We start from the raw sequence: 72089 nt of genomic DNA, 5'->3' as shown, positions 1-72089 counted from the left end.
TCTCCTGAGTTCTAGTACTTTTTAATCTATCTGTCAGGTAATTGACAACTTAATCAAGGATATTTAAGACCAAATTTATTTCTTAATTAATAACATATCCTCTCAGCTCCTAAGCTAGAACCGTAGTGACGTTATTGAAGTTTCTTCCTTTTCTTAGATGTAAAAATCCTATTAGTTTCCACCTCCAAAATAGCGTTAAATCTGTCCCATTTGTGTACATTGCATTTCTTGCTTAGAATATTAATTGAAGACTCCCAACAGGTCTCTTGAGTCTTCCTAATCCAAGATCTTCCTCACTGCTGGCACAGCTTTGTTTCTAAAATTGGGTTCACAAACTGGGAAATAAAGACAACACCATGAAACACGTATTTTTACCTTAAAAATAAATAAAATTTTGTGTAAAATCAAATACTAGCTCATGTAAACAATATCCTAGTATAGCAAATATCAGAGAAACAAATGATACTCAAGTTTTAAATTGAGAAAAGTTTAATCACTAATGAATGTTATAGGAAGTAGGGAAATGTTGCCAAAAAGACTGAAATTCACTTATGAAGCTCTTGACTGGACCGTTCTGGAAGAAGAGGCACAATAAGCTATTTGACAATATTCTTTTATCATATGACGTTGTGGATAATCCTATATTCATGGTATGCAATGTGGAAGAGTCAGTATTGTTAAATACTGGCTTGAATATGTATTTCCTTTTGTTTGAATGCAACTACCAGTGTGCATTGCAGAAATGAGGTATTTGTACTTCTATGGTATATGTATGAGGGAGATCTGCAAGATAACTTACTATTTTATCACAGAAAAACCAGGAGAAGAAATTTTTAGTTTAATGATTCTTTTTTTTGTTTGTTTTTTTTTTTTGTTTTTTGTTTTTTGTTTTTTTGTTTTTTTGTTTTAATTTATTTATTATTATTATACTTTAAGTTGTAGGGTACATGTGCATAACGTGCAGGATTGTTACATATGTATACTTGTGCCATGTTGGTGTGCTGCACCCATCAACTCGTCATTTACATCAGATATAACTCCCAGTGCACTCCCTCCCTCCTCCCCCCTCCCCATGATAGGCCCCGGTGTGTGGTGTTCCCCTTCCTGAGTCCAAGTGATCTCATTGTTCAGTTCCCACCTATGAGTGAGAACATGCGGTGTTTGCTTTTCTGTTCTTGTGATAGTTTGCTAAGAATTATGGTTTCCAGCTGCATCCATGTCCCTACAAAGGACACAAACTCATCCTTTTTGATGGCTGCATAGTATTCCATGGTGTATTAGTGCCACATTTTCTTAATCCAATCTGTCACTGATGGACATTTGGGTTGATTCCAAGTCTTTGCTATTGTGAATAGTGCTGCAATAAACATACGTGTGCATGTGTCTTTATAGCAGCATAATTTATAATCCTTTGGGTATATACCCAGTAATGGGATGGCTGGGTCATATGGTACATCTAGTTCTAGATCCTTGAGGAATCGCCATACTGTTTTCCATAATGGTTGAACTAGTTTACAATCCCACCAACAGTGTAAAAGTGTTCCTATTTCTCCACATCCTCTCCAGCACCTGTTGTTTCCTGACTTTTTAATGATCGCCATTCTAACTGGTGTGAGATGGTATCTCATTGTGGTTTTGATTTGCATTTCTTTGATGGCCAGTGATGATGAGCATTTTTTCATGTGTCTGTTGGCTGTATGAATGTCTTCTTTTGAGAAATGTCTGTTCATATCCTTTGCCCACTTTTTGATGGGGTTGTTTGTTTTTTTCTTGTAAATTTGTTTGAGTTCTTTGTAGGTTCTGGATATTAGCCCTTTGTCAGATGAGTAGATTGCAAAAATTTTCTCCCATTCTGTAGGTTGCCTGTTCGCTCTGATGGTAGTTTCTTTTGCTGTGCAGAAGCTCTTTAGTTTAATGAGATCCCATTTGTCAATTTTGGCTTTTGCTGCCGTTGCTTTTGGTGTTTTAGACATGAAGTCTTTGCCCATGCCTATGTCCTGAATGGTACTACCTAGGTTTTCCTCTAGGATTTTTATGGTATTAGGTCTAACATTTAAGTCTCTAATCCATCTTGAATTAATTTTCGTATAAGGAGTAAGGAAAGGATCCAGTTTCAGCTTTCTACTTATGGCTAGCCAATTTTCCCAGCACCATTTATTAAATAGGGAATCCTTTCCCCATTTCTTGTTTCTCTCAGGTTTGTCAAAGATCAGATGGCTGTAGATGTGTGGTATTATTTCTGAGGACTCTGTTCTGTTCCATTGGTCTATATCTCTGTTTTGGTACCAGTCCCATGCTGTTTTGGTTACTGTAGCCTTGTAGTATAGTTTGAAGTCAGGTAGCGTGATGCCTCCAGCTTTGTTCTTTTGACTTAGGATTGTCTTGGAGATGCGGGCTCTTTTTTGGTTCCATATGAACTTTAAAGCAGTTTCTTCCAATTCTGTGAAGAAACTCATTGGTAGCTTGATGGGGATGGCATTGAATCTATAAATTACCTTGGGCAGTATGGCCATTTTCACGATATTGATTCTTCCTATCCATGAGCATGGTATGTTCTTCCATTTGTTTGTGTCCTCTTTGATTTCACTGAGCAGTGGTTTGTAGTTCTCCTTGAAGAGGTCCTTTACATCCCTTGTAAGTTGGATTCCTAGGTATTTTATTCTCTTTGAAGCAATTGTGAATGGAAGTTCCTTCATGATTTGGCTCTCTGTTTGTCTGTTACTGGTATATAAGAATGCTTGTGATTTTTGCACATTAATTTTGTATCCTGAGACTTTGCTGAAGTTGCTTATCAGCTTAAGGAGATTTTGGGCTGAGACAATGGGGTTTTCTAAATATACAATCATGTCATCTGCAAACAGGGACAGTTTGACTTCTTCTTTTCCTAACTGAATACCCTTGATTTCTTTCTCTTGCCTGATTGCCCTAGCCAGAACTTCCAACACTATGTTGAATAGGAGTGGTGAGAGAGGGCATCCCTGTCTTGTGCCAGTTTTCAAAGGGAATTTTTCCAGTTTTTGCCCATTCAGTATCATATTGGCTGTGGGTTTGTCATAAATAGCTCTTATTATTTTGAGGTACGTTCCATCAATACCGAATTTATTGAGCGTTTTTAGCATGAAGGGCTGTTGAATTTTGTCAAAAGCCTTTTCTGCATCTATTGAGATAATCATGTGGTTCTTGTCTTTGGTTCTGTTTATATGCTGGATTATGTTTATTGATTTGCGAATGTTGAACCAGCCTTGCATCCCAGGGATGAAGCCCACTTGATCATGGTGGATAAGCTTTTTGATGTGTTGCTGAATCCGGTTTGCCAGTATTTTATTGAGGATTTTTGCATCGATGTTCATCAGGGATATTGGTCTAAAATTCTCTTTTTTTGTTGTGTCTCTGCCAGGCTTTGGTATCAGGATGATGTTGGCCTCATAAAATGAGTTAGGGAGGATTCCCTCTTTTTCTATTGATTGGAATAGTTTCAGAAGGAATGGTACCAACTCCTCCTTGTATCTCTGGTAGAATTCAGCTGTGAATCCATCTGGTCCTGGACTTTTTTTGGTTGGTAGGCTATTAATTATTGCCTCAATTTCAGAGCCTGCTATTGATCTATTCAGGGATTCAACTTCTTCCTGGTTTAGTCTTGGAAGAGTGTAAGTGTCCAGGAAATTATCCATTTCTTCTAGATTTTCTAGTTTATTTGCGTAGAGGTGTTTATAGTATTCTCTGATGGTAGTTTGTATTTCTGTGGGGTCGGTGGTGATATCCCCTTTATCATTTTTAATTGCGTCGATTTGATTCTTCTCTCTTTTCTTCTTTATTAGTCTTGCTAGTGGTCTGTCAATTTTGTTGATCTTTTCAAAAAACCAACTCCTGGATTCATTGATTTTTTGGAGAGTTTTTTGTGTCTCTATCTCCTTCAGTTCTGCTCTGATCTTAGTTATTTCTAGCCTTCTGCTAGCTTTCGAATGTGTTTGCTCTTGCTTCTCTAGTTCTTTTAATTGCGATGTTAGAGTGTCAATTTTAGATCTTTCCTGCTTTCTCTTGTGGGCATTTAGTGCTATAAATTTCCCTCTACACACTGCTTTAAATGTGTCCCAGAGATTCTGGTATGTTGTATCTTTGTTCTCATTGGTTTCAAAGAACATCTTTATTTCTGCCTTCATTTCGTTATGTACCCAGTAGTCATTCAGGAGCAGGTTGTTCAGTTTCCATGTAGTTGAGCGGTTTTGATTGAGTTTCTTAGTCCTGAGTTCTAGTTTGATTGCACTGTGGTCTGAGAGACAGTTTGTTATAATTTCTGTTCTTGTACATTTGCTGAGGAGTGCTTTACTTCCAATTACGTGGTCGATTTTGGAGTAAGTACGATGTGGTGCTGAGAAGAATGTATATTCTGTTGATTTGGGGTGGAGAGTTCTATAGATGTCTATTAGGTCTGCTTGCTGCAGAGATGAGTTCAATTCCTGGATATCCTTGTTAACTTTCTGTCTCGTTGATCTGTCTAATGTTGACAGTGGAGTGTTGAAGTCTCCCATTATTATTGTATGGGAGTCTAAGTCTCTTTGTAAGTGTCTAAGGACTTGCTTTATGAATCTGGGTGCTCCTGTATTGGGTGCATATATATTTAGGATAGTTAGCTCTTCTTGTTGAATTGATCCCTTTACCATTATGTAATGGCCTTCTTTGTCTCTTTTGATCTTTGATGGTTTAAAGTCTGTTTTATCAGAGACTAGTATTGCAACCCCCGCTTTTTTTTGTTCTCCATTTGCTTGGTAAATCTTCCTCCATCCCTTTATTTTGAGCCTATGTATGTCTCTGCGTGTGAGATGGGTCTCCTGAATACAGCAGACTGATGGGTCTTGACTCTTTATCCAGTTTGCCAGTCTATGTCTTTTAATTGGAGCATTTAGTCCATTTACATTTAAGGTTAAGATTGTTATGTGTGAACTTGATCCTGCCATTATGATATTAACTGGTTATTTTGCTCGTTAGTTGATGCAGATTCTTCCTAGCCTCGATGGTCTTTACATTTTGGCATGTTTTTGCAATGGCTGGTACCGGTTGTTCCTTTCCATGTTTAGTGCTTCCTTCAGGGTCTCTTGTAAGGCAGGTCTAGTGGTGACAAAATCTCTAAGCATTTGCTTATCTGTAAAGGATTTTATTTCTCCTTCACTTATGAAACTTAGTTTGGCTGGATATGAAATTCTGGGTTGAAAATTCTTTTCTTTAAGAATGTTGAATATTGGCCCCCACTCTCTTCTGGCTTGGAGAGTTTCTGCCGAGAGATCTGCTGTTAGTCTGATGGGTTTCCCTTTGTGGGTAACCCGACCTTTCTCTCTGGCTGCCCTTAAGATTTTTTCCTTCATTTCAACTTTGGTGAATCTGGCAATTATGTGTCTTGGAGTTGCTCTTCTCGAGGAGTATCTTTGTGGCGTTCTCTGTATTTCCTGGATTTGAATGTTGGCCTGCCCTACTAGGTTGGGGAAGTTCTCCTGGATGATATCCTGAAGAGTGTTTTCCAACTTGGTTCCATTTTCCCCCTCACTTTCGGGCACCCCAATCAGACGTAGATTTGGTCTTTTTACATAATCCCATACTTCTTGCAGGCTTTGTTCATTTCTTTTTCTTCTTTTTTCTTTTGGTTTCTCTTCTCGCTTCATTTCATTCATTTGATCCTCAATCGCAGATACTCTTTCTTCCAGTTGATCGAGTCGGTTACTGAAGCTTGTGCATTTGTCACGTATTTCTCGTGTCATGGTTTTCATCTCTTTCATTTCGTTTATGACCTTCTCTGCATTAATTACTCTAGCCATCAATTCTTCCACTTTTTTTTCAAGATTTTTAGTTTCTTTGCGCTGGGTACGTAATTCCTCCTTTAGCTCTGAGAAATTTGATGGACTGAAGCCTTCTTCTCTCATCTCGTCAAAGTCATTCTCCGTCCAGCTTTGATCCGTTGCTGGCGATGAGCTGCGCTCCTTTGCCGGGGGAGATGCGCTCTTATTTTTTGAATTTCCAGCTTTTCTGCTCTGCTTTTTCCCCATCTTTGTGGTTTTATCTGCCTCTGGTCTTTGATGATGGTGATGTACTGATGGGGTTTTGGTGTAGGTGTCCTTCCTGTTTGATAGTTTTCCTTCTAACAGTCAGGACCCTCAGCTGTAGGTCTGTTGGAGATTGCTTGTGGTCCACTCCAGATCCTGTTTGCCTGGGTATCAGCAGCAGAGGCTGCAGAAGATAGAATATTTCTGAACAGCGAGTGTACCTGTCTGATTCTTGCTTTGGAAGCTTCCTCTCAGGGGTGTACTCCACCCTGTGAGGTGTGCGGTGTCAGACTGCCCCTAGTGGGGCATGTCTCCCAGTTAGGCTACTCAGGGGTCAGGGACCCACTTGAGCAGGGAGTCTGTCCGTTCTCAGATCTCAACCTCCGTGTTGGGAGATCCACTGCTCTCTTCAAAGCTGTCAGACAGAGTCGTTTGCGTCTGCAGAGGTTTCGGCTGTTTGTTATTGCCCTGTCCCCAGAGGTGGAGTCTACAGAGACAGGCAGGTTTCCTTGAGCTGTTGTGAGCTCCACCCAGTTCGAGCTTCCCAGCAGCTTTGTTTACCTACTTAAGCCTCAGCAATGGCGGGCGCCCCTCCCCTAGCCTCGCTGCTGCCTTGCCGGTAGATCACAGACTGCTGTGCTAGCAATGAGGGAGGCTCCCTGGGTGTGGGACCCTCCCGGCCAGGTGTGGGATATGATCTCCTGGTGTGCCTGTTTGCTTAAAGCACAGTATTGGGGTGGGAGTTACCCGATTTTCCAGGTGTTGTGTGTCTCAGTTCCCCTGGCTAGGAAAAGGGATTCCCTTCCCCCTTGCGCTTCCCAGGTGAGGCAATGCCTCGCCCTGCTTCAGCTCCTGCTGGTCGGGCTGCAGCAGCTGACCAGCACCGATCGTCCGGCACTCCCCAGTGAGATGAACCCAGTACCTCAGTTGAAAATGCAGAAATCACTGGTCTTCTGTGTCGCTCGCTCTGGGAGTTGGAGACTGGAGCTGTTCCTATTCGGCCATCTTGCTCCGCCCCCTCCTAATGATTCTTTTGTGAGTTTTTTTAGACTGGAAAACATGTATTATGTCAGCGCTGACATAGTAGTAGCTTTGAGCACCAAGGAAAGACTAAGTTTCACATGATAGTATAATAAAATAACTTATATTGTAATGTAATTGCTGGCATTGTTTTATTCAGAAAAAAGAGTTGGTAGTCAACATTTTGCTTCCTAATCATGATTAATTGTTGAATGTATTGCACAAATTATGAATATAATTAAAACTATAATAATCAAAAAAAGAAAGTTTTGTAATTTGAAAATCACTTATGGTTTTATTATAAGTAATGTAATAATTTAATTCTTTTAATAAATAATCTGCAAAAGAAAAATCAATTTTGTTTATATATCTTTAGAAACACTTGATCCATAACTCAGGCAGATAATTTCTTTGTTATTTAGAGATGTTCAGATAGTTGGAATTTTGCAGATGTAAACCATCCTGAAGAATGTAAGTTGGCAGTGATATAAACTCTGATAGCAAAATGTAATTTAAACAAACTTTTAGCATATGTCTTGCTTTTAAAGTGTTTTAATTTGAATATTAGCAGAATTTATTGATTCATTTATAATACTCTAATTATAAAGTATTTTCTTTTCCCCACAAAACAATAAAAATGTAGGATTATTTCCCCGTGGGAAGCCTGGTCAACATTGAAATGTACATTTACTCACTCCTGAAAAATAGTTGCACTGAACTGACACATTTCATCTAATGCATTTTTATTATCCTATGGCTTATTAGATCACTCGAAGATTTGAAGTCCATAGATGTTTTAGATGAAACTTAATGATTTCTCAACATGAAGTGTTATAACAACACTATATTGTTTTTGTTTTTCTATCCTTCTACCCTTTCCTTCTCTTTCTATTGTCCTTTTCCTTCTTCTTTTCAATTAATGGCTAAAAAGCAAGAACAGTAACTACCATTATGGAATGATTAACATGTAACAACCACTGAACTTTTATATGTTTTCTCATTTAATCTCAATAATCTCATGTTAAAGACAAGGTTCAGAATCTATTCAATTATGTCAAATTTCATAAAGTTATTGAGATAGGATTTTAAAAAGCCCTTTCTACTTCAGGAAAGGAGTTGGTCTGGGGCAATGTGATAACTGGCTCCCAGTTGTATATAGCTGTTTACTGACTTCAAGGCAAGCTCATAATGTAGGCAAATTTATATTTAAGAATGCTTATGTTTGAAAAGTTTATTGGTTAAGCCATTAGTTTGTTTTATTGATTGATTGATTGTGACAGGATCTCCCTCTGTTGCCCAGGCTGAAGTACAGTGGCATGATCTCAGCTCACTGTAACTTCAACCTCCTGAGCTCAAGCAACCCTCCCATCTCAGCCTCTCAAGTAACTGAGACTACGGACACATGCCACCACACCCAACTAATTTTTGTATTTTTTGTTGAGATGGGGTCTTGGCATGTTGCCTCAGCTGGTCTCAAAACCCTGGCCTCAAGCAGCCTCAGCCTCCCAAAGTGCTGGGATTATAGTCATAAGCCACCACGGTGAGCCAAAGCCATTAGTTTAGAACTTGGAAAATAAGATAAGGCTATGCACACCATGCCAAAAATAAATAAATAAGCAGATAAATCTATTACATTTACAATGTCACAAAAGAACAACATTAGCAGTATCCTTATTGGGCATCTCAATGGCATTTCACTCCATTCACTTAAATGGCATATCTCTGTGTGGAAAAGTGTTTGTGAATTTCTGTTCATTTTTCCTTTTCTTAATTTTAGGCTATGAATAAGTATGTTGATGCCGTTGAATAAGAAGTATATACACTAATACAAAATAATGTTTGAGGCCAGATACAGTGGCTCATGTTTGTAATCCCAGCACTTTGGGAGGCTAAGGAGGGTGGATCATCTGAGGTCAGGAGTTCGAGACCAGCCTGGCCAACCATGGCCAACATGGTGAAACCCCGTGTCTACTAAAAATACAAAAATTAGCTGGGAGTGGTGACAGGTGCCTGTAATCCCAGCTACTCAGGAGGCTGAAGCAAGAGAATCACTTGAACCTGGGAGGCAGAGGTTGCAGTGAGCTGAGATCATGCCACTGGACTCCAGCCTAGGAGACAGAAGGAGACTCCATCTCAATAATAATAATAATAATAATAATAATAAATAAATAATAATAATAATGATAAATGTTTGAGATATTTGAGAATGGCAAATGTGGTAGAAACCGAGTCTTTACATTTTATGATAATGGAGGTTGATCTTGTTTATTGCTCTATGTCCCCTACTCTTTTTCTGAAGCTCGAAATCTTTCTTAGTCACTGCTGCACACTAGGAACACTGCTCTTTGTCTTCACTCCCACAATGCATTCTTGCTTTCTTTCCTCCTTCCCAAAACACTCAAAAACAACTGCTCCTTTGTAGTGTATGTATTGCTTCTAAGCCAAATTTAGTAGAACTTTATAAATGCCAACGAAGTATGGGAGTTCTGGCAATCTTAACAGGAGGACCATGTGCTTCATTTTGTACAATTAGTCTTTTAGAACCTTATACATATAAATTTTTCTTTTGCAATATTGCATGAAATACGTTGGTGACAAATAGTTCATTTGAAATTGGAAAACATGGATTAGATTTTCATCATCTCAGTTTTACAGCTTGGTTGAGTGACTTTATTTGTTATCATCATCTATAAACTTGGGGAGATAATATGTATTTTCCAAAATTTTGATAATGATTAACTGAGAATATGTTTAAGGCATGTAAATATTGTAGGTGTCCCAAAAAGTCAGTCAATAAATGAGAGCTCTATTTCCACTTTCCCACTTAATGTCCTTTCCTGGTAGACTATCTATGTTTTAAATCCTTCTATCTTCTTAACCACTTATATATAACTACATATAATACTTCTGCAGCAACCAAAATTAGTCAGGAGCCTAAATGTATAATTCTTTTATAGAAGGTTTTGCATACGTATGTTTGGTTCATAGACATATTGACCAATATAGTGTATAGGGGGTGAATGGAGTTAGAGGTTTTTTTTAATGGAAAGTCAGATATCCAGATATCAAGCTGTTTCTTATGAATAATAAAATAATAGCTTGAACTATGCACCAGGATATGAATATGCTATCCTTGGTTGAGGAAGGGCTTGATGCCATTTGTCAAATTTTTCTCCTCCACCAACAACCACTTTTTTTGCTTATTTGTCTATTATTCTTTGTTGAAGTTGTCTTTCTTTAGAAATATTTTTAAAAGAATTATCTTTTCATCTTCCTCCTCTCAACCCCAAATCTCTTTTTTTCCTCCTTTGCTCTCTTATTTCCTGATGCCAATGTTCCAGAACGGCACCTGGAAAAATTTATCTTTATAGCCTGAAGTCCTCTAATATTTAACATAAAATCAATGACTTCTCACATTCTTGGGTAACAAATGGATTAGCTAATTATTCCTGTTCACCATTGCACTGAAAACAGTCATGCTTCAATCTTTTCTGAAGTTTTCCCCAAAGATAAATTTTACTGGTTGCAACAAATAAAACGTGCAATACTTGCAAACTTCCATGGAAATGCTCTCTGCCTAAAATAAAAAAAAAAATAGTACAGCCTGTAGAAGGGAATCATTTTTGATTTTAGCAAATACTTAAAAGTATGCTCTCAGATCTCTGGAGCCAAAATCTTGAAATCAGTTGCAACTGCTCTCTTTCTCTTACCCTAGAAGTATAGTTGACAGACAGATCCTGTTGCAACTTTCAAATTTAGTAATTATACAAATACTTATTGTGTCAAATATTGCCCTAAGCACTGGAGAAATAGCCATGAATAAATTGACAAAAATTGTTGCCATGATAGAGTTTAAATTCTAGTACATGTGTCAATGGTGGGGGAGGGGGTGAGAGAATGGAACGATCAAATAAATAAGTAAAATCTACAGCATGTCAGAAGGTGATAAATGTTTTCAGGAAAAAAGAACCTTGAGGAAAATGTTTAGGGACAGCCAGAAAGAAGGGGAGTATCTCATTGCTTCAAGAGCCAGATGGGGATTAAAATCCAGGGATAAAGAATGACCTGGTAGTCTCTGGGCTTCTTGTGATGAATGATGTAAATGGGGATAAAGGGAATAATGAGATTTTTACTGACACATGAATGGAGAGGATTTCTTGCCAGCAGCAAGAGAAAGTCTGAGGCATCTTACTAATTCTTACCAAGAGTGATGTGGAGGCCAGGGAAAGGCAGCTAAAGAGGGAGTGCAGAATTTCTAGACCCTTTCTAGATTCTTGCCATTGAAGTTTCTTTCTGGAAACTTTTCCTTCCTGATCATCCTTCCTTGGCCCTATTCTAATTCAGGCTCACAACAGCTGTGCCAGGATTTCAGTCTTGCTTCCTGGAGTCCATTTTTTTACACAATCAGTGAAAACTACCAGAAAGCACAAATTTGGCCATGTTATTCTCCTACTCCAAGCCTTTCGTGGTCAAATTCATGAACACAAAATCTGTCTCTTCTCTTTCACCTCATCTCCAGCAGTGCCTGTCTCATATTACATGTTTAAATAACACAAATCTGTTTTTAGTCCGTGTCCCAGAACACTCTGAATAAGTCTTATGGGCTTTTCTCTGGCTACTCACTTGATGTGAGATGATTTTTCTCTTTTCCTAACCTGACTAGACCTTTCTCATCTTTCAAGACAGTTTCAGTGTCCTCACCTCCAATGCTCATTTCGCTAAGCCACATTAACTCAGTGCTACTTCTCTGTGCTACCATTGCACTCTAGGCACACATTTTGCATGGTAAAGTCTCATAGACTGTTAGGTCCACAAGGGCAATGAACATGTATTATTCATCTAGCACTTCTAGAGCATAGCAAGGTGTCCGTTAAACAAACCAATAAGAAATCTATAGGCTATGGTGAAACCCTGTTTTCTAATCCTGATTTCTAACGTAGAATGTATTGATAAATTATTTTGAATTATATATATTCATTATTTTATTTTCTCCAGTTCTCTTTTAGTCCATCAGTGCCATCAGCCCTCTGCATTGGTTCAAAGAGAAGTAGAATTGTTACAAGGGAATGAGAGAGGAAAAAAGGAAGGATTCGTGTTTGGTTTGTTAACTTCCATATTGCCTTTTGAAGGACCAAACAAAATGTCCAAGAAAAATTAAGCAAAGAGTTGGGGCCATAATTATAGAATAGAAAAATGATTTGAGGGGAAATAAGTGCCCCTTTCCCTGTCATTTAAAAGAATGTCAACCTGGGTCATGGGCAGAGATGGCGCTTATTTTCGGGGAGAATGGGAGACAGAGAAGAGAGTCCTGATAGGTGGTGACTCAGCATGCAGGATTGGGGTCAGCCTCAGGGAACTGCCAAGTATGTTAGGAAATCAGCACAAAAGAGCCAGTGCTGCAGACCACACTTAGGATCTGAAGGAGATGCAATCCTATGGAGGGAGGCTTCAGCCTGATTCTAGAGAAGATTTCAGAATTTATCCTGTTTAGAGGCAAGGAAACTGACTCTTTTTTTTTTTTTTTCATCTTGCTCTGTCGCCCAGGTTGGAGTGCAGTGGCACGATCTCAGCTCACTGCAACTTCCACCTCCTGGGTTCAAGCAATCCTTCTGCCTCAGCCTCCTGAGTAGCTGGGATGACAGGTGTTCCCTACCACACGCAGCTAATGTTCATATTTTTAGTAGAGACAGGGTTTCACCATATTGGTCAGGCTGATCTCGAACTCCTGACTTCAGGTGGTCCACCCACCTTGGTCTCCCAAAGTGCTGGGATTACAGGCATGAGTCACCGCACTGGGCCGAAACTGACCTTTTATGTTCCCACATGAGTCAGTTAATGGGTGTGATGGTGGGTGGTTATAAACTCTTAAGTATTTCTGCCTCTCTAATTCCAGGGACAAAGTGGCTTTAGTAGCCCAAGAGTAGTTTCCCCACAGGATACTAGGTGCTGGCCCCAAGCAGACGCACATAGACACCTGAGGAGATATGCATAGAGGAGCGGAAGGGATCTGAGAGAATCTGGACAAATCCCTAATAGTGTCTATGACTATACAGTGGCTGTGCCATACACTGCCATAGAGTGTGTATACCACACATCTCTAGGATCTCAATTTAAAGCAATTGTTTTAAAATAAGCTAGTGATATGAAATCTCATTAGTCTCCAGAGAGCTCAAGACCTTTGTCAGACCCTGAAGCACAGCATTTAATCCTGTGGACTCTTGAGTAGCATTAAGTTGAAAAGAAGGGATGCTGAAAGAGAAAAAATAAAAGGGCATTAATTGAATACCTACAATGTGTCAAAACTGCACTAAACAATTTATTTTATATCCATATTATGTAATATTTATAAACATTCTATAAAGTAAGATTATCATTCTCACTTTGAAGAAGAGAACAACCAAGTCTTAGGGAGGTAAGTACATTGCCCAATATTATATAACCAGGAATCAAACACAAATCTTTGCCATCCTAGACTCCATGTTCTTTCCATCACATTACTGCCAACCTCCAAAAGGAGGAGAAAGAAAATGAAAAGGTATTGAGGAAGATAAAAAATGAACTAAGCTTCCTTCAAAATTTTGCCTATGCCCAGCTTTTTCTGTTATAGTACAAATTATTTCTTCTGCAAAATCATACATTAATTCCCTCAGTTAATTACTGAATGTCTGCTATATCCTGGCTATATCCTGAATCCAATCATTTCTAGGGCATGGGGACTTAATAATAAATAGAACTGCAAAGTTCTACCTTCACAAAATTTCTATTTTCTAGTAGAGGGAGTAGGGGATTTGTTATTCACAAATGATGAATGAGTAAATAAGTAAAATAGACATTATGTTAGCTATTGATAAATAAATGGACAGAAGAGACCTGACTGGTATCAGGTTATTTGTGTAAAATTGAGAAATATTTTCAGAGAGAGGACAAATTTCCAGAAGCAATAACATGTTTTGTATGGCTGAGAATTGCTAAGCAAAGTGAAGATGTGGGAAGGAAGGAATTATAACAGTTGAGTTCAAAAAAATAATTGTGACATGGTTGCAGTGGGTGGAGATAGAGAAGTTGAATAGATAGCATCGCATAAGTCATAGTCAAGTTATTGGTTTTTACTCTCAGAGGGGAAAACATTCTTTTTTAAAAAAGCAAAGGCGTGCCATGAACTGACTTATGATTTTAAAAGAATGTTTCTTGGTGCTTTATTGAGACTCTGATACATGATAGAGATGGAAGCATGAATTCAGTTAGAAAGCTAAAGCAATGCTCCAGGAATGAAACAACAGAAGTTTATTCCAGAATGAAATTCATAGAAGTAAAGAAGAATTATAAACTTCTAAATATTTGTTTTGAATGTAGAGATTACAGGATTTTCAGATGTGGAATATAACAGAAAGAGGGGAGGCAAGGATGATTCCAAGATCACTGAGCTGCGTAACTTAAAGAATGAGATTGTCATTTAATGAGATAAACTCTAAGAAAAGAGAATTATTATGGGGAAGGGGAGGCAAAGGGAAAGTAACTTTCTCGCTAATTATTTGTGACATGGCTTTACATTTATTTAGAAAAAAAATCCTTGACGAGTACAAAATAAATAGATGAAACTCCTTTGTGTTCTTTTTTCTCCCCCTCCCTCCACCCTTTCCTTCCTTCCCTCCTCTTTCCTTCCTTCCTTTCCCTCTCTTTCTCCTTCTTTCCTGCTATTCTCACTTACTCCTTCCTCCCTCTCTCCCTCCACCTCCATACAACTTTTCTCCATTTTCAGACATCACTGCGGCCATCAATGTGCAAGACTGAGGATGAGGTTATCATTGGGTATAATGTCATTATTGGGAAAATACCCTGGAAGTCTCTCCTCAAAATCAAAAGCAAGATGAGAAGAGACATTGTTGGGAACCTGGGAAGCTTTTATTTTTTTTTATTTTTATTTTTTTTAACTCAGTCCATTTGTCCATTTTCTTGCTCTGGCTAAAGAGATACTAAAAGTTCTTTGTAGGTTCTGGATATTAGCCCTTTGTCAAAACAAACAACCCCATCAAAAAGTGAGCAAAGGATAAGAACAGACAGTTCTCAAAAGACGACATTCATACAGCCAACAGACACATGAAAAAATGCTCATCATCACTGGCCATCAGAGAAATGCAAATCAAAACCACAATGAGATACCATCTCACACCAGTTAGAATGGCAATCATTAAAAAGTCAGGAAACAACAGGTGCTGGAGAGGATGTGGAGAAATAGGAACACTTTTACACTGTTGGTGGGACTGTAAACTAGTTCAGCCACTGTGGAAAACAGTATGGCGATTCCTCAAGGATCTAGAACTAGAAGTACCATATGACACAGCCATCCCATTACTGGGTATATACCCAAAGGATTATAAATCATGCTGCTATAAAGACACATGCACACGTATGTTTATTGCGGCACTATTCACAATAGCAAAGACTTGGAATCAACCCAAATGTCCATCAGTGACAGATTGGATTAAGAAAATGTGGCACTAATACACCATGGAATACTATGCAGCCATCAAAAAGGATGAGTTTGTGTCCTTTGTAGGGACATGGATGCAGCTGGAAACCATCATTCTTAGCAAACTATCACAAGAACAGAAAACCAAACACCGCATGTTCTCACTCATAGTTGGGAACTGAACAATGAGATCACTTGGACTCGGGAAGGGGAACATCACACACCGGGGCCTATCACGGGGAAGGGGGAGGGGGGAGGGATTGCATTGGGAGTTATACCTGATGTAAATGAGGAGTTGATGGGTGCTGACGAGTTGATGGGTGCGGCATGCCAACATGGCACAGGTATACATATGTAACAAACCTGCACGTTATCCACATGTACCCTAGAACTTAAAGTATAAAAAAAAAAAAGAGATACTAAAAGATTTTAAAGACTACAGTCTTTCTACACCTGTTTTCTTATGCACCACCTGATTTGTTTAGAATATCAAGTTGCCCAAATGATAAAGCCAATTAGGTGGGAGCTATTTCCAGAAAGAAACAAAAGGGTTGCAAATTCAGTTCTTCTGAATCTCTTCTAATTTTTAACAATAAACATTAGTTCATTCTATTATTAGTATGAAAATAATAACTAAATGTTATTTTTCCAATATGCATTTTAATTTTTTCATCTTTTGAATCTTTTTTGGAAACTGTTAATTTGCTATGTGACATCACTACATTTACACTACTCCCTAAATTTAAAAATGTAAAAAGAAAATAAAAATAGCTAAAAGTAATGGGTCTCATGGAAACACATAAGAGTGGAATCTTTTAAAATATTTGTATAAAATGTGAGATGAAAATATAAATTTTGTTTGGGCTCATTTGGCTATCCAAGGTCAGAAGCAATGTCGGCTCTCTTCCAAGCTGCCCACCCCTAGCCTTTGAGCCCTTTGGGTATCCATCAGGTCAGGACTTATGATTCCTAATGAGTAATGCAGTGGTACTCAAGCTGTGGCAGATGGGTTGAGAATAGCAAAAACCACGCCTCTCTAATTACATGCATTAGCCCTCTGGTACTGGAATGCCTTCTAACACTTTAGGTTGGGGGGAGCTAGCTGAATAATCACATGAAAAATACAAATCTGCAGGAGCTGCCAAAGTTGTCCCAGATTCTAGCTTCCAGACGGTCTCTGCCCTATTCTGATGTTGATATTGACAGCCTGCCTACCTCCTGTGGATGTCAAAGCCAAGGTTAAGGCCAACGGAAGTGAACAAGCTGTCAGCCTAGCATAAGAAAACAGGTAAGCACATTGTGAAGATGATAAGGAAGACTCCATAATTAGCAGAAATGTTGGGCAGGAGCTGTAGGTCATGACATTAGTGGAAATCTATGAGATCACTCCCTCCTTAATGCTCCTACAGGAAAGTAGAAAAATCAGTACTTGATGAAAGGTCAGCATTTTATAGACCAACTTCCTCTCACCTATACCTTTGAAATGCCGTTCTTTTTTTAGGCTTTACAACCTTTTTATTTTTAAGATTGACTTTTTAACGAATGCACTTTATGAACAACGAATCTATTTGCTAGTTAGAACTAGCCAATATATGATTTGAGTAATTGCAGAAAGCAGTGTTAAACTATAATAAACTAATTGAAGAGGAAAATTGAAACTGACTGCCACCAGTTATATCTCATAAAGGCTGAATGACTGAAATACAGCAATAAATTTACTAAGTGGGTTTCAATTCTGAAATACAATTAAAATGTGAAGGATACAGCCACAATTTAAAATAACGAGCTAAGATTCTAAGTGGATTAAATTGTGTATGCAGATACCATAGACTTTACATAACAATAATAGTAACTAATAATTATTAAACTCTTTTTTTGTACCAGGCACCTATACTAAACACTTTTATATAAATTGTTCATTTTCATCACAAAGCAGGCATTTCCATTAGGTGAGTATATATGACTGCTTAGAGAAGTAGGTGGTGAATGTAGGTCTCGAAATTAGATTTTTGTCTGCCTGGGTAGTCACTACTCTTAATGATAGTTTTCTTAATTTTTTCACAACTGACTCTGAAAAGAGAGTCAAAGTATTGAGGGAACATAAAGTGAAGTGATGGTTTGAGTAAAAACAGTGATAAACTGAGGAGAAGTATTTGGGTAAGTCCCTCTTCAGTTTGTAATTTGTATTCTAAAAGAATTCTGTTTAAAGTTCCTTTCCACAAACCACAGTTAGTTAGGAAAGAGGTGCTTGAAACAAATTCTAATGCATGAGGAAGAAGATATTTTCCCTATCAATACTATACACACACACACATACACACACACACACAGACTGCAATAACAAATGAGTGCTAGCACATATCCTCTTTACACAGTGAAAAAGCAGGCTCATTCTCAAATGGAAACAATAAAGACTTATTTCTGCTGGATCAGAACTGGACACATACTAGTAATGTCAGAGTTACCTAGGTAATAAATATAGATGAACCAACTCTGAAACTATTTTACATACGTTGTAGACTGATCACGTGTTAATGGCTGCTGGGAGTTAGGGTTCTCACTGTGGAAGAAAACATACACACATGAAATAGAGAAAAGCAAGAGAAAAAACTTCAGGGATGGATTGGAATTGTAGGGTTCTGTGTAAACTCCTGATTTCTAAAATATGTGTGGCTATATATATGCACATATATGTGCACATGGAAATGTATGTATGTGTATGTATACTGTATACACTTATGGGTGGGTGGGTGTGTGGTGGAGATGGGGGTGTGTATTTTTTCCCACCTCTGGCTGCTGCAAGGGCCTAGAGGTAAAGTTGCCAGAGTAAAAATAAGCATACACAGTAACAAGATTATATCTTTAATATTACTTAAATTTTTATTATTTAATATTATTTTTATTTTATTACATTTTATAATATTATTAAAAGAATCCTGGCTTCCTCAGAGACATGGCTGATTCCAAGACTGGGGTAGGAGGGGCAGAGGTAGAAGAAGGGCTTGAGAGAATGTAAGGAAATGCTCAAAAATTTATGTAGGCCCATCACAGGAGCATCAGAACCAGCTTGAATGGGCTCCCACAGAAAACATCTGGGTGTCTTTGAGCATCAAAATGATTAAGGATAGTAATAAATTATATGTTTATTTGAAAAAAGATAGATAACAGTGAGAATGAGGAGGAAGGCCTCTTGCCTATACTGAAATGTTGAGAATGGACTAGTGAGATATTGTTTTGCAGTCATTGTAGTAAAGACTGATACAGGTAAGAATCATCATTGCGGTAAAATTTGAGAAGAGGATATGTGGCTATCCAATTAAGTAGGGATATTTTAATACTCTCTTGGGTTTTTCATTTCTTTTTTGCTTGTTTGTTTGGTTTTTATACTTCATGGTTTTACTAGTCTCAAAATCGGTGTATATTCATTAAGAATGGATCTCTGAAGGGTAGGGATGAAAGTTAAAATCTTGTAGTTGCCCATATATTTGAATAGCTTTAGCATCCTGCTTAGAAATATAGATCATTTTGTTATTAAATGATAATAATATTGGAAAATGACCATGTTAATTGGATACTCAAGGAAATAATTTTTAAAAATAATTTGTTTTGGATTTTCTATTTTAAAAGAAAGCAAATTTTTCAATTTGTTTATTTTGTATGTAACAAGAAATGAGTTTATGAGTTCAAATATGACCTTATTTGAACAATGAATGGAGCAAATATTTACTTTTCTTTGTTAATAAACAAGTAAATGATTTTTCCAACACAATTTTATGATATGTCAAATGTCTAGGCTTTATATCGCATTTGACTTTCATATCTAAATTACCTCTCAAAAATCACACTTTTATGCATAATAAAGATCAGTGGTTTTTTTTTTTTTTTTTTTTTTTTTTTTTTTTTTTTTTTTGAAACGGAGTCTCGCTCTGTCACCCAGGCTGGAGTGCAGTGGCCGGATCTCAGCTCACTGCAAGCTCCGCCTCCCGGGTTCACGCCATTCTCCTGCCTCAGCCTCCCGAGTAGCTGGGACTACAGGCGCCTGCCACCTCGCCCGGCTAAGTTTTTGTATTTTTTTTTTTTTTTTTTTTTAGTAGAGGCGGGGTTTCACTGTGTTAGCCAGGATGGTCTCGATCTCCTGACCTCGTGATCCGCCCGTCTCGGCCTCCCAAAGTGCTGGGATTACAGGCTTGAGCCACCGCGCCCGGCCGATCAGTGTTTTTTTAATCAGATATTTTAATTCTTTGGTGATCAAAATGTCCTCTTTTGAGGTCCCAATTGTGTTCTCATACAATTTTGGCCAAAAATTTATCTTAGTAAACACACATACACACACATTTCATTCTTTTTTTTCCCTAAGAATTAGTGTTTTTCTGTGTATGTATGTCTGTTCTAACTCCATTATAACTTTGTTGGGTAATAAATTGGCACTGGATTTCACCAGTTGTCTGGCATTATACTATTGATTCCATGAAATCTTGATGTTGCCAATTTCACATTGTAATCAATTCAGTCTGCACTGCATTGTACTATTAAAAGCATTCAACATTTTGCAGAAAACTGACCATGTAACCAGTAGAGAGAAGGGAAATGTGAATTCAGACTAATTTTATAAATGGTCAATTCACTAACAAATTATGTTGCCTTGTGATTATTTTTCTGCTCAATTTATATTGTAACCATGTAGACATTGAAAATGAATATTGGGAAATAAGAAGCCTCTATATGACTTCTGGTTTGCACTAGTATTCCTAGCTATTTGCGTAAGGATTTTGATTCTTTTCTAGGATGCTTTTATCCAGCAATTCTAGCGTAGCTGATATAAGACTGTGCTGTGCTAGATCAAATCCTGGATGAAGACCAGTAATCTAGTTAATTTGAATAATGTACATTTAGTTGAAATGGTCATGGTAAGCTAGGGAAGTTCCAGCTACAGGAAAGAGAATAGAATAAAGGGCCCTTACAAATAAAGGACAGATTTATACCAAATTGCCAACTGAAATATCAATACATTCCATCTTCAAAAGAAGACACTCATGTTTAGTTTCCAGCCCAGCATGTAAGAAACTTGGAAAATGTCACTCTATCCTAACAAGCAAATAGCTGAACCATCCGAAAAAAATCAACAACATTTTTTAGATCCACTAGAGAAGTAAGGTCACAGAAAAAACTGCTACCCTCACAATTGAAGAGGAAGAAAAGCAAATAGAGAGAATCACAACTTATCAAAAAAGAAATCCATGAGCAGAAACCACTGTGGGAACCAGTGCCTAGGTCAGAAAATCTAAACTGTAATTGATGAATTGCTGGAGGTTCAGTGTGAACAAATCAGCAAGTTCAAGACTCCAAGGGGGCTCACTCATGGGCAGTGTCCACACTATTGGAACTTTTCTCTCTAGGAGCTCTACCAGGTTGTCATGGTGAATTTTATAGAAAATCCATTCATGCTTCTGGCAGGTGGAAGAAAAAGAAGTCATTTTGACATATGTCAGAGCATTAAAAAGCCCTCTGTCCTTAAATTATTTTACCAGAGTTCAACCTGCTGGTTTATATCAGAGCCTAATCTACATGGGGGAAGAAAGATATCCAACTCAGCTGGCTCTAGCCTTCCAAGTGGGGGAAAATTAAAAAAAAAAAAAAAAAGGAAATACCTAACTCCAGCCCCTTCCAGCTGTCCTCTCCCAGTGGGGTGGGAGGGTGGGGGAAGGAATACTGAGAAACATAACCAAGGTCACAAAGTCACCAAAAGACTGAATCTTAATTACAGGACTAAAGAAGTTTTCCCATCTCCCAACATCTTACCATTATAATATTAAGGTTTATTTACTGCAGTTCTTTTTACCCACCATATAATATCCACCCTCCAAGAAAATATCACAAGGCACACTAAAAGGCAAAAATCACCATTTAAAGAGACTAAAATAGTACCTGGACCAGAGTCAGATATGGCAGGACTGTTGGAATTATCAGACAGGAATATTTTTTAAATGATGATTGATACTGCTCTGAGCTTTAATGAAAAATGCAAGAACAGATGGATAATACAAGCAGAGAGATGGGATTCTAACGAAGAACTAAATGAAATATTAGAATCAAAACATTGTAATAGAAATGTAAAAGGTCATTTGTGGGCTTATTAGTAAACGACATCACTGAGGAAAGAATCTCTGAAGTTGAGGATATCACAATAGAAACCTACAAAGCTAAAAAGCAAAGAGAGAAAAACAAAACAAACTATTCAAGAACTGTAGGACAACTACAAAATGTATAACATATGCATGTGGCAATACCAGAAGTACAAGAAAGAGGAAGAAACAAAAGCAATATCTGAAGCAACAATGACTGAGGTTTTCCCCTAAATAATTAAACTACTTCAAACTACAAATCCAGGAGACCCAAAGAAAACCAAACAGATAAATGCCAAAAGTACTACATCTAGGCATAACATATTCAAATTTCAAAATATCAAAAGATTTTTTAAAATCTTGACAAAAATCTAGAAGAAGAAAAGAAAATCTTAACTGGCAAGGAGCAGAGATAAAAATAACATCTGACTTCTCCTTATAAACCATGCAAGGAAGAAAATAGTGCAGTAAAATATTTAGTGTTCAGAAAAACAAAACAGAACAAAACAAACACCAACTTAGAATTCTGTACCCTGTGAAATTACACTTCAAAAGTGAATAAAAAACAAAGATTTTTTTTATCAGATAAACAAAACTTGAAGGAAATTTGTTGTCATTAGATTTACACTCCAATACATGTGAAAAGAAGCTCTGCAGTACATGTGAAAAGAGAGTTGGAAATATTATGTGTTAGAATCTTGATCTATGTAAGGAAAAGAAGGGCATAGGAGAAAGAATAAGTGAAGGTAAAATAAAATTTAAAATTTCTTATTCCTCAGTTTGTTCCAAATAATTACAGCAGCAATGTATTTGATTGCGTATGCTTATTATATATATATAAACTTATTATATGTATATATGTGTGCATATTACATATGTATTATATTATTATATATATGTATGCTCATATAAAAGTAAATGAATGACAGCAAAAATACAAGGGATAGGAGGGAAGAATATAGGACAATCTCCCCTTATCCATGAGGCTTACATTCCAAAATCCCCAGTGGATGCCTAAATCCACGTGGCTAGTACCAAACTCTATACATAGTATGTTTTTTTTTTTCTTATACATGGATAACTATGATAAAGTTTTATTTAGAAATCAAGCACAGTAAGAGATTAATGATAGTAACTAATAATAGAACAATTATAGCAATGTTCCAGCATCTTGACTCTTGTTCGTTGGGGTCATTGTTAGGTAAAGTAAGGGTTACTTGAACATAAGCACTATGATGCTGCAACAGTCCATCTGATCACCTAGATGGTTACTAAGTGACTAAGGGGTCGGTAGCATATACAGCATGGATACGCTGGACAAAGAGGTGATTCATCTCCCAGGGGAATGAAGAAGGATAACATAAGATTTCATCACGACTCACAGTGGCCTACAATTTAAAATATAAATTCTTTATTTCTGGAATTTTCTACTTAATATTTTCAAACTGTGATTTACCACAGATATCTAAAACCACAGAAAGTGAAACTGCAAATGAAAGGGACTACTATATTTAAAATATATTGTTATTATAAGGTACTTGTGGTAGCCACAAATAGTATAATGTTATTTGAAAGATGACTAGGAATAATAGTAAATCTATATTGCAAACTTGAGGGCAACCACTAGAAAAAGTAAAAGAAAAAAGTGTAACTGATGTACTAAGATAGAAGAAAAAAATTAATATCATATAAATGCTCAATTAAAGCCACAAAAGGCAGAAAAAGTATGAAATAAGAAAAAAGGAACAAAGAATAGGGAAAGAAACATAAAACTAATAAATATGGTAGACAATAATACAACTATTTCCCTAATCACATTAAGTAATAAAGCATTGAAACTATTCTGAATATGGTGGATTCATGTCATTATAAATTTGTCAAAACTCAAAGAATATTCAACTCCAAGAGTGGACCCCAATGTAAACTACGAACATTGGGTGATCATGATGTGTCAATGTAGGTTCATCAATTTTAATAAATGTACCCATGTTGTACTGGAGGTTGTACATATGTACTAACAGGGTGTAAACAGAAACTCTCTGTACCTTCTGCTCCATTGTGCTGTAAACTTAAAACTGCTCTAAAATAAAGCTTGTTTATTTGAAAAAGAAAATGCCATGGGCAGGTTAATGTATTCTATTAAATTTTATTTATAGATTATTTTAATCAAAGAATATTTGGTAAATATTTCCCATTCACCAAATATTGTGATCAACAAAATTAAGCATCATAAAGAGAGAGTATAAAAATGAAAAAGAGAGTAGGAAAGAAGAAAAATTATTTACCTGCATTGTCCAGTCTACCTTTATAAAACATGTATGAAACTTTGATTTCACTGAGCAAATATTTGATATCCAGTGACAAAAACTTTGTTCTTAATATATGGTTACAATAAATGCTTTTGAGTGAAAAAAACAATTTGGATTTCTTTAACATGTCTCAAATAACTCATCCATTCACTGAAACTGATGTTTTATTTAATACAGTTCAACAGTTAAGAAGAGAGCCAACTGGTTAACATGCAGCAGACAAAATTGTTCTCCTGGAGAGGAAAACATTGACTTACACCACTCCAGTGTGAACTGAGGACAAACTTTAAATTGCACAAAGTCAGGATGAGCTGAATATGCACATAATTATAAAAACAAACTTCAATTTGTAGACATCTGTCTTGCAAATATGACATAAGGAGCCATTTACTAAAAACCTCACACAGCCAAATGTACTGCATTCTTTTAGCAGCTAGAAAATAATGGCCCAAAAATCAACTCCCACAAGTCACATGAAGAGTTTAGTGGTTTCAAAGCAAGTAAATACAATTATGTCTTACAAAGAGCACCACAGCCGCTAGGAAATGTTTTGATTCAAGTTTTGAGGACTATTTATCTGAAAAGAAAACTGTATTTTATTTATTTATTTATTTATTTATTTATTTATTTATTCATTTTGAGATGGAGTCTCACTCTGTCACCCAGGTTGGAGTGCAGTGGTGCGATCTCAGCTCATTGCAACCTTCCACCTCCCGGGTTCAGGTGATTCTCCTGCCTCAGCCTCCTGAGTAGCTGGGATTACAGGCGCATGCCACCATACCTGGCTAATTTTTGTATTTTTAGTAGAGATGGGGTTTCACCATGTTGGTTAGGCTGTTCTCGAGCTCCCGACCTCATCATCCACCCACCTCAGCCTCCCAAAGTGCTGGGATTACAAGCATCAGCCGCTGTGCCCAGCCAAAACTGTATTGTTTTTTCTGCATTTACAATCCTCAGATATTTGTAGAATCTACAAATTAAAAATTATTCTTATATTGCCAGTGCTGCTTTTCCATTTTCAGTGTTGTTTCATGGTATTCATTATAGTATTTCTATTTGGGTTGCATATCAGATCTGCACTCAATTATTTTTTAAAAGTGTCTAGATAATTTCATAAGATTATCAGTTGGATTCCTTATGTATGACATACTTAGTATCATTAATTATTCATTTGTGAACTGTCCTGTGCTCAGCATTATTACAGGGCTAGATGGCATTAAAGAGAATACATTTTTTTTCCACCTTGGAATCCATTTTGTGACATTGTTACAGAATACCTGAGACTGGAAATTTTATTTTATTTTTATTGTTATTATTTTTATTTTTTATTTTTTAATTTTTTGATTTTTATTTTACTTTAAGTTCTAAGGTACATGTGCACAACGTGCAGGTTTGTTACATACGTATACATGTGCCATGTTGGTGTGCTGCATCCCTTAACTTGTCATTTATATTAGGTATATTTCCTAACGCTATCCCTCCCTCCTCCTCCAACCCCACAACAGACCCGGTTTGTGATGTTCCCCTTCCTGTGTCCAAGTGTTCTCATTGTTCAATTCCCACCTATGAATGAGAACATGCTGTGTTTGGTTTTGTGTCCTTGCGATAGTTTGTTTAGGATGATGGTTTCTAGCTTCATCCATGTCCCTAAAAGGGACATTAACTCATCATTTTTTATGGCTGCATAGTATTCCATGGTGTATTAGTGCCACATTTTCTTAATCCAGTCTGTAACTGATGGACATTGGGGTTGATTCCAAGTTTGCTATTGTGAATAGTGCTGCAATAAACATACGTGTGCACGTGTCTCTATAGCAGCACGATTTATAATCCTTTGGGTATATATCCAGTAATGGGATGGCTGGGTCGAATGGTATTTCTAGTTCTAGATACTTGTGGAATAGCCACACCATTTCCACAATGGTTGAACTAGTTTACAGTCTCACCAACAGTGTAAAAGTGTTCCCATTTCTCCACATCCTCTCCAGCACCTGTTGTTTCCTGATTTTTTAATGATTGCCATTCTAACTGGTGTGAGATGGTATCTCATTGTGGTTTTGATTTGCATTTCTCTGATGGCCAGTGATGATGAGCATTTTTTCATGTGTCTGTTGGCTGTATGAATGTCTGCTTTTCAGAAGTGTCTGTTCATATCCTTTGCCCACTTTTGAATGAGGTTGTTTGTCTTTTTTTTCTTGTAAATTTGTTTGAGTTCATTGTAGGTTCTGGATATTAGCCCTTTATCAGATGAGTAGATTGCAAAAATTTTCTCCCATTCTGTAGGTTGCCTGTTCACTCTAATGGTAGTTTCTTTTGCTGTTCAGAAGCTCTTTAGTTTAATTAGGTCCCATTTGTATTTTGGCTTCTGTTGCCATTACTTTTGGTGTTTTAGACATGAAGTCCTTGCTCATGCCTATGTCCTGAATGGTATTACCTAGGTTTTCTTCTAGGGTTTTTATGGTTTTAGGTCTAACATTAAAGTCTCTAATCCATCTTGAATTAATTTTCATATAAGGAGTAAGAAAAGGATCCAGTTTCAGCTTTCTACTTATGGCTAGCCAGTTTTCCCAGCACCATTTAATAAATAGGGAATCCTTTCCCCATTTCTTGTTTTTCTGAGGTTTGTCAAAGATCAGATGGCTGTAGATGTGTGGTATTATTTCTGAGGACTCTGTTCTGTTCCATTGGTCTATATCTCTGTTTTGGTACCAGTACCATGCTGTTTTGGTTACTGTAGCCTTGTATACGTATGTAACAAACCTGCACGTTGTGCACATGTACCTTAGAACTTAAAGTAAAATAAAAATTTGAAGTCAGGTAGCGTGATGCCTCCAGCTTTGTTCATTTGACTTAGGATTGTCTTGGCAATATGGGGTCTTTTTTGGTTCCATACGAACTTTAAAGCAGTTGTTTCCAATTCTGTGAAGAAAGTCATTGGTAGCTTAATGGGGATGACATTGAATCTATAATTTACCTTGGGCAATAAGGACATTTTCACAATATTGATTCTTCCTATCCATGAGCATGGTATGTTCTTCCATTTGTTTGGGTCCTCTTTTATTTCACTGCACAGTGGTTTGTAGTTCTCCTTGAAGAAGTCCTTTATATCCCTTGTAAGTTGGATTCCTAGGTGTTTTATTCTCTTTGAAGCTATTGTGAATGGGAGTTCATTCATGATTTGGCTCTCTGTTTGTCTGTTACTGTTGTATAAGAGTGCTTGTGATTTTTGCACACTGATATTGTATCCTGACACTTTGCTGAAGTTGCTTATCAGCTTAAGGAGATTTTGAACTGAGATGATGGGGTTTTCTAAATATACAATCATGTCATCTGCAAACAGGGACAATTTGACTTCTTTTTTTCCTGACTGAATATCCTTGATTTCTTTCTCTTGCCTGATTGCCCTAGCCAGTACTTTCACCACCATGTTGAATAGGAGTGGTGAGAGAGGGCATCCCTGTCTTGTGCCAGTTTTCAAAGGGAATTTTTCCAGTTTTTGCCCATTCAGTAGGATATTGGCTGTGGGTTTGTCATAAATAGCTCTTACTATTTTGAGGTACGTCCCATCAATACCGAATTTATTGAGACTTTTTGGCATGAAGGGCTGTTGAATGTTGTCAAAGGCCTTTTCTTCATCTATTGAGATAATCATGTGGTTTTTGTCTTTGGTTCTGTTTATATGCTGGATTACATTTATTGATTTGCCTATGTTGAACAAGTCTTGCATCCCCTGGTCATGCTGGATAAGCTCTTTGATGTGCTGCTGGATTCAGTTTGCCAGTATTTTATTGAGGATTTTTGCATCGATATTCATCAGGGATATTGGTCTAAAGTTCTCTTTTCTTGTTGTGTCTCTGCCTGGCTTTGGTATCAGGATGTTGTTGGCCTCATAAAATGAATAGGGAGGATTCCCTCTTTTTCTATTGATTGGAATAGTTTCAGAAGGAATGGTACCAGCTCCTCCTTGTACCTCTGGTGGAATTTGGCTGTGAATTCATCTGGTCCTGGATTTTTTTAGTTGGTAGGCTATTAATTATTGCCTCAATTTCAGAGTCTGCTATTGGTCTATTCAGGTATTCAACTCCTTCCTGGTTTAGTCTTGGGAGAATGTAAGTGTCCAGGAAATTATCCATTTCTTCTAGATTTTCTAGTTTATTTGTGTAGAGGTGTTTATAGTATTCTCTGATGGTAGTTTGTATTTCTGTGGGGTCAGTGGTGATATCCCCTTTTTCATTTTTTATTGCATCTATTTCATTCTTCTCTCTTTTCTTCTTTATTATTAGTCTTGCTAGGTGTCCATCAATTTTGTTGATCTTTTCAAAAAACAGCTTCTGGATTCATTGATTTTTTGGAGAATTCACTGTGTCTCTATCTCCTTCATTTCTGCTCTGATATTACTTATTTCTTGCCTTCTGCTAGCTTTTGAATGTGTTTGCTCTTGCTTTGCTAGTTCTTTTAATTGTGATGTAGGGTGTCAAGTTTAGATATTTCCTGCTTTCTCTTGTGTGCATTTAGTGCTATAAATTTCCCTCTACACATTGCTTTAAATGTGTCCCAGAGATTCTGGTATGTTGTATCTTTGTTCTCATTGGGTTCAAAGAACATCTTTATTTCTGCCTTCATTTTGTTATGTACCCATTAGTCATTCAGGAGCAGGTTGTTCAGTTTCCATGTCGTTGAGCAGTTTTGATTGAGTTTCTTAGTTCTCAGTTCTAATTTGTTTGCACTGTGGTCTGAGAGAGAGTTTGTTATAATTTCTGTTCTTGTACATTTGCTGAGGAGTGCTTTACTTCCAATTATGTGGTCAATTTTGGAATAAGTGCGATGTGGTGCTGAGAAGAATGTATATTCTGTTGATTTGGGGTGGAGAATTCTGTAGATGTCTATTAGGTCCTCTTGGTGCAGAGTTGAGTTCAATTCCTGGATATCCTTGCTATCTTTCTGTCTCGCTGATCTGTCTAATGTTGACAGTGGCGTGTTGAAGTCTCCCATTATTATTGTATGGGAGTCTCAGTCTTTTTGTAAGTCTCTAAGGACTTGCTTTATGAATCTGGGTGCTCCTGCACTGGGTTCATATATATAGGATAGTGAGCTGTTCCTGTTGAATTGATCCCTTTACCATTATGTAATGGCCTTCTTTGTCTCTTTTGATCTTTGATGGTTTAAAGTCTGTTTTATCAGAGACTAGGATTGCAACCCCTTCCTTTTTTTGTTTTCCATTTTCTTGGTAGATCTTCCTCCATCCCTTTATTTTGAGCTTATGTGTGTCTCTGCATGTGAAATTGGACCATTTAGTACATTTACGTTTAAGGTTAATATTGTTATGTGTGAACTTGATGCTGTCATTATGATATTAGCTGGTTATTTTGTTCGTTAGTTGATGCAGTTTTTCCCTAGCATCGATGGTCTTTACATTTTGGCATGTTTTTGCAATGGCTGGTACTGGCTGTTCCTTTCCATGTTTAGTGCTTCCTTCATGATCTCTTGTAGGGCAGGAGTGGTTGTGAGAAAATCTCTAAGCATTTGCTTGTCTATAAAGGATTTCATTTCTCCTTCAGTTATGAAACTTAGTTGGGCTGGATATGAAATTCTGGGTTGAAAATTCTTTTCTTTAAGAATGTTGAATATTGGCCTCCACTCTTTTCTGGCTTGTTGAGTTTCTGCCAAGAGATCTCCTTTTAGTCTGTTGGGCTTCCATTTGTGAGTAACCTACCTTTCTCTCTGGCTGCCCTTAGCGTTTTTTCCTTCATTTCAACTTTGGTGAATCTGACAATTATGTGCCTTGGAGTTGCTGTTCTCAAGGAGTATCTTTGTGACATTCTCTGTATTTCCTGAATTTGAATGCTGGCCTGCCTTACTAGGTTGGGGAAGTTCTCCTGGATGATATCCTGCAGAGTGTTTTCCAACTTGGTTCCATTTTCCCCATCACTTTCAGGCACACTAATCGGATGTAGATTTTCTTTTTTCATATAATCCCATATTTCTTGGAGGCTTTGTTCATTTATTTTTATTCTTTTTTCTCTATACTTCTCTTCTGGCTTCTTTTCATTCATTTGATCTTCAATCATGATACTCTTTCTTCCAGTTGATCTAGTCAGTTACTGAAACTTGTGGATTAGTCACGCGGTTGTCGTGGCATGGCTTTCATCTCTATCAGTTCGTTTATGTTCTTCTCTGCGGTGATTATTCTAGTTATCCATTCTTCCATTCTTTTTTCAAGGTTTTTAGTTTCTTTGAGTTGGGAACGTAGTTCCTCCTTTAGCTCTGAGAAGTTTGATCGACTGAAGCCTTCTTCTCTCAACTCGTCAAAGTCATTCTCCATCCAGCTTTGTTCTGTTACTGATGATGAGTTGCATTCCTTTGGAGGGAGAGATGCACTCTGATTTTTTGAGTTTTCAGTTTTTCTGCACTGCTTTTTCCCCATCTTTGTGGTTTTATCTGCCTTTGGTCTTTGATGATGGTGACATAATGATGGGGTTTTGGTGTGGGTGTCCTTTCTGTTTGTTAGTTTTCCTTGTAACAGTCAAGACCCTCAGCTGCAGGTCTGTTGGAGTTTGCTTGAGGTCCACTCCAGACCCTGTTTGCCTGTGTATCAGCAGCAGAGGCTGCAGAAGATAGAATATTGCTGAACAGCGAGTGTTGCTGTCTGATTCTTGCTCTGGAAGCTTCGTCTCAGAGGTGTACCCAGCTGTGTGAGATGTGAGGTGTCGGTCTGCACCTAGTGGGAGATGTCTCCCAGTTAGGCTACTCAGGGTTCAGGGACCCACTTACACAGGCAGTCTGTCCATTCTCAGATCTCAACCTCTGTGCTGGGAGAACCAGTGCTCTCTTCAAAGCTGTCAGACAGGGACATTTACATCTGCAGAGGTTTCTGCTGCTTTTTGTTTAGCTATGCCCTGTCCCCAGAGGTGGAGTCTACAGAGTCAGGCAGGCCTCGTTGAGCTGCTGTGGGCTCCACCCAATTCGAGCTTCCAGACGGTTTTGTTTACCTACTTAAGCCTCAGCAATGGCAAGTGCCCCTCCCCCAGCCTACCTGCCACCTTGCAGTTAGATCTCAGACTTCTGTGCTAGCAATGAGGGAGGCTCCTTGGGCATGGAACCCTCTGGGACAGGTGTGGGATATAATCTCCTAGTGTGCCATTTGCTAAGACCCTTGGTAAAGTTCAGTATTAGGGTGGGAGTTACCCAATTTTCCAGGTGTTGTGTGTCTCAGTTTCCCTTGGCTAGGAAAAGGAATTCCCTTCCCCCTTGCACTTCCCAGGTGAGGCGATGTCTTGTGCTGCTTCAGCTCTCACTGCTCGTGCTGCACCTGCTGACCAGCACTGACTGTCCAACATGCCTCAGTGAGATGAACCTGGTACCTCAGTTGAAAATGCAGAAATCACCCATCTTCTGTGTTGCTCATGCTGGGAGCTGGAGGCTGGAGCTGTTCCTATTTGGCCATCTTTAGCGCCCCCCACACCAGAAATTTTATAATGAACCAAAATTTATTTGCTCAAGGTGTTGAAGGCTGGATAGTCCAAATCTGGTGATCGTAGTCTGATGAGTACCTTCCTGCTGTTTATCCCTTGGCAGAAGGTAAAAGGTCAAGAGAGAGCAAGAGAGGGCCGGACTTGCCCTTTATTTAACAGCACCCCTCTCATCCATGAGGGTATTATCCTCATGACCTAATTACTTCTTGAGAGTTCCACTTTTTAATTCTGTTATGATGGCAATTAAATTTCAACATGAGTTTTGGAAGGGACAAATATTCAAACTATAGGAGAGGATCACAGTCTAGTGTGGAGATAGATAAAATAAAATAAAATCAGTTTATTAATTATGAACAATGGAGAATGTTTCCTTCAGAAATACTGTAGAAAAAAGTAATCAAATTACATCTGGTTAAAAAAAATTTACTTGTAAACAGACAGTATTGATATTCTCTGAGCTTGATTTATTTCATTATTGATCAGACCTCGGTCATCCCTGCAGCTCCAGCTATTTTTTTTTCTGAGATTAGTGTCAGTTTTCAAACTTCCCTCACATAAATTAGGGGGTGAAAGCAGGCAGAATGAGGCAGTTATTAGTACAGTATGTCAAATATTATTCCTCTTCCATCTTTTATCTTTCTCACTTTTGACAATGAAGAACTTGTGATGAATTAGAAACTATGAAGCCAATTGCTGCAATGAGACTATCGCCAGCAGTCTTCCTGGCAAATGTCTCTGGCTCAGTGTGAGAGCAATGTTCTAAAATATCTGTCCCAACCCCCTGCTGGGCACAGAGTTTGGTGTCTGATGCCTAGGATTTCTGTTGGAGCTGAAGATTTTATTGGTTTTCCACTGAACTGAAAAAGAGTCTAAAAGTAATAATAGATAACATGTACTGAGCACTTTAACATTGATCTATGGAACAAATGAGCCCCCATGCAGCCTTAACTCAGATTTGAGAAATAGCCTAAGACTAGTCAACTCCTATTTAAAAACCAGCTCAGAAAACCTAATCTCTACCCATTTTATTGGATCCACAATTGACTCATAAGACTATTATCTAATTATATATTGCTTAGACTTATATTAAAATAAATTTGATTTTTCATGGTAAAATTCACCACGTCTCATTTGAAAAGAAAAGCATCATGTGAGTGAAAAGCACTCAAAGACTTATGAATTCCAATGTCAGTCCCTCTTTTATGAACCCATGAAAGCTGGCAAGTCACAACCTTATCTATAATATTAATAATATGAGATAGCTGGCCAGCTTTCAGAATGTTTATAATAATATATGTAAAAAGGCTTTTTCAAGATTTTATATGCACACAAGAATATCATATAAATTTAAATATATATAAATGAAAATAGAAATTGCTTTTTATTCAGATGACTTTATTTAGAGTAGAAATTGTATTTTACTAAATACTGTGATGCCATTTCTTTGTGAGGCTTTCTTTGCAAAACCATGTCTAGTTTCTTCACTGGGAGTAATTTGTTTCTAAACACCTGTGTTACCTAAGTGTATTTCAGGTTATGCTATACTAATATATGCACTGGTTAATATATGCTTAGGATCAAGGATGTCTTACCCAACTTTGAATCGCTCTTAGAACACTATGCCTTATCCTAAATTGAACCTCAGTAAATATGTTGACATATTTATTGTTTGAATTCAACTTTTCCATAGAGCCAAGGTTAACATATATGGTAACATGACATATTTAAATGAAAAGTTAATATATCTGACACCTAGAATATGTAAAAATGTATTTAGAACTTTAAAAATATTATTATTATAATTACAATTACAACAGTTATAATAATCTTCACTTTTTTAGATGTTTCTTACTCAGGCCCATCCACAGTCTCTCAGCCTTGGTACATACAATGGTCCAGTCTGTGCTCCTAAAATAATGTCTAGTTATACTAAATAAAAATTCAATTAATAACAACTTTCCTATTAGCTAAATAGCATGTTTTACAAACTAAGCAACTATTTCTTATCCAGTTATAACTAAACTTACATTAATATCACATAATTAATAATATGCAAATTATTAATTAATTTTATATTAATATAATGCAATTAATAATATATAAATTAATATCATGCAAATAGTAAATAATTATTGTTAGTTATTACCTAAAGATGTTATTATATTAAACTTATTATTTAACTTAGATTAACTGAAGGAAAGATTCTTTCTGATAACCAGTATAATGCAAATTGTTTATTATTCAATAAAATTTTTAGACACAAAATATTAAAATTTTCTCTAAAACATCTAGGGGGTACATTATTTAAGACAGCCCAAGTTTCTGAATTATTCTGGATTTCCCATGAAGCAATCTCAAGGTATTAAAACTGACCTTGTATATGTTCTCATGACAGAGGTAGAGGTTCTTTTTCATTGCTAAAACGATTATACTGAAAGGAAAAAACATTCCTGAGATGTTAAGTGGAGTGTCCAAAGGTCAGAGTAAGTCAGTGGACCCCTGACAACTGAGTCATTTTCTGGATAATCCGCATGATATGGTTGACCAGTCCTGCCCTCACACCTGGGAAAGAGGAATCTTTACTCTGAAACCGAAGACTGAGAAGATCCCACGTATTACAAATAGCAATACACAAAGATGTTTTGTTGTATTTTGGGTACATAAGGAAAGTTTTGGGCTGGGTGCAGTGGCTCATGCCTATAATCCCAACACTTTGGGAGGCCAAAACGAGAGTACTGTTTGAGGCCAGGAGTTTGAGACCAGCCTGGGTAACATAGTGAGACACTATGTCTACAAAAGTAAAATTGTGGTGATGCGTACCTGTTGTTCCAGCTACTCATGAAGCTGAAGCAGCAGGATCTGTTGAACCTGGGAGGTGGAGGTTGCAGTGAGCCATGATCGTGCCACTGCACTTCAGCTTGGGTGACTAGAGTGAGATCCTGTCTCAACAACAACAACAAAGAAATAGAAAACTTTGGGGAAACTTGGTAATAACTTCGGCTATGAAAATTACAGGAGAAAGACAATTAATCTGAATGGAGACACTCATACCAGAGGGGGTGTGTGTGGAGGCTGTGTGCATGTGTTTGTGTGTGTGTGTGTATGTGTGCTGTTGTTGGAGGGTGGTGAGATGAGAAAATTACAGACTTTGTCTGAGAAAACCATAGAATATTCAAGCTTCACTGTTCCAAATGTCTGAAATGTGTGGCATAGCTAGACCTGCCTGGAAATCTGACTCAGAAAAGTGATGTATTGGGGTAGGAAAGTTGCTCTCTCTGGCTCATTGGGAAGTTTGATTTGTCACAGGTCCAGGCAGGCTCTATCACCACCCAGGCTCTGCCCTGCCTTGCTACCTCAGGTCCTTATTTCCAGTTAGGCTGCTAGACAGCTATATAGCTAGGCTGGCTGGGAAAATCATGCCCCCTTCAGCCTCTAGATTCCATATTCTATATTTAAGGAAGAGTTTTGGGTGACAGTGGGTAATCTGGGGACAACTAATCTAGGCCATGAGAATAGTTTAAGTTATAATCTTTACATATGTGGAAATAAGTTTATGGGTCCCTTACCCTGGACTCCACAAATGTTGGAAGAGGGCTTGTAGCCTTCCTTATTGCTTCACTTATCCCCATCATCTCCATCCGGAAAGAAATCTGTTTCAAAAGTCTCACTCATCTCAAGAGAACACATTAGTATTTATTGCTAAATATTGGAGAAAAAAATATCCATCCCTCAAGAAACTTCCAAAAAAATGTGATTGCTGAGTAAAACGACTGCCACTAAACCAAACTTAATCTAGTAAATACATTTTCATTATGAACTTGCATGGGTATTGGCAGATTCCTAGAAATTGGTTTACTCTTTCCTGTTTTTAGATGAGAAATTTGAAGTCAAGAAGACTGAGTGAGTTTTCCCTGCTGAGCTTTCTATTCAATACTTGTATGGTGTGCCAAGAAGGAAGGGCTAACAGGGTCATTAGGAATGATTTAAGAGGGCATAAAGTGACATAAAGATCCTAATGTAGTTACAGTGGTCATTTAAAATGGTGGTGGCATTTGAAGGATATATGAATAAAGGGGAGAAAGGGAGCCATATGAATATAGAAAAGAAGAGCATTAAATACAGAGAGAACTGGAAAATAGATCCTTGAGGTAGAAGGGAATATTTTTGTTATGTTAAGACAGTGAACAAGGGGAAAGAGCAGTGAAAAAGATGATCCTAGAGGTAGCCAGGACCCAATCACATAGGGTCCTATGAACATGATAAGGGCTTTAAATTTTATGCAGAGTGAAATGGGCAGAATTGGAAGGCTGATACCAGGGTAATGACATACTCTGACTTATGAGGGCAGAGGATCCCCATGGCTGCTGTTTGGCACAGACTGAAGAAGACAAGAATGTAACAGGGAGACAGTTAGAACACGGCACATTAAAGGCAACTGGTGACCCAAAGTTCCTTCTGCACACTTTAGTTCCTCCTGTGAGAGTTGACAAGTTCTTCGAAAACCACTAACTTTTTATTATCTTTAAATTTGTTATAGCTCTTTGATATTTCCTTTAAATTTACGATTTTATAGGGCAAGGTGAGGTATTCTTTCTTTCACTCCTTTCCTTCCCTTTATTCCCAGTAGGGATGAAAATTTGTTAAGATGATATAAAAAAAAAGCAGTGTTTTATTTTATTTATTTATTTCTGTGTCACCCAACCTAGAGTGCAGTAGTGTGATCTCAGCTCACTGAAGCCTCAATCTCCCAGGCTCAAGCAATTCTTCCACCTCAGCCTCTCTATAGTAGCTGGGACTACAAGTGCACATCACCACATCCAGCTAGCTTTTATTTTCTGTATTTTGTGGAGATGGGATCTCACCAAGTTGCCCAGGCTGGTCATCAATTCCTGGGCTCAATAGATCCTCCTGCCTTGACCTCCCAAAGTACTGGGATTATAAGCATGAGCAAAGTGCCCTGCCAAAACATTGTTTTCTGTTGTAATAGTTATTATTGATATAAAATGCAGCAAAATTAACATATTAAAGTAATATCAATAATAATTTATCTTCTGAAATAGCCTTTGATAGTACACCTCTCTCAGCTAAACAAATTAAGCCTGCAATATATGCAAATTTATGTAGGCATATTTAGTTTACTTTATATACTACTATGTGTGTGTATAAATCATGCACTATAGAGCATTATAAAAATATTTTTTTTAATAATTTAAAAAGGCAGAATATAAACAGAATCGTGACTATTATATTACTGCACTCTGATAGATTGTTCCATGCACCCCTGGAGCATGTGCAGTCCACCTTGGACCATCACCAAAATTGTGCAGGCTTAATTCTAATTACATGAACATTAATAGTCAGCTTGTCCATTGTAACTGGAATGACCTATTTCTATCATTCCAGAAAAGGGGAATGCTGCCTGTGAGTTTGGAGATTTTGAGGCCCATCTCCAGGACAGAGGTCAGAAGAAGGCAAAAGTCATGGAAAAGACTGAGTAGGTGAGACTGCATGAGAAAAGGAAGGGAGACAGAAAAGACCCTAAGGTCCATCCAAGAAAGCTCTATGTGAACTGAGAAATGATTTAAAGAGGAAAGTACAGAAATGTTCTGCTCCACCTCCCAGGTTCTGTATATTTCTGACTAGTTTATCATGACATTTTTCTTCTGTATTATACTGTAACTATATACCTTTCTAGATAATGAGGACATAACTCAGATTTTTTCTTCTAGCTAACAACATCTCCATATACTTCTATATAGTCATGTCTACATCTGTATTCATCTCCATGTTTATATCTCTAAATGGAGATACGTGAGAACATTATCTATCTACCTATATATCTCTATCATCTATATACCTCTCCATATATTTGTGGAATTTTTGTTGGAATACTTCACCTAGCATATAGATGTATCAATATTTATGCAGCATGTTCTACATATGGTGTCTTGAGAGAAAAGAGGAAGGACATTCACCTGCTGAATACAAAGCATTTACTTGTATTGTCATCTCCACCTGCATTTCTCCACTACTGACTTGAAAATGAACAGAGACATGGAATGGATGTTTAATTTGAAAAATGACCCAATAGACTTGAGAAAAATAGAGTATTCCATAATGCCTTAAATAGGTGAAATAATTGAAATTTCCCATCGTTACTTGCACAAATTAAATACAAGTTTGAATAACCTTAAGATTCTGGGTGAATTGGTCAGAAAGTGCACAATTCACTAGAGCAAGTCACCATAGTATCTTGTATTTATTCTGATTCCCAAAGTAGGTAGATTCTGGTTCCCTTAATATTAGTTGTCCTCTTCATTTACATATGTTGTTCTCTCCTACACTGTTGATTTTCTTCAAGTGTCTGATCATTCTCCGTTATCAGTTCATGTTCATGAACAAAAAAAGACCAGGTCACTTGTTATGGTTAGCTGGTATGGGAAACTTCTGCCATTGATTTTTTTTTTATTTCCCTAACAAATCTTTCCTTTGAAGAGTAGTGCTGGCTATTGCTCTATACATACGGGCAGAGTGTTTTCACAGGCCAACTTTGTCTTCGGTCACATAACCTAAAGAGCAGCCCTTCCCCTGACCTCTTGTATCACAAAAACCAGAGTTTTATTTTACCATGTCAAGGCTCACAATTGGAATTTCAACCTTTCCTAATACATTACTAAAATTTTCACAAACAGCTCTTTTCTCTTTAACTTGGAGCAAATAAAGTCTGTATCATGACAGCCATTTGCTTTTAATTATAAGGGTGGGTTTGCAGGAGAAATCAATGGGGCTGACTAGATGCTTCCACTAATTATAAATACCTAAATAAAATACCACAAATATCCCCCAATAATCCTACTGTTGGGTCAAGATGGCAGAGTACTCTCGTTTGTGAACAGAGTGCACCTATTTTGAAATTCAAGGTCTTTTGGGGTGCTCAGCTTTATGGTCTGCCAAACTCTTTTGCTGATAGGTGTTCCCTTATTTCACATGGTTATATTTTAATGAAATAAAAAAATAAAAACAAGTAAACAAAATCAGATTATCTGTGGAGATTTTTATTGCCTGAAAAATAGTGTACATTGCTTCCAAAAACCTGAGTAATAAATTGTTATGCCCATAAGGAGATTTTACCATCCAAGCTGCTCAGAATCACTCTCCTTCAATCAGCCCTACATCTAACAACCATGTGAGCTTCCCGAAAGCTATCTTCCATGCTGATAGATGGGCCACATTCCAATGTCCCAGGGTGGGAGATTCTGCCAAATTATCTCAAACAAAGAATGCTTTGTAGGTGACGCTTATGAGACAACTTGAGAAGCCAGCTGTGATGTGGGTGGAAAATCCATGCTTCACCATCATGCAGAAGGTTGGACTTTGCTGGCTCTCAGCTGCCCTTAAATTTGGAATGGAGCATAATGGTGCTTTTCTCTTCTTGCCAGATCTCAAAAGGCATAAGGGCATTGTTGATTAGGTTTTCTACTTACTTTCAAGCAGTTATCACACATCCTCCTGCCTGGAAACAGAATAAGTCAGCAGCTAGTCCCTGAAAACGTATGATTATCCTGGTAATATTTGACCTGTAAAAACATTATTTGTACCCCTTATAGTTTGCCACTTTCACAGTGGTAGTAGACTCTCTAGACCAGCCCCCCAAAATTTAATTAATACATAATCTGGTTGAATTAGAAGTGAAAGGAACCTGATCCACAGTTCCAAATGTAAGTAATGAGGTTTGAGATATTCTTCTCAGCCACAAAGGTAGAAGCAAACGACACAACAGCAAAATGATAAGAAAAACATTCAGTGATTTCTCTGCCATCACTCAACTATTTCTTTCAAGTGTATCACTGCCCTCTCGCATTAATCCTTATTATTTCAGTTAGGTTAATTTAGTTTAAAAAATTTTTGATTTATATTTTCCTTACTTAAAAAATTTCAAGAATTTATTGACAGAATAAATTTCTGTTTTCTCTGACAGAAATGCTCTTTCCAATTCTTTCAAACTCATATTTGTTTTTCTTTCCTTAGGAAGAAATATTTAATAGAAGCATTCAAACAGAAACCATGTCTGTGTCTCAGGCGGTGGTGAGACCTGCACCATTACCTGCCAGACCCAGGGATTATATAACATAAGGGAAGGTCACACATGCTTCAGAGGGAATGGGTGGGAATTTGCCTAAAGGCAGGATTTACAGTAAGTATTTGTTCATAAGGGACAATAGATACACTGAAAATCTGAGGCATTCCTGGAACTGAGGTTAATCAGAAGCCCACATGGAAGATTAGCATTCAAGATGGAGTTGCTTTGGCTTCCACACTGCACCTCCCTAATTTGGCTCTTACAATCTCACTTGCCCTCCTCTTCCATAATGGTCCCTGAGCCTTTAGGGAGAGTGTTTGATATAGTATAGCTTTAGCAGTGTGTTGGCAATTGAAAAGAGATCAGGCCAGTAGGATTCCAAATGAGGGAGAGTCACAGGCTTTGTTGGATCATCTCCAGTCTTCAGAATAATACGACTTAAGTTTTCACAGAAGAAATAAAACAACAAAATATATAACATTATATATATAATTTGAATAGTAGAAATATAATATACACAAGGACTACAATCAAAAGAGAATTGGCATTCCAGAACAACAACGACAACAACAACAACAACAAAAACCTGTTCCATTAGGGAGTCAACTAAAAGCAGCAAGAAGAAAATTAAAACCCAATTCTTTCTTAGAGACTTTTTGTAAGCAGAAAACAATACAGGGAAAAAAGTCTTTCCTTTTACTTTCTGTGAGACCATAATTTCTTGGCAAAGTCAATTACTTCGTGCTATTTACTACTTTGGAAACATAAATTTTATGATTTTATTATTAGTAGTAGTATTGAACATGTTTTTATAATTGTGGTGGTTCCTTGTGATACATTTTCTGTGCCCTATTTAAAGGTATGTACTGTGGCTTATTTATCTTTGTATTCCCGGAACCCAAGGATCCAAATTATTTCTTCAAATTCATGATTGCTGTACACTGTTTTGGAATTTCTCTACAGGTGGTGTACTGAGGGGAAAAAATGTTTCATGGACACAACATTTAGAAAATATTATACTTTTTTTAACCACATAATTTTCAGTACCATTTATAAGGCAATGTGCACAGAAAAGTTTCTAGATTCTAGATTGAGATATAAACTTATTTTACAAGGTATAACTTTTTGTGTACCTACTTTTGTACTATGAAATAGTATCCCGTAAAATAAGTTTAGAAACGACTAATATACAGAATAATTCTGGCTTAAAAGGGGATAAATTTTCATGTGTTATTCACAAATTTTCCAAAAAAAGATATTAGAAATTACTTTATTTACTATGATTTATATAAAAGAAATTCTAGATTCTATTAGAAAGTCTTTCTTTTGAACTCAACTGACTGTTAGACTTTTATTAGTCTGTTTTCACACTGCTATATAGAATGACCTGAGACTGGATAATTTATAAAGAAAAGAGGTTTAATTGACTTGCAGTTCCTCATGGCTGGTGAGGGCTCAGGAAACATGGTGGAAGGCAAAGAGGAAGCAAGGGACATCTTACATGGAGGCAGTAGAGAGAGAAAGAGGGAGGCAGAAACTATCAAACACTTTTACACCATCAGATCTCATGAGAACTCACTTGCTATCATGAGAACAGCATGAGGGAAACTGCCCCCATGATCCAATAACCTCCCATCATGTTCCTCCCTCAATATGTGGAGATTACAATTCAAGATGACATCTGGATGGGGACACAGAGCGAAACCATATCATTCTGCCCCTGACCCCTCCCAAATCTCATATTATTTTCACATTTCAAAACCAATCATGTTTCCCTGACAGTCCCCTAAAGTCCTAACGCTTTCCAGCAATAACTCAAAAATCCAAGTTCAAAGTCTCATCTGAGACAACTCAAGTCCCCTCCACCTATGAGCCTGTAAAATAATAATAATAAAAAAAGCATCTTTGCTAACATGGTGAAACCCCATCTCTACTAAAAAAATAAAAAAAAATCACCCAGGCGTGGTGGCAGGCACCTGTAGTCCCAGCTACTCTGGCGGCTGTGGCAGGAGAATGGCGTGTACCTGGGAGGCAGAGTTTGCAGTGAGCTGAGATCGCACCACTGCACTCCAGCCTGGGTGACAGAGCGAGACTCCATCTCAAAAATAAAACAAAATAAAATAAAAAACAAGCTAGTTATTTCCAAGATACAATCGAGGTACAGGCATTGAGTAAATGTTCCCATTCCAAATGGGAGAAATAGGCTAAAAAAAAGAGGCCACAGGTCCCATGCAAGTCCAAAACCCAGCTGGCACTTATTAAATCTTAAAGCTAGAAAATAATCTCCTTTGACTCCATGTCTAATATCCAGGACATGCTGATGCAAGAGATGAGCTCTCAAGACCTTGGGCAGCTCTGCCTCTATGGCTCTGGAGGGTCGTCCCCATGACTGCTTTCACAGGCTGGTGTTGAGTGCCTGTGGCTTTTCCAGGTGCACAATGCAAATTGTCAGTGGCTCTACCATTCTGGGGTCTGGAGAACAGTGGTCCTCTTCTCACAGCTCCACCAGGCAGTGCCCCAATGGGGACTCTGTGTGGGGGCTCCAATCCCATATTTTACTCTGCATTTCCCTAGTAGAGGTTCTCCATGACTCCATCCATGCAGCAGACTTCTGTCTGGGCATCCACGAGTTTCCATACTTCTCTGAGATCTAGGTGGAGGCTTTCAAACTGAACTCTTACCTTCCGTGCACCTGCAGACCCAACACCACATAGAAGCTGCCAAGGCTTGGGGCTTGCACCCTCTGAAGCAACACCCTGAGGGGCCTATACTTTGGCCCATTTTAATCATGGCTGTAGCTGGAGTAGCAGGGACATAGGGTGCCATGTCCTGAGATTGCACAGAATAGCAGGGCTCTGGGCGTGACCCATAAAACCATTTTTCCCTCCTAGGCCTCTGAGCCTGTGACGGGAGGGGTTGCTGTGAAGACTTCTGACATGCTCTGGAGACATTTTCTACATTGTCTTGGCTATTAACGTTCAGCGCCTCATTACTAAATGCAAATTTCTGCAGCCAGCTTAAATTTATCCCCAGAAAATGGGTTTTTATTTTCTACCACATTGTCAGGCTCAAATTTTCCAAACCTTTACGCTCTGCTTCCCTTTTAAACATATGTTCCAATTTAATATCATCTCTTTCTGAACACATATAACTGTATGCTTTCAGAAAAGGCCAGGTCACATCTCAAAGGCTTTGCTGTTCAGAAATTTCTTCTGCCAGATACCCTAAATCTTCTCTCTCAAGTTAAAAGTTTCCACAGATCTCTAGGGCAGGGGCAAAATGCCACCAGTCTCTTGTTAAAGCATAGCAAGAGTGATATTCACTCTAGTTCCCAACAAATTCCTCATCTCCATCTGAGACCACTGCAGCCTGGACTTCATTGTCCGTTATGACTATCAGCATTTTGGTCAAAACTATTCAAAAAGTCTCTAAGAAATTCCAAAATTTCCCACATCTTCCTGTCTCCTCCTGAGCCCTCCAACCATTCCAACCTCTGCCTGTTACCCAGTTCTAAAGTCACTTCCACATTTTTAGGTATCTTTATAGCCCCAAACTCCCAGTACCAATTTTCTGTTTTCATACCACTGTCTGTTTTCATACTGCTATAAAGAATGATCTGAGACTGGGTAATTTATAAAGGAAACAGGTTTAATTGTCTCACATTTCCTCATGGTCGGGGATGCCTCAGGAAACATCATCATGGTGGAAGGTGAAGGAGAAGCAAGGCACATCTTACATGGTGGCAGTGCAGAGAGAAAGAGGGAGGCAGACACTGTCAAATACTTTTAAACCATCAGATCTCATGAGAACTCACTTGCTATCATGAGAACAGCATGAGAGAAACTGCCTCTGTAATCCAATAACCTCCTACCAGATTCCTCCCTCAACGTGTGGGGATTATAACTCAAGATGATATTTGGGTGAGGACATAGAGCCAAATCATATCAGACCTTGTTCCACTCTCTTCTATTTAGCTTGCCAAAATTTGCCACACAATTCAATTCTAACAGGCCTGTTTTGACAAACTGATTAAACAATTAATTTAAATACTAATTATGAACACCCATTCTATAATTTCTGAGTATTAATACAACTAGAAAAAGACTGATTTTCATTCAAGGTATACTCAGGAATGTTAGGGGATTTATCTAGTACACTGATGATTTCTGATTTTCTCACATTCAGGAAATAACTTTAAAAGATATATGATGATTGATGAGAGAGGAGGATAGAGAAAGAAAGAGAGAGAGAGTGAGAATGAGATATATATATCATAAATATATATTTTGTCTTCCTCCTCCTTCTTCTTCTTTGTTGAGAATTGGCTTCCTCAGGGTATTTTTATTTCCCAAAGGTGCTATTCACTTTCAAAGTCACACCTGACACTAGTGACAGAATGTCTATCTGATTTAATTCACAGGGCACCAGAAAGAACTTGGAGATTATCCTCCCCAGGATGCAAGTGCCTTTCTGGAGAAATGGAAATTCTCCTTGAGTTGATGTGTTCTTAGTCTCCTCTCAGTGTCTGGGCAGTGTGGATGGTGTGAAGCATCAAGGTAGCCATGGTTTACTGCCTTGCATGACACTATTCTCACACCCACTCTCACCCCCACACATGCAACAACAGGACCTCATAGGCCAACACCTCTTCATCACCTGAAGCCAAATAAATTATTCAGCACAGTTTGTACAACATGAATATTCATTGCATTTTGCACAGTCTTGTGTGGAAAATACTATAAAAATCTGTAAACCAAATAGACTTTGGATCATGGGGTATCCTTGAAACACTTATTAAATGAATAGAACATAAATATTAAAAACCATTAATGCTACCCCCTATTCAGCCAGATCTTGAAGATGAAGAAAAAATATATCTTAAAGTGGAGCCACCATATTTAGCTAGGGAGTCAAAAGAATACAATGATTATTTTGATGAAAGAGATGTATTGCATGAGAAGATGGAAGGATGTATTTATTATAGAAGCAAACTTTAGAAAGTAATTTTTAAAAAAGACTTTTTTCCTTTTTTTCTAAAACTCCATTAAAACACAGCTGTTTTCCCTATATATTACTGTGGCTTATACTACTTAATCTGAGATTAATAAATAGCTCCTCTACATTGAGCACTTGCACATTCGCAGGGTAATAAGTTCAGCACTTTATAAATATCATATTTCAAATCCTGGAAGTAATTTTTACTTTAAGCCGTACAAATGTAGCCTAAGTATGACTCCTCCATGGAAAGCATTCTCTATAAATATCACTTTTCCAATCTGGAAGTAGGATTTTGTTCTTCTCTCTATTATCCAAAGAAAACCCATTCTATTAGAATGTTTCATGTGAGCTTAAGAAGAATGTGTATTCAGATGTTGTTATATGAAACAGTCTGTAGAAATTAATTATATCCAGTTGATTGAATAGCGCTGCTGAGTTCCACTATGTTTTTACTGATTTTTGCCTGCTTGATGTGTTCATTTATCATAGAAGGGTGTTGAAATCTCCAACTATAATAGTGTGAATTTGTCTTTTTCTCCTTGTAGTTCTATCAGTTTTGCCTCATCTATTTTGATACTCTGTTTTTAGGTGCATGCATGTTAATAATTGTTATGTCTTCCTAGAGGTTTGATCCCTTTATCATTATGTAGTGTATTCTCTCTTCTCTCTTGTTTTTTTTTTTGTTGTTTGTTTTTTTGTTTTTGTTTTTTTTTTTTTAGATGGAGTCTCGCTCTGTCGCCCAGGCTGGAGTGCAGTGGTGCAATCTTGGCTCACTGCAAGCTCTGCCTCCTGGGTTCACGCCATTCTCCTGCCTCAGCCTCCCGAGCAGCTAGGACTACAGGCACCCGCCACCACACCCGACTAATTTTTTGGATTTTTAATAGAGACAGGGTTTCACTGTATTAGCTAGGATGTTCTTGATCTCCTGACCTCGTGATCCGCCCGCCTCGGCCTCCCAATGTAGTGTCTTCTCTTTATCTCAAATAACTTCCTTTGCTCTGAAGTCCTCTCTGTCTGAAATTAATACTGCTACTCCTGCTTTCTTTTGGTTATTTTTAGCTGGTGTATCTTTCTCCAGGAATTTACTTTTATCTTGTATCTATATCTATGTCTCTCTACCTATCAATCTATATATTTGTATAGATTGATAGATACATAGATAGATAGAGCTTTATATTCAAAGTGTGTTTCTCATAAACAACACACAATTGAGTCTTATTTTTTGAACCACTCTGACAATATCTATTTTTCAATGAGTACATTTCAATTGGTACATTTAAACCGGGGGTGTCCAATGTTTTGGCTTCCCTGGGCCACACTGGAAAAAGAATTATCTTGGGCCACACATAAAATACACTAACATTAATGATAGCTGACGAGCTAAAAGAAAAAAACTTCGCCAAAAAAAATCATAATGTTTTAAGAAAGTTTACGAGTTTTCTGTTAGGCTGCATTCAACGCCATCCTGGGCCTCATGCAGCCCATGGGCCATGGGTTGGACAAGTTTGATTTAAACCACTGATATTCAAATGTTGATATCATTGGATTAAGAAATATATTTGTTACGTTTTTTATTTGTTGCCCTTGTTCCTTGTTCTTATTTTTGTCTTCCCCTCTTTGTATGCTTACGCAGTTTTACTTGAGCATTTTATGTTATTTCATTTTCATTCCTATTTAGTTATAATCCTTCTTAAAAATTTTAGCTGTTGTCCTAGCATTTGCCATATACATTTACAACTAACACAAGTCTACTTTGAAATAACAATACACCTCTTGACAGATAGTGCAAAATAATATCATAGCAAATATTATCATAGTAAAATAATACTAATTCCGATCTATCACCCCTTGTATCATTGCCGTCACTTATTTTGCTTGCATATCACTCATTTTCCTTCTCTCTGAGGAGCTTCTTTTAACATTTATTGCAAAGCAGATCTACTGGTAATAAATTACCTTAGTTTTTGATTGTCATAAGGAAGTCTGTATGTCTTCTTTATTTTTTAAGGATAATTTCATCAGGTAGAGAATTATACATTTTTTTTTCTATCAACACTTAAATAGTTCATTCCACTTTCTCCTTGCTTCCATGGTTTCTGTGAAGTCAGATATAAATCTTATCTTTGTTATTATGCAGGCAAAGTGGCATTTCCCTCTGGCTCTTTGCAAGATGTTTTCTTTATCTTGGATTTTCTGTAGTTAGAAAATACGTGTAGGTGTAGATTTTTGGCATTTTATATTGCTTGATGTTCTTTGAGCTTCCCGGATCTATGACTTGGTATCTAAAGTTAATTTGGGGAAATTTTCAGTCCTCACTGTTTCATTTATTTCTTTTGTTTCTTTTCCCCTTTCTTCTCTTCTGCTATTTGCATTATGCATATGTTACACCTTTTGTAGCTGTCCCCAAGTTTTGAAATATTCTGTTTTGGCTTTTTTTCAGTCTTTGTTATATTTGCTTTTCAGTTTCATAGGTTTGTATTGACATCTTTCAAGCTATAGATTTTTTCCTCAGCCATAATTAGCTGATTAGCAAGACCTTTAAAATTATTCTTTGTTTCTGTTACAATGTTTTTGATATCTAGAATTACTGTTTAATTCTTCCCTAATGTTTCTATCCCTCTGCTTACATGATCCATCTGTTCTTGAATGTTGCCTACATTATTTTAGTGTCCTTACCATGTTAATCATATATGTTTTTAAATTTCTGGTCTAATCATTCCAAAATCCCTGCCATGTTCTGATGTTTGTTCTATCTTTTCAAATTGTGTTTATTGTCATTTAGTATTTGTTGTGTAATGTTTTCTTGATGGCCAAAAATAATGTACTAGGTAAAAGAAACTGCTATAAATAGGTCTTTAGTAATGGGGTGATAAAGGGTGAAGAAGAGAAAGGAACCATTCTATGGTCCTGTGTTTAAGTCTCAGTCTTTTAGTGAGCTTATATCTCTGGACTGTGAATTCATAGGTGCCTTTTAGTTTTTATTTTTCCCAGTAGGTGGTACAGAAAGCCAAGAAGGGCCAGAATTTGGGTATTTTCCTGTCTCCAGGTTATTTAGGCTCCGTGAATAACCTAGCAGAATAGGCTCTGGTTAACTTGTTTCTCCTGAGGACATATGAGAGTGGTCTGGCATTTTTTAAATTTTACTATTATTGTTATTTTGAGATGGAGTTTTGTTCTTGTTGCCCAGGCTGGAGTGCAATGGTGTGGTCTCGGCTCACTGCAACCTCTGCCTCCTGGGTTCAAGTGATTCTCCTGACTCAGCCTCCAAAGCAGCTGGGATTACAGGCACCCACCACCACGCCTGGTATTTTTAGCAAAGAGGGGGTTTCACCATGTTGGCCAGGCTGGTCTCGAACTACTGACCTCAGGTGATCTGCCTGCCTTGGCCTCCCAAAATGCTGTGATTACAGGCGTGAGCCACCGCACCCGGCTGGTCTGGCATATTTTAAAATGGTTTCTTTTCCTCTTCCCTTGCCATAGCACAAGGGGATTTTTCTTTAACGTTTATCATGGGAAACTTTTTGAGTTCCTGGAGGTAAATATCAAAGTATTATGGGGTCCCTCCCCCATGACTGGGGTATGGAAATTTCAACCCTCAAAATTGCCCACACCAAGCCTCTATTCATCAATCACACTTCATATTTTCCTACTCTGCATTGGTTCTTGGACCAAGTTCTTTGCTTGTTTCCTTTTCTTCTTTTCTTTTCTTTTCTTTTCTTTTCTTTTCTTTTCTTTTCTTTTCTTTTCTTTTCTTTTCTTTTCTTTTCCTTTCCTTTCCTCTTTTCTTTTCTTCTTTCTTTCTTTCTTTCTTTCTTTCTTTCTTTCTTTCTTTCTTTCTTTCTTTCTTTCTTTCTTTCTTTCTTTCTTTCTTTCTTTCTTTCTCTCTCTCTCTCTCTCTCTCTTTCTTTCTTTCTTTTCTTTTCTTTTCTTTTCTTTTCTTTTTTTGAGACAACTTGTCACCCTGTTCACCCAGGCTGAAGTGCAGTGTTGTGATCATAGCTCACTGCAGCCTTGAACTCCTGAGCTCAAGTTGGCTTCCAAAGTGGTTCACGTCTAAACTTCTAAAGGAATTCTGAAGGAATTTAGAAGTTTAGGAGTGAACCACCAGACCCAGCTTCCTGCTGTGATTCCTGATCATGATTCTCCCCTCCAGTAAGTTGTGACTCTCGGTTCAGTTGCCTCTCTCTCCAGTCCCGGGGGAGGTGATGTGTCCTGTGCTCCCCTCTCTCTTAGATTCAAGTAGAGTTGTTGATTTTCCTGCCTGTTCAGCATTCTATTTGTCAGGATGGAGTGAAGGGCTTCTAAGCTCTTTATATGCAGAATTAGAAACTGGAAGTTCCTCTGTGTATTTTTAAAAATTATATTTGATTCTGATGCCAGGCATGCATAGCAGTTAATCAATACTTGCATTTTTGTATAAATGTTAATACAAAAGGCCATTGTCATGTTCAGCTTTATGCGTGAAAGGGGAAAAGAACTTTGCTATGCCTTAGCAGATGTCTGAAGACAAGGCTAATGTGCCAAGTCATTCCTGGAGTTGAGATGTTAGATTTTCTCTTGAGGCCAAAATGAAGAAGAGGGTGATAGTCCCAGGCACTATACGGAATCAAACTCTTCAACCATAGAATTTTGACTTCTCTGTGACAAGCTACAGTGATTAAACATCTTTTAAAAAGTATGCTTAGGAAGACTTTTTTAAGTAGCATGTTAATTATCAAAGTAGATGATATATCCTTTTGTTGACTCAGTTTATATTCAGTCTTAGAACATGCAGTTTAGTCATTTGGACATAAAGAGTTAACTAACATATCAATCTAAGACCACATGACCTAACATTGCCATAATTTTAAAAAGAGCACTTCAGCATAAATTGTTGCTTGGGATGCCATATGCTCTCAGCAGCCAGCATGTACAGAAAGTAAAGAGAAAATCATGAATAATGTGACAGGTTGGAGGCAAAAGATAACGGTGTTATTCCCTTAAATTCATAGTTTCAAAATACGGCAGCATCATTTCATTATTTGTTCTTTCAAATTCTCAAAAAAGCAAAGTAACCCATGCACAAATATATGATTAAAATATATCTCAGTGCCCAATATGGTTTGTACTCCGATTATTTTTTTTCTGTTCTATCTCTTTTCTAGTGTGGGCAAATATAAAGAAAACTCAACTAGTATTCACTGGTTTTCCAGAAAGAAATGGATATAGATAGAATAATTTCAAAGAAACTAGGCAGAAATGAACAAAGTGCTGTTTCATTTGCACATTTAAGAAGGTATATACTGTTTGCAACATCGTAAATTCAAAGAACAAAATTGAGTTAGTTATTGTTTACCTAAGATAACAATCCTTAGCTGTGTAATCAGGTAAAGTCCACTTTGCTTTGCTAGATTTACATCAAGTAATTATTTTAACAGTGACTTATCATTTGGTGGCCTTATTATACAGTCTTATTACATGGTGATCATTTCTCCATTAAAAGCTAATAATTCCATATATAGAAATAATATTGGCTGGGTGCAGTGGATCACACCTATAATCCCAACACTTTGTGGGGCTGAGGTGGTAGGATGGCTTGAGGCCTAGAGTTGGAGACCTGTTTGGACAACATAGAGAGACCTCGTTTCTACACACACACACAAAATAAGAAAATTAGCTGGACCTAGTGGTGTAAACCTGTAGTCCCAGCTGCTTGGATGGCTGAGGTGGAGTATCACTGGAGCCCAGGGGTTTGAAGTTACAATGAGCTATGATTATGCTACCGTACTCTGCACTCCAACTTGGGCTAAAAGGGATTGAGTTCTTGATTTGATTCTCAGCTTGGTCATTGTTGGTGTATAGCAGTGTTATTAATTTTTGAATTTATGTATGTTGATTTTGTATCCTGGGACTTTACTGAATTCATTTATCAGGTCTAGGAGATCTTTTGGATGAGTCTTTAGGGTTTCCTAGGTTCACAATCATATCCTTGGTGAACAGTGACAATTAGAGTTTCTCTTTTCCAATTTGGGTGACCTTTGTTTCTTTTCTCTTGTCTGATTGCTCTGGCTGAAACTTCTAATACTATGCCGAGTAGAAGTAGTGAAAATGGGCATCCTTGTCTTGTTCCATTTCTCAGGGAGAAAGTTATCAATTTTTCCCTATTCAGTATGATGTTGGCTCTGGGTTTGTCATAGATGGCTTTTATTAATTTGAGGTAAGTTCCTTCTATGCCTATTTTGTTGAAGGTTTTAGTCATAAAGGAATGCTGGATTTCTTCAAATGCTTTTTCTGCATTTGCTGAGATAATCATACAGTTTTCTCTTTTAATTCTGTTTATGTCATGTGTCACAGTTTTTGATTTGCATATGATAAATCTCCTCTGCATACCTGGTATGAAACCCATTTGAACAAGATGTATTATCTCCTTGATGTGATTTTAGATCCACTTAGCTAGCATTTTGTTGAGAATATTTATGTCTGTGTTCATAAGGGATATTGATCTCTAGTGATCTCTTTTTCTGTCCTTTCCTGGTTTTGATATTAGGATGATACTGGCTTCATAGAATGATTTAGTAAAGATTCCCTCTTTCACTGTCTTTTGGAATAGTTTCAGTAGAATTGGTAGCAATTCTTTAAAGGCCTGGTAGAATTCAGCTGTGAATCCATCTAGTCGTGAATTTTTTTCTGTTGGCAATTTTTTAAAATTACCGATTCAATCTCACTGCTTGTTATTGATCTGTTCAGGGTGTCTGTTTCTTCCTGATTTAATCTAGGAGGGTTGTATATTTCCTGGAATTTATCTATTTCCTCTAGATTTTCTAGTTTGTGCATGTAAAGGTGTTCATAGTAGCCTCAAATTAGATTTGTGTTTCTGTGGCATTGTTTGTAATATTTCTAGTTTCATTTCTAATTGAGCTTATTTGGGTCTTTTCTTTTCATCATGGTAGTTGTTACCTAGATACTTTTTTACATTGTGGTATTATTTTATAGGTCCTGTGAGATTTATGCTTTGAAGAGGTTCTATTTTGGTGCATATTAAGCTCTTTTTTTCCAGATAGAACTCTTTTTGGCATTACTTTTATTTATTTATTTATTTATTTATTTATTTATTTATTTACTTATACTTTAAGTTCTGGGATACATATGCAGAACGTGCAGGCTTGTTACATATGTATACATGTGTCATGGTGGTTTGCTGCACCTATCGACCCATCATCTACATTAGGTATTTCTCCTAATGCTATCCCTCCACTAGCCCCTTACCCCCTGACAAGCGCTGGTGTGTAATGTTCCCCTCGCTGTGTCTATGGGTTCTCATTGTTAAACTCCCACTTATGAGTGAGAACATGTGGTATTCGATTTTCTGTTCCTGTGTCAGTTTGCTGAGAACGATGATTTCTAGCTTCATTCGTGTCCCTGCAAAGGACATGAACTCTTCCTTTTTATGGCTGCACAGTATTCCACGGTGTACATATGCCACATTTTCTTTATCTGGTCTATCATTGATGGGCATTTGGGTTAGTTCCAAGTCTCTGCTACTGTGAACAGTGCTGCAATAAACATATGTGTGCATGTGTTTTATAGTAGAATGATTTATAATCCTTTTGGTGTATACCTAGTAATGAGATTGCTGGGTCAAATGATATTTCTGGTTCTAGGTCCTTGAGTAATTGCCACACTGTCTTCCATGATGGTTGAACTAATTTACACTCCCACCAACAGTGTAAATGCATTCCTATTTCTCCATGTCCTCTCTAGCATCTGTTGTTTCCTGACTTTTTAATGATTACCATTCTAACTGGTGTGAGATGGTATCTAATTGTGGTTTTGATTAGCATTTCTCTAATGACTAGTGATGATGAGCTTTTTTTCATATGTTTGTTGGCTGCATACACATCTTCTTTTGAGAAGTGTCTGTTGATATATTTTGCCCACTTTTTGATGAGGTTGTTTGTTTTTTTTCTTGTAAATTTGTTTAAGTTCTTTGTAGATTCTGGATATTAGCCCTTTGTCAGATGGATAGATTACAAAAATTTTCTCCCATTTTGTAGGTTACCTGTTTACTCTCATGATAGTTTCTTTTGCTGTGCAGAAGCTCTTTAGTTTAATTAGATCCTATTTGTCAATTTGGGTTTTTTTGCCATTGCTTTTGGTGTTTTCGTTTTTAAGTTGTGAAGTCTTTGCCCATGCCAATGTCCTGAGTGATATTGCCTAGGTTTTCTTCTAGGGTTGTTATTGTTTTAAGTCTTATGTTTAAGTCTTTAACCCATCTTGAGTTAATTTTGTGTAAGATGTAAGGAAGGGGTCCAGTTTCAATTTTTTGCATATGGCTAGCCAGTTTTCCAAGCACCATTTATTAAATGGAGAATCCTTTCCCCATTGCTTATTTTTGTCATGTTTGTCAAACATCAGGTGGTTGTGGATGTGTGGCATTATTTCTGAGGTCTTTGTTCTGCTCCATTGGTCTATATATCTGTTTTGGTACCGGTACCATCCTTTTAGCATTTCTTGTAGTGCTGGTTTGGTAGTGGCAAAATCCTTCAGCATTTGTTTGTCTGAAAAAGACGTTATCTCTCTTTTATTTATGAAGCTTAGTTTTGCTGGATTCTTGGCTGACAATTATTTTGTTTAAGGAGGCTAAGGATAGGACCTCAATCCCTTCTGGCTTATATGGTACCTGCTGAGAAATCTGTTGTTAGTCTAATAGGTGTCCCTTTATAGGTTACTTGATGCTTTTGTCTCACAGCTCTTAAAATTCTTTCCTTTGTGCTGACTTTAGGTAGCCTAATGACTATGTGCCTTAGTGATTATCTTTTGCAATTAATTTCCTAGGAGTTCTTTGAGCTTCTTATATTTGGATATCTAGAACTCTAGAAAGGCCAGGGAAGTTTTCCTCAATTTTTCCCTCAAATAAGTGTTTCAAACTTTTGGACTTCTCCCTCAAACACTAATTATTTTTAGGTTTTGCCATTTTAAATAATCTTATATTTCTTGGAAACTTCTGTTGTTATATTATGGCATGTTCTTGACAGTAAACATGATGTTAGTAAACATGATGTTCATTTTTTATTTTTTTGTCTTTGTCTGATTGGATTAATTCAAAAGACTTGTCTTTAAGCTCTGAAATTCTTTCTCCTACTTGTTCTAGCCTATTGCTGAAACTTTTCAATGCAATTTGCATTTACCTGAGTGTGTGTGTCATTTCCAGAAGTTCTGATTTTTTTTTTCTTTATGTCTATCTCTCTAAACAATTTTGCATTCATATACTGGATTTGATTTTTTTTCAGTTGTTTTTCATCTTTCCCTGGTATCTCCTTGAGTAGGTTAATAATCAACCTTCTGAATTCTTTATCTTGCATTTCAAAGATTGTATCTTGGTTTGGATTCAATGATGGAGAACTAGTGTGATCTTTTGAGGGGATATAGAACCCTATTTTAGTGTTATAGAATCCTGTTGTGTCATATTACCAGAATTACTTTTCTGGTTCCTTCTCATTGAGTAGACTGTTTATTCAAATTTTTCTTGAATTTATTTTTGATTGGACTGTATTTTTCATTTATTTTTTCCCTCTTAAGGATCTAATTATTATAGTTTATTATAGCCTAATTTGATTCTTAATGCTTTTAGGTGTGAAGAATCTATATGAGTTTCTCTCACAGAGTCTCATAAACAGTCTCTGTGTGATAGTATCCCAGATGCTGGTTGTAGTATTTATGTACTTGGTGTATGGGCGAGTTCACTGTCTCCTATGGGGTTGGAATGGCAGTGATCTCTTGAAACTTATCTCATTCTGTACACTTTATTTATTTGTTCAAATTTCCCCCCGTATTTTATTTATTGAGTTGATAATGCAAGCTTTAGGCCAATAAGGGAGGTAGGTATCCCTGGGTAGGCACTCATTGTAGCTAAAGCAGGTGGTTAGATGTATTACCTAATGGTGAGCAGAAGTCCCAGCCTTGATGAAGGTGGCTGGGGTAGCTCTCAATTAGATGTGCTGAGGTTTGATCAGGATGGAGGGTGGGAGCTTCCTCAGCTCCCCTCCCAGGCCAGCAGGAAATCTGTCCACCTCACAGCCTCATTTCTGTCCCAATGTTCTAGCTATTAGACAGGTACCTCTTTTCATTTGTAGGAATGTTAGCAAGGATTTGTGACTGCCTCTCATACAGGCTGAATCTGAAGAGTGCTCCTCCTGTAAGGCTGCAATTTCACTGAATTGTTCCAGGAAGGCTGTCTATAGGTGCATCCATCCTGTGTTTCCATGGGAGAATCCCCAGCTGTGTTTGCAGTTCTGTATCGGGGGAACAAAGACTCCTTCTCCAAGACTCTTCATGATCACAGGGTGCCTGCCTGTTGAGGTGGAAGAGCAAACTTTCTCTACTGCACCCAGCACTGTAATTGTGTTTATGCTGAAAGGGACTTACCATCACTGGAAAAATCTGAGACTTATGACTTTCCATTCAGATTATTTTGTCCCACAGGGTGTCCCTTTGATATGGTGTCCTCCTCCTTCCCTTAGGAACAGGACTTCCTGAAAGCCAGACTGCAGTGATGATTGTTATTGCTCTTTTTGGTCTAGCTACCCATTGGGACTACCAGACTCAGTTCTGGTTCTGCGGAATGTGTGTAAGAGATCCATTGATGCGACCTGCCTTCAAGTCTCCCAGCCATGGATCCTAGCACCTGCTCTGATGGAGGTGGCAGGAGAGGGACATAGACTGAGATTCCTTGGTTGTAGATATGCTTACTGTGCTGGCTTATTCTAGTATGGAACCTCTCCTGTGGATGGACTCAGGACCTCTGGTTAGCCATTGTGTCGTAGGCAGTGGTGATAGCTAAGATCACTCAGCCATTTTTCTCCTTCCAGAGTACAGTGCGATTCTACCTAGAGGTGCTGTAATGGCCTATGTTGGCTGGCCTCCAGCCAGAAGGTGGTGCTTGCATAAGAGCACCAGTTGCAGTAGTAGTAGTGGGATTTGAGATTGGCTTAAGTTTCCCAGGAGAAGTATTCTGGTACATCAGAAGATAGGCAGGGTCATAAAGCTCCCAAAAGTTTATGTCCTTTGTGTTAAGCTAACAGGGCGGTGGAAAAATATTACCAGGTGGGGGCAGGGTTAAGTGGGTCTAAGCTCAGACTATCCTTGGGTGGGGCAGGCTGCAGCCCCTGTGGTAGACTGGCTGGTTCTCAGGCTGCTGGGGCAATGTTCCAGAGAGGAGTATAACTGCCATTGATGCTTAGAAGAGTTTGCAAAGGGAGTGGGGAGTAGTGGGAAGCAGCAAGCCTAACTCAGCCCCACACAGTCAGTGAGACCAGTCTCACTCCCACAGTGCTCTGCTAAAAGCACTGGGTTTAGATCCAGGCAGCCTGCGCACAGAACTCAGATTGCCCTGACCATAAGTTTCCCTGCAGAGAAAGCAAGCACAACTCTCAGGCCACGACACTGCTTGTCTGATGCAAGGCTGGGTGTCCAGCTCCTATGCTCCTGTCTACAGCACACTTCCCAATGTTTCCCAGGTTCTGTTCAAGGGAGTTTGTCATCACTCAAGATTATATCATAAAATCCAGTTGGGGGCATCTTTCACCCTGGGACCTCTCCCTGAGCTTGTTGACTGACTTCCCTGAGGGCCCCCGTGAAATACAGTCAGAGATGGCTTCCCTAGGTTCACTCTGGAGACTGGGAATGCCTACGAGGCACTTCCTACTGCTGCTTCTGCTTTTGTATTTCATGCCACTCCCTAAATCCATTCCAGCTCTTGGTAGAATTAAGGGTTCCTTAAACCATGGCCTGGAGTTTCAGATTCCCTGGTAGGGATGTGTGCCTGGAGGTAGGCTTTCCCCATCTCACACTCTGATACGTATGGTTTTTCACCTGTCTCACAAAGCAGGCTGCAGCCTGCCACTTCTTTCAAAGAGGCTGTGGATGCTTCTGGTTTCCTTTTAAGCTCCTGTAGTGGTTCTTAGGGGAAAAAATCTCTACCCACTATTCTGTTCTTCCAAGTGGGGGAGGCACACTAACATTGCCTTCTATCTGCCATCTTGGAAAAGAAAAACAATCTTTATGCATTAAGCCAAGATTTTTCCTGAGCAACATCATTAAATTTTCTTCAGATACAGCAGCCTGAAATAATACTGTATAATGGCATTAGTCACAATTTTAAATGGGTTACATTGAATAACCAGGAATAGGGGCAGCAAATGCAAAAGTTTTTCAAAAAGACAGTCAAGCCTGGAACCCTCTGGCTGGTAAAACACTCTTCTATCTAAACTCCTTCTGTTCATGAGGATGGAATGGGTTAGCTGGTTGTCTTTGTGTTCCCCCCTTGGATGCAGAAGCATTGGTTATAATATTTTGTAGCTATGTAGACAAAGAAGATGGTAGTTGCTGTCACTTTCTCCTTTATTAGGTCTTCAAAAGAGATGAAAAGAAGGACACTAGTTAGTAATAACATAAATTATTTAAAATTTTCCAGTGCTTTCCATCACTGATGAAGATCTGACTTTATGGAAGAGGCCAAATTAACCTTTAAAATTGGCATTCTGAGCCCTTAATCATAACTAATTCACACCACTAACATCATGTTTACTATCAAGAACATGCCATGATGTAACAACAGAAGTAAGGAACATATTTTAAAAATTAAATAGCTTAGGTTTTTCTTTAATTGATTATCCTACTTTTGACTGTTAAAAATCAGAAATGCAGAAGGAGATAGACGTTTAACTGACATAATGGTAGGAGCATATCTCATATGCAACTCGGTTTTCTAAGGTTTTACTGAAGATGTTTATAACTCAAACAGTTACCAGTAAGCCTGTAGGACTATTTCACTAACTTGATAAACCTATGTGTAGTATTTCAAAAAAGAGCTAGAAGTTTTCTTGGTGGTTTAGTCACTTCAGAAAGAGGGGAGAAGTTTGGGTTTGGGATCAGAAAGTCACCTGGTGGAATTCCTTACAATCATTGGCCCTCAAACTAAACGGATAATAATTTCAGAACATATTATAATAAAATGGATTTCCATAAATCTGAAAATGGTTTTAGTGCAGTGGACATTTCTATTGTTTGAAAATATGACTTCATTAATTCTAATGATTTCCAAAGTTACATTTTCTGGAAAATATAGCATTTAAATTGCCTGGATTCAAAGGGAGAAAAAGAGTTTTCAAATTTGTTCATAGCATAATGGCTATCAAAATATTCACGGTATGCTTATGTATATTATGGCCTCAAGCTCATCTATTTTGTTCAATTCTTAAACTGTAATATCAGCTAAATGTGTGAAATCATTTGACTATATCTGAGTTTTATGCACTGATGCTTACGTTCTTTTATAGTACAAAAAGTTTCTGAGGCATGGAAAAGATTAATAAAGCCAGTTATGTTTAAATTAAATATGGTTTCTAACTTGGTAATGTGTATATATCCATGCTCTTTAGAAACAAAGAAGAAGCTCAAAAAGTGCATCTTGAATCAAATGAAACAATTTTACAGCTGAATTAGCAATTTCCTACTTCTAAATGTATGTAGCTATTATATCCAAAATGTTTTGTTTTTAGAGTTCCAAAGTAATATTTTGCACAATCCCTGGGAGTTTGAGTCAACAATAACACAGTGGAGTTTCATCTGGCCAGCAAATGGTCAGAGTAGTTATCATCAGAGCTAACAGCCCTCTTGAGTTTGAACTGTCCCTGATATGTTTTAGTTGTTGTCATTTTAAACGTGGGGTGAATCTTTATGTTGATACGTACATAAATGACATATTTCTTATGAACCAGGGTTTTGGAAATATGTGAGAAAAAAAGAGAAGATAGGGGACGTGAAAAATAACTATGGAGTAAACAAAAAACAAATATATAATATCTTTATCCTTTCAAAATGTGTGAGCATACACAAATTCATGCACATATACCTATGCACACACTCGTATATACACAGACATACATTGATTTTTTTGATACTTTTCTAAAGAAAATTATGGGGGGGAATAAAAAGCTGATTTACAGCAAATACTCCTATTTTCTCCTTGAAATTCAACTTCTTACTCATTTGTGCTTCCTTAACCCACTCATGTTTTCCCCTCTACCATGTAAACTTCTCAATTCACAGGGAGAAAATTACTTTACAACCCTAAATGTGTTGAACATTCTTTCTATACCCTAACAGTTTTGTTCCCATAATAGAAACCTCTTAAAGCGTGACAGGAAAGCTCATCATATCATGCATAATTTCATAGTCAGCCAGATATTTAAATTTGAAGAGAAAATATGAGTTATTTCACATTATCCAAACCTACCCTTGCCAAGTGATACAACATTATAGTACAAAATAATACCACTTATAATAGGATCAATTTTTTGAGGATGACCTGTGTCAGGCATTACATTATTATTCACCACTATGTTGTTAGAAATGTATTATTATTCACATTTTGCAGACAAGAAAACCAACACTTAGGAGGTTAATTACATGATTCTGACCCTGATCCAAACTCTAACCCTGATGCCAGGATAAAGAAGTCCATCGTGGAGCTGAGATTTGAATTTTATTGTATTTTACTCCAAATCCTTAACTTTCCCTACTACTGCCTGTCCTACATTTTCATGCATCAGCCACTATTTTAATTATGTATCAGGTATACATTTATGAAGAGAAAAGCAACAGTATATTTATGAGAGAATAACACGTAGGAAATAAGATACAGAAATCCAATTACAGAACATTTTACAGTGTGTAAAATATAAAGATCACATGCATGTCTAAATTTTCTGGGCTCACTGAGATGAATTCTAACAATGACTCAAATATTTACACCAGACGCATTTCACAATTTTTCTATCTCCCAGTTACCAGGTCATTTACACTTTCCTACAAACAAGGAATAAGAATGTTGTTAATTGGCCAGACACTCATGACTGATGCTAAATGCTATGAAATCTTCTTTATGCCTGATCTCAATAATGTGTCAGGATACATAAAATGCCATTACTCCCAGTATACTTACTTTATTTGTGTTGGCTATATCACTTTGTGATATAATCATTCCTGTGCATCTAAATTACATAATTTTTTTAATTCTAAAAGTATTTATCTGGATTTCTATTAAAATTTGAGAAGATATATTAATTTGTTGATCTCTATACCTTGGCATTTTCGCCTAAAGTTTTTGGCCCTAACAACAAGGGAAAAGAAGCGATTTTATTAAAACTTAACCAGTCAGTCCCTGTGGATTGACGTCCATTTTCTATATTTTTTTCTTTTAACTTCATTATTAAAAAATTGCATCTGAGACACTAATGCTTGGTGGAGAGGATTGGTTAAGCAGGTAAAAAAGCAAATGAGACCGGATGCGGTGGCTCACGCCTGTAATCCCAGCACTTTGGGAGGCCAAGGCTGGTGGATCATGAGGTCAAGAAATTGAGACCATCCTTGCCAACATGGTGAAACCCCATCTCTATTGAAAATATAAGAAGTAGCCAGGCGTAATGGCAGGTGCCTGTAATCCCAACTACTTGGGAAACTGAGGCAGGAAAATCACTTGAACCCAGGAGGCGGAGGTTGCAGTGAGCCAAGATCGTGCCACTGCACTCCAGCCTGGCGACAGAGTGAGACTCCATCTCAAAAAAAAAAAAAAAAAAAAAAAAAGCAAATGACGTAAAAGTCTATCTTTTCTGAAATGGAAGGACATAGAAGAGTAAATGTTTATTTTAGAGGAATAAGTAATTGGGATTTTCCCATAATAGTCTATCATTATATATTCTTAACTTTAGTCTTCATTTAATCATGTTTACTCCATATAAGATATTCTGCACATATTATCAATAAATTTACAAATCTATAAAGTAGGTAGTAGTTTATTATCTTTATTCAGAAGATTAGAGAATTGAGAGTAATTATACTAATTGCCCAAGTTCATTCTGGTAATGTGTCAAAATTAGTTTCAGAACCCCAAAATGACTTGTGTTACCTTCATTGCACAACAGTACATTTAAGATAGCATGAGAAAACAATTCCTGGGAAAGAATAATTTCACAAATAACGCCACTTAAAAAGTGGGCAAAGAACGTGAGCAGACACTTCTCAAAAGAAGACACAGAAGTGGCCAAAAAACTTGTAAAAAAATATTCAACATCACTAATCATCAGAGAAATGCAAATCAAAACAACAATGAAATATCATCTCACTTTAGATTTTAAATGCAAATTAAAATCACAGTGATGCAACACTATAGTAAGATTAAAAAATGATACAACATTACACTAAGATTAAAAAGATTGACCATGCTGCCTATGAGGATGTAGAGCAACCAGAACTCTCACACAATGCTAATGAAAATACAATATGGTACAATGGCTTCAGAAGGCAGATTGTGAACATCAATAATTAAATATATTGCAATATATTATTGTATATTGCATTGTAATACAAAATATACTATAATTAATACCTTAAATAAATAATAGTAGTTTCATAAAACATATATTTACCATATGATCCAGTCACAAGAAAAGGGATATAAAAAAAATGAAGGGAACTTTCAGGGTTAACTGGTATGTCAATTATTTTGATTTTGCTGAAGGTTCTTTGTGTGTGTATGTGTATGTATAGGTCCAAATTTATTAAGTTACTTTAAGTGTATACAGTTTATCACAGGTCAATCATACCCCAATAAAGCAGTTTTAAAAAAGTTTAGAAGCATACAAGATGTGCTTCATGGAGAAAAGAAACAACTAAAATATTGGTAAAAACAAAATTGGCCATTCTACAACCCAAATGACAAAAGTACCAGACTAACTTATTTGAGGGAGGTGAAAAGTACCCAGACAGGAATCTGGGTCCCTGTGGAGAATACTCAATAGATACACCAACTCTGGACCTATTAACTTCAGACGTCTTCTAGTGGAGGAAAAATACATGACTAATAACTAATTAGTTAAGAAATTTTAAACTGGGTTCTCTGTTATACGCAGCTGCATGCAATACAGACTGATAAAAATGTTATTATGGATAGAACTCAGCTGAGAAATGTCAAGACAGAATCAATTTGCTTCAGAAATACTGTCTGATAAAAACAAATTGGAAAAATTAACATAGCATAGCAGAACAAGGGAAAGACAAATGATACCAGGAACCAAAGAGGATTAATAGTTATTTTAAGATAGTTGGGTCCCCTAAAAATCCTAGATATTTGGGTTCAGTGGGTGATGAATGGATAGAATGGAGTTAAAACCAGAAAAGTTACAACCAGGCAAGATACAGAAGAAAAGGAAATGTCCATAAGCATGAGTAACGGCACTCATGTGTTATCTGATGATCATGGCAAAATGCGAGGCACTTTGGTCATCAAAGCAAATGTAGGAACCCAAATCTAGTCATCAAGACAAAGTTCTGCATAAGAGCTTACCTTAAAAGAATCACCAATTCTTAGCAAAGCTGGTTAAACAATATTAAGGAAATGAACAGAGTGCAAGAATTGGAAAAGGCCTAGTAAGAAACAAATACCAGAAGCCCAGTCCAGGTAAATGTTAGGAATTCAGAGTGACAACACCAGAGCTAACAGTATCAAGGGAAGCAACATAAGAGCTGGGCCAGGAAAGCATCATTTTCATAGCAGAATGCAGCCAAAATATTTATTAATTTTGAATAAAAGTTGAGTAAGATGATATATGCAGAAACGAAGGCAAACAAATTGCTTAACACAAAATATTGATAATGTAGAATATGATAAAAGGAAATAATTGGTTATATAATTGTTTCAGTTGCTCTTCGTATAGGAGTAGTAACTTAAAACAGTGCAGATATATAATAAGCATTTTTTAAAAGTTGCTAATACCCTCATCTTTATAGCTGGATTTAATTAATTAATATGTATTATTACTTGTATAATATTATTATTCAAATTATTATTAGCAGTATAATAGTATGGCTGTATTATTTATTCCACTTTATCTGTGAAAATTTGGCAAAAATAATTTGAGTCTTTTGTTTCACCCACTTTTAAAAATATGGTATAATTGAATCCATGGGAAATTAATTTGTACTTAAGGCCAAGTAACCTAACCCAAGTATCCAAGTTGCAACCATAACTTTAATCACATGGACACACAGAAGAAGCCATCTTATTTAGTGGGATCAAGATTAATCTGCTGGCTGTTTTAAAAAATAGTCAGTTCATGGGAGATTTCTTAAAATAAAGTTTGCAATATTGTCAAGTTTTTCTCAGTCAATAAATGATTTAAATGCTTAATGTAAAAATTTGAATTTTAAGTTGATAAATAGATATCATTCCTCTAAGGCTCAGTTTTATGATTTTTTTCTCACAAGTTTCAAACCAACTAAGAAATGCTTTACTAATAATCTTTTGACATAGGGCCAATGTCGTTTCTTTGAACATGTGTGGGCTGACTGAAGTAACCTGTTACCTTTCCTTAATTAGCCACGCCCATGACCACGCTCATGATGAGCTCTCACCAATTGATTTCAAATTTTGCTTTCTTTAAAGAAGAATAAAGACCCAACCTAAAAACCACTTGAGAAGCAATCTAACTGCAAAGTCTTTTTTTAGTTTAATGATTTTTCCACCCGCACTTAATAGCATTTTTAAAAGCAACTCACCCTCATCAAGTTATTCCAAAGTATTCAGCAAAGTTTTAAAAGAAACCATTTTCTCTTTATTTATTTACTTTGTATAGGTTTATATAAAATGCGTTTAAATTATGTAACTGCAAAATGTGTGCAACTGACCCAAACAGCTTTGGGAAAAAAAAACACAATTAACTCTTAAGTACAGAGAGTATGTCTTTGGGGCCATGCAGCAATATTCAACAATGTTCTTGGGTTTGAGGAATTTCCAACATTATGAATTTAGTCTTCCCTGAAGTAGCAGCTAGAAAATGTCTTGGTCAACCTGCCTTGCTTGTAAGATGTGAACACATTAGGAAGGAGATAAATGACCTAGATTTTCTTCCTGTTCATAAGCGGTAGCTACAGGAATTGATTTTTTTAATGGGAATGGTGGCGAAGCTTTCCAGCGTCTAAGCAGCAGAGACAGAGGTTCTGAAATTAGGTTGTCAGTTATTAACATTGACTTTCAATAGCTCCAAGATGCCTGACTGCATAAACTCCAAGTAACTGTTGCATTGTTTACACCATATCCCTTCCCATAAAACAAGGATCCCTAGGACAAAAGGGAAGTGCCAACCTGAAGCACGTGCTTCTGAATCATATGTGGCAACTCAAAACCCCAACATTTCTTGGCTAATGGATTTTTTTGTTGGGCCTATTTAAGTTTCTTGTTGGGTCATTCCTCCCAAAGGCAGACTGCATCACAGATATGTGTATCTCTAGGTCACAGAGACTTAAGGTGTAGATAATGTTTATAAGGCCCTACTTAGGTACACTGGAGTCAAATGTAGGAAGAGAGTGGAGGTCATGTTCAGAATTGTGCATTTTGCTCCAGCCCCTAACAAATGTTAGGGCAGTACTGCCTTAAAGCCGGCTATTCTAGCTTTCCTAGAGGTACTGTGAGTTCTCCCGTATTTTGGATACATATTTTTTCTGCTTAAACTGAGGCAGATAGGTAGTCAAAGAAGTGATAATGTCCTCAGGACACAGCAACCATGGTGACCATACAGTCAACACAATAAGCCTTAGTGTTTACATAGTTGGGCTCATTCAAGCAAAGCTATCTTCAGTAGGGAATTTCCCGTGTAGACAGCATGTGCACTTTGATTTTACCTGTCCTTAAAGTAACCCTTTGCTCATTATAACAGTAAAAAACACACCTTTAGGTGGAGATTTAAGATGCTAATGGGACCTGAGATGTATGAACAAGCATGTACAGCTACTGTGCAAGTGCACCCAAAGGAACACACAGAACATGCTTACTAGCAACACCTCTTTCCATCTCCTTAAGAATAATGATGTAAGACTTCTAAAAAAGGGAGTCTACCTAGTGCCAGTCTTTGCTGTCTCATCCTTACGAGCAGCCTCCCTGAATTCTCTCTCAGGGCATGCTGTCTGTTCTGCACTTGATTTTCAAAACATTCTTTTCTTTTTGCAATAGATTACTCTATGTTACATCTCCTTTGCTCTTGTTTAAATTCTTTTAAACTAAGAATAGAAGAACTGAGGTCTCACATCAGTCACCAACAAAACTAACTGCTCCAGTAAAGGAAACTAACAACCCTGACTGACTGTTGTAAGCCTATAAGCAACAAATAAAGCTGAAGGCTGCAGGTTTACTAGTGGACTAATTCTTTGTTGTGAATGTTCAGTTTCTGAAACATTGGTCCATTTGTTTTCAAGGTCAAAAGAGAGACAAACCAAACCAGTGGGTAAATTATGTGATGGTTGGTCAAGAGAGCTTCTACTCTATTTCTGATAACCAAATGTTTGGACTTTAGTTGTAATTTATGTCCAAGGGTGACCCAGAGAGATAGATGGAGATGCTGCAGTACTTTTGTAAGCAGATTTGTAGAATGAGAAGAGAAATTGTTTGACTAAAATATTAAATGATAATATTCTCTGTCATTCTGTCTACTAGGCTCCAAAATAACTGCAAATCATGTAACAAAAACTAGCATCCTGGAGTTTTCTTCTAAAAGATTGATTCATTATAAAAACCAAAGAATTTACAAAATTGGACAATAACAAGTGCAAGATAAATAGTAACCATGCCAACATAATAGCTATTGCATTTACTGTTGTCAACATATAATAAATAAATATTATTCTAGATTTTTCTAGAAGTTCAAGTCAATAGCAAGAAAAAAGAGCTTTAACACCTCATTTTAAAGCACACTAAAATTTCCTAATTAGGGCTGGTATAAGACATTTCCTCCTTTTGCTAATCAAGCAAACATATGAATTTTTTCTTATTTCTTTTTTTTTTCTTTTTTTCTGGATATAGGATAAGAATTCTCAATAATTAAATTAATATGAATGTATTTTTATTACAACTTTATTTCAGTTAAAGATTGCATGTGGCAAATAAGGAATCACTTGTATTTAATAAATTAAGTTTGTAATTTTTCTGTTGAAATTCATGAATCATGATTTTACAAAAAATTTCTCTGTCATACACATTATTACTGAATTATGTCTAAATATTGAAAAATAAGTGAATTAAAACTCTACATTAGTCAAATTTACTGTCAATCCTTTGGGCCCAAAAGTTTTTGACATACCTAAAATTGATAACAGTTTAAAATATTAGACGTTTTTAAAGGCATTAGTGTCTACAGAAAAAAAAATGCGTTGAGGTTAATTTCCACATTAATAAAGCTGGAAATAGCATGTTATAAGCAGGAAATTTACTTACTGTCCTGCATCTCCAGTAGATCTTTACTGTCTAAATTTCCACAAATGCACTTTAGTAACAGTAACAATTTAATGCATATTAAATGAAAATCTATGCAGAATAGAGATCTGTTTTAACTGGGATAGGCAAGCAAGCCTGTAAAGGAGTTTCCTATATTGGATGCTATTTTATAACTCAGGCATGTAAGCATAATTATTTTTATTTCTAAACAATTTTCAAATTGAACATAGATAAGCCTAAGATTTTCTGTACTTAGTTTTCTGGAAAGTTGTAAAGATGGCAAAATATTCAGGTATTTAACATTGTATTTATTTTCTTCAGTGGAAAACAATGACCTCCAAACAAGGCGTGGCTATTTACTTTCTTATACTGTTTAGCTAACTTTTTCTGTTCACCAGTCTTACTAATGCCATTAACTATCTATTTAACACAGATTTAATGCAAATAATAAAAATACTATCAACTGTAGGTAATATCAACTCATAGTTTATAACTTTACATAGAAAATAATGAAAACACCATACATGTGCTACCTCCCAGTGGTTATTGATAGGAACTGCTCTATTAATTGCAAAATAGAGATTGAAGCTGGTTATTTTTATTTCGTACTCTTGAAAATAGTTAATCAAAAGTAAATGTTTTAAAAAGTCCTAAGGTGGAGTGCAGTTGATATAATAAACTTTTCTGGGCAGGGGAATCGAGATAATGGGACCAGAAATAATTTTTGAAGTAAACTGATATTTACATTCCAGACTGATATTTACATTCCAACTGATATTTACATTCCAATTGGAATTGCAATTCCAATTGCAATTACTCTGTTAATTGCAACTCCAATTGCAATTCCAATTGCAATTACTCTATTAATTTCAAAATAGAGATTGAAGCTGGCCATTTTGATTTCGTACTCTTGAAAATAGTTATTCAAAAGTAAATGTTTTAAAAAGTCCTAAAGTGGATTGCAGTTGATATACTAAATTTTTCTGGGCAGGGGAATCGAGATAATGGGACCAGAAATAATTTTTGAAGTAAACTGATATTTACATTCCAGATAACATAGTACTTCTCTAAATGTATTATAATGAATGTTTTAACTTTTATTATAGCATTGAGGTTTTGTTAATAAATCTTTGTAATAAATCTTTGTTTCCAGTACACAAATACTTATAAAGTACTATTAAGTAGGTCATGGTAGGAAAGAGAAAATGGAAAAAAAAAGAAAAAGACAAAAGGAAAAAGCTGAAACATATACAAGAAATAGAAGGACTAGGCCAGGTTCAGTGGCTTGCGCCTGTAATCCCAGCACTTTGTGAGGCCGAGGTGTGAATCACCTGAGGTGTGGAGTTCAAGACCAGCCTGACCAATATGGTGAAACCCCATCTCTACTAAAAATACAAAAAATTAGCTGGGCGTGGTGGTGGACCCCTGTAATCCCAGCTACTCGAGAGGCTGAGGCAGGAGAATCACTTGGACCCAGGAGGTGGAGGTTGCAGTGAGCCAAGATCATGTCATTGCACACCAGCCTGGGTGACAAGGGCAAAACTCAGTCTCAAAAAAAGAAAAAAAAAATTCCCCTGATGCTTTATTGGGGGAAAAAATAATTCTCCCTTTTTCAAGACGTTCCTTTATCTATTTTAAAGATTATGCAATAATTTTTTGGAAAGTTGCTTTGTTTCTTATTCTTATGAAAATATCAATGGCTATGAATAACCATTAAGACATAATGTTGTGTTAGTAAAGACTTGAAACTCTGACAAGATCCATATCTATGGACAAGGAAGATGGCTAGAAATATGCATACACATATACATGTACTCACAAAGACACACAAACTTACAAATAGAATTAACCAGACAATGAAGCCAAGAACTACGTTCACAACAAAATAGCCTTGGTAATATAAGCATTCTTACTGAGTACCAAACCAGGGTACAAACATGGCCCTCCCTACAAAGAGAATGTCACAATCTCTCAGGGGAATTAGAAGGATTGTCCTGTTCCATATGGGCAACATCACAAAAGAATGAGAGTCCTTTATCAAACTGAGTTCCAACTTGAAAATATGACCAAGGTTATTAAAACAAGCCTGCATCCTAAATTCACCTATAAAGTAATGCTTCCAGAAAGCTATTCTACCTCTGCCCCCAATCCTCTCCATTACATTGAGCTGGATCTCTTCATGCCACCCTAATCCTATTTGACTTTGAATTTACTCTTCTGATTTGAGTTATATATCAGTCATCTGTTCTGATTCATAGGATAGTAACTTCTCAGTCCCTCCTAAGAGTTTAGTTTAAACTCTTTCAGGTCTCCCCTTTACTAACACTTAAACCGGTTTCTTGCTGTAACTCATTTCTATCACATTTTGACCCTGTCTAAATTGTGTTTCTCAAATTTTTTTACACAAAAGAACCACATGGACTGCTTATTTTATAATGTAATTTCCTGGTTGCTACCTCTTCCCCTCCACCCTCTGAAGATTCCCAGAGGAATTAGGTCTGAAGAGGAGCCCAAAATTCTGGATTTTAATAAAACTGTAACATGGTTCTTGAAAGTTTGATAAATATTTGCCTATCAATGACCTATCTAGATCCAACTATATTCTAGCACCCTGTGATTCAGTTACATTTTCTATAGCATGTTTATCTTTCCCCACACACAAATAAAACTACCAAAAACTGAGACTGATCTATAGAGGTAGAAAATTGGATTGAACTCATAAAATAAGAGTGTCTTTGCCCACTAGGGGTTATTTTATACATATGTCTTTATGCTCTTTTTGACCAGTTGCTTGCCAAGACTTATACTATCTCATTGTTCTCTGTCTTAATTGATCTCACTGAAGTGGTGCACTTATTCAACAATAATTGCTATTTCTCACTGTATAGATGAATTCCAAGTCCTGGTCTATGTCAGTTATCCCGATTCAGTGGTTGCCAAAGTTTTAGTTTGCCATCAAACATTTCTTCATAAATAATCACAACTTTTGCCTTCTAGTCCCTTCTGCTCCTCCCCCATATAGGGGAATAGTTCTAGAAATTCAGAAAAGAGGCTCTGATTGCCTCTGTATTCTTCAACCCCAATCATTACTCTTTTAAATGATGTATCAACAATTATTTGGTAAACCTCTTTCATGGTATCTTGTATGATTCTACTTAATCCCACACAGGGACTCAGACTATTGGAACCCCTGACTCAATATTTTCCCAACCTGAAGGGTGGAAGACAACATTCTGAACCTTCTGTAATTCAAACTAAAATATCAGGGTCTTCAACAGCATGTGCTAAATAACTCAAGGAATACTGTTTTAGTTTATGTTGCCATAAAAAACCCTGAAATGGATAATTTATAAAGAACAAACATTTATATCTCACAGTTCTAGAGGATGAGAAATCCAAGATCAAGGAAAAGGCATTATGAGAGGGCATTCTTGCTGTGCCCCTACATGGCAAAGGCAGAAAGGGGCAAACCCACTCCTGCAAGTGCTTTTTATAGCAGCATTAATCCATTCATGAAAGCAAAGCCCTCATTAACTACACACAACCCATTACGCCCCAACTCACGACAACATTGTATTGGGGATTAAGTCTCCAGCACATTAATTGAGTTGGGGGGGATGCACATTCAGACCATAGCAAATACCAACATCTTTTTTTATGAGTCAAGTGTCAGCCAATGCTAACATGAGAGTAGAATTCAATGGGAGTGACCTGTAGGCCAAGAAAAAATTTCCCTAAAATCAACAAAGAAAACAAACTTCTACACTGGTGTTAAAGTCCTTATTGATTAACTATATCAAAATAGTGAATATGATGAAATTTCAATCACTTAAAAAATACTATCTGTTATAATAAGAATCGGAAGTTACAGATGGAATAATTAGCACTGTAAAAATCGTGAAGTAACTCACATGCCAGATATAAAACTTCAGTTTTATACAGGGAGTCTGTAAAAGGTTTTCAGGCAATTGAAGATGTGATGAAAATTGTGTTTTTTACAGATTACTTTGTGAAAATTGGTCAAAATGGATGATAGTGATAAAATAGAGTCATAAAGACCAGTTTGGGGGCTACTTTATTAGTCCTAATTAAATATTATCTGAGCTTGAATTTAGGAAGCGGAAGTACGTTTGAAAAGGGTATATTGATGAAATATTTAGAAAACAAAATCAATAGTGTTTGACTAAACAATTCCACTTCTAGGTGTACATTTTTGTTTTTACATACAATCTTCAAAGTCATGTATAAAATGAATATAGTAACGTTATCAAAAAACTAAAAAACTGGAAACAATCCAAGCCAATAAAGAAGATAAATTATAGTACTTTTACATAATGGATTACTATGTAAAGAATAAAATTTAGAATACATTGCTAAAATGCAACAATGTGAGAAAAATCTCAAAAACACAATATTCAAGAAAAGAAACTGAATATAAATTGTACATTCTGTATGATTTCATTTATGTCAGGTTTACCAACAGGCAATGTAATCTTTGCCATTAGAAGTCAGGTTAATGGTTACCTTTGATGAGAAATATGAATGGGAAGGGGCCATGAGGCTGCCTCTGGGCTGCTGGTCATGTGCTGTTTCTAGTTATATCAATGTGTTCACTATGAAAATTCATCTAAATGCATATTTATGTTTAGCATACTTTTCCCTGTATAGTTTTACTTCATTAAATATTACATTTAAAAATCAAAATGGCTGAATTATCAATTGGATATGAGGAGAAAATGAGTCATAGAAATTGGAGTTAATTTTGTAACCATTTTTCACTTATTAAGTGTTTTGAGCATCTATTATGTACAGCATGCATCATAGACATGTACATAAATGCTATGGAAGTTTTCAACTTTAGAACATTAGAAATTACCACACTGGAGTAGATAGTATTTGAATTAAAGATTAGAGGATGGAGTAAGATTGTATCACATAGAGATTGCAAAGGATGGCATGGCATTGCAAGCAAAAGGATGATTATAACATAACAGTGAATATTCAGGACAAGTTTGAATCATAAAGGGGCTTGAATAAAAGGTTTGAACTTTACTTAATAGAAATTATAGGGACTTAAAATGTTTTTGAATGGGCCAGTGTCATGAAACAAGGAGGTATGTCATACATGAAACGTTTTAGGAGGGAAATCATTCGTTAAATGTTTTGGAAGGACGAGACTAGAGTCAAGAGGATTGGGGATGCTGCTACAATGGTCAAGTTGAATAACTTTGAATGGGCATGCTGTCATTACATCATCAGAAATCAAAAGAGCATTGGGAATGAGCATCATTGAAAAGTCAGTGTCCATGGAACTTCACTGGTGATTGGATGTGGAGGTCAAAGGAGACGTGACACAAAAACCCATGTTAATACTAGTAATCTTGTTAAATGAATGTGCTGAGATGTAGATCCTGAAGTTTTATCAAACAACTATTGATATGAATGTCAGCCATGTGCCTACTGAAAAATAACTCTCAGATCCTACCTCAGAAATCAGGCTCTCTGAGGGTAAGTTTCAAATATAATACTTATTTAAATAAGTCCTTCCTGTGATTTTAATGAAAACTTAATTTAAAGATTCATGCTCTTGTAAGATATACTAAAAGGGAGAGAGTTGGTAAACCTCTTGTGGAAGTTACTAACCTACAAATGAAGTTTAAAATAAGATATTCCCATACTAGTTTTTAGCATAGCACAGGAAATGTTGAAAATGTGTTCAATGGAATTGGAATGACTAAATGCTTTGAATGAGAATATAATAGGACTTCAGTAAATGCATTTCCACTAGCAAAGAACTTTGAGAGTAAAACTCTCTTCATTCTTCAGAGCAAGCAACTGACTTTAATTTCAGCTGCAAACATGCTTTGAGTTCCTTTACATCCTGTGCCAATATGAAGTATTTGCCAACTGTAAACCCTTATGAAGAGCTTCATTTTAAACAAGAAAAAGAAAGATGGGCAATTCACTGGACTTGTATCCCTACTACATCTGAGAGAAGAGTTCAGCTTCCCTGGTGAGAAAGTGAACAAACTGTATCCAGGCATGGGGCCAAACTTTGCAATTACAATAATGAAAGAAAAGTATCAGCACAACTGCTGGTAAAAGTCTGAGGAATTATCAGAAACTGCCTTAGCTCCTGATTATTTATGGCTTTTAATTTTATGGTGTCCAAGGTAACCTGAAATATTTATTTAAAGCAATTACCTAAATCTCCCAATTAACCCACTAAACTCTATCAGGTGTTAGTAGTTTGCTATGTTTGAAGTAAATATTACAGGATATTTA

Source organism: Macaca nemestrina, chromosome 6, assembly GCF_043159975.1.
Source record: "Macaca nemestrina isolate mMacNem1 chromosome 6, mMacNem.hap1, whole genome shotgun sequence".
In the NCBI taxonomy this organism is placed as follows: Eukaryota; Metazoa; Chordata; class Mammalia; order Primates; family Cercopithecidae; genus Macaca; species Macaca nemestrina.
This window is presented reverse-complemented; position numbering follows the sequence as displayed.